The 71,800-nt window shown below is 43.3% G+C and overlaps 2 protein-coding genes and 1 pseudogene across 3 annotated transcripts; all 3 read left to right on the top strand.

Annotated features, from left to right (window-relative positions):
• The first annotated feature begins 16,406 nt into the window (after positions 1-16,406).
• On the top strand, positions 16,407-26,856 carry LOC110088626 (alpha-1-antiproteinase). Its single transcript, XM_020811034.3, has 5 exons — positions 16,407-16,520; positions 17,962-18,618; positions 20,259-20,529; positions 23,597-23,744; positions 26,598-26,856. The coding sequence occupies exons 2-5, from the start codon at positions 17,982-17,984 to the stop codon at positions 26,787-26,789; spliced, it is 1,248 nt and encodes a 415-aa protein (XP_020666693.3). The 5' UTR covers positions 16,407-16,520; positions 17,962-17,981; the 3' UTR covers positions 26,790-26,856.
• Positions 26,857-33,190: 6,334 nt separating this feature from the next.
• Positions 33,191-41,292, top strand: LOC140704700 (alpha-1-antiproteinase-like; annotated as a pseudogene). The gene is made up of 4 exons (XR_013542500.1): positions 33,191-33,245; positions 34,232-34,300; positions 35,484-36,007; positions 37,855-41,292. The product of XR_013542500.1 is annotated as an alpha-1-antiproteinase-like (transcript).
• An 866-nt stretch (positions 41,293-42,158) lies between these two features.
• On the top strand, positions 42,159-51,778 carry LOC140703011 (alpha-1-antitrypsin-like). Its single transcript, XM_072985225.2, has 4 exons — positions 42,159-47,933; positions 48,793-49,063; positions 49,274-49,421; positions 51,460-51,778. The coding sequence occupies exons 1-4, from the start codon at positions 47,300-47,302 to the stop codon at positions 51,643-51,645; spliced, it is 1,239 nt and encodes a 412-aa protein (XP_072841326.2). The 5' UTR covers positions 42,159-47,299; the 3' UTR covers positions 51,646-51,778.
• Positions 51,779-71,800: the final 20,022 nt, after the last annotated feature.

Below are 71,800 nucleotides of genomic sequence, written 5' to 3'. Positions count from 1 at the left end.
TTCAGTCGTTTAGTCGTGTCCGACTATTCATGACCCCATGGACCAGAGCACGCCAGGCCCTCCTATCTTCCACCGCCTCCCAGAGTTGTGTCAAATTCATGTTGGTTGCTTCGATGACACTGTCCAACCATCTCATCCTCGGTCGTCCCCTTCTCCTCTTGCCTTCACACTTTCCCAACATCAAAGTCTTTTCCAAGGAGTCTTCTCTTCTCATGAGATGGCCAAAGTATTGGAGCCTCAGCTTCAGGATCTGTCCTTCCAATGAGCACTCGGGGTTGATTTCCTTTAGAATTGATAGGTTTGTTCTCTTTGCAGTCCAGGGAACTCTCAAGAGTCTCCTCCAGCACCACAATTCAAAGGCATCAATTCTTCGGCGGTCAGCTTTCTTTATGGTCCAGCTCTCACTTCCATACAACACTACAGGAAAAACCATAGCTTTGACTATTCGGACTTTTGTTGGCAAGGTGATGTCTCTGCTTTTTAAGATGCTGTCAAGGTTTGTCATCGCTTTCCTCCCAAGAAGCAGGCGTCTTTTAATTTCAGGGCTGCTGTCTCCATCTGCAGTGATCATGGAGCCCAAGAAAGTAAAATCTGTCACTGCCTCCATATCTTCCCCTTCTATTTCCCAGGAGGTGATGGGACCAGTGGCCATGATCTTAGTTTTTTTGATGTTGAGTTTCAGACCGTTTTTTGCACTTTCGTCTTTCACCCTCATTACAAGGTTCTTTAGTTCCTCCTCACTTTCCGCCATCAGAGTGGTATCATCTGCATATCGGAGGTTGTTGATATTTCTTCCGGCAATCTTAATTCCAGTTTGGGATTCCTATAGTCCAGCCTTCCGCATGATGTATTCTGCATATAAGTTAAATAAGCAGGGTGACAATGTACAGCCTTGTCGTACTCCTTTCCCAATTTTGAACCAATCCGTTGTTCCATATCCAGTTCTAACTGTTGCTTCCTGTCCCACATATAGGTTTCTCAGGAGATGGATAAGGTGGTCAGGCATGCCCATTTCTTTTAGGACTTGCCATAGTTTGCTGTGGTCCACACAGTCAAAGGCTTTTGCATAGTCAATGAAGCAGAAGTAGATGTTTTTCTGGAACTCTCTGGCTTTCTCCATAATCCAGCGCATGTTGGCAATTTGGTCTCGAGTTCCTCTGCCCCTTCGGAATCCCGCTTGTACTTCTGGGAGTTCTCGGTCCACATACTGCTGAAGCCTACCTTGTATGATTTTGAGCATAACGTTGCTGGTGTGTGAGATGAGTGCAATTGTCCGGTAGTTGGAGCATTCTTTGGCACTGCCCTTCTTTGGTATTCGGATGTAGACTGATCTTTTCCAGTCCTCTGGCCACTGTTGAGTTTTCCAAACTTGTTGGCATACTGAATGTAGCACCTTAACAGCATCATCCTTTAAGATTTTAAATAGTTCAACTGTAATGCCATCACTTCCACTGGCCTTGTTGTTAGCCAGGCTTTCTAAGGCCCACTTGACCTCACTCTCCAGGATGTCTGGCTCTAGGTCAGCAACTATATTGTCTGGGTTGTCCGGGATATCCAAAACTTTCTGATATAATTCCTCTGTGTATTCTTGCCACCTCTTCTTGATGTCTTCTGCTTCTGTGAGGTCCCTTCCATTTTTGTCTTTTATCATGTCCATCTTTGCACAAAATTTTCCTCTAATATCTCCAAATTTCTTGAACAGATCTCTGGTTTTTCCTTTTCTGTTATTTTCCTCTATTTCTTTGCATTGTTCATTTAAGAAGGCCCTCTTGTCTCTCCTTGCTATTCTTTGGAAGTCTGCATTCAATTTTCTGTAACTTTCCCTATCTCCCCTGCATTTTGTTTCCCTTCTCTTTTCTGCTATTTGTAAGGCCTCGTTGGACAGCCACTTTGCTTTCTTGCATTTCCTTTTCTTTGGGATGGTTTTTGTTGCTGCCTCCTGTACAATGTTACGAGCCTCTATCCAAAGTTCTTCAGGCACTCTGTCCACCAAATCTAGTTCCTTAAATCTGTTCTTCACTTCTACTGTGTATTCGTAAGGGATTTGGTTTAGATTATACCTGAGTGGCCCAGTGGTTTTTCCTACTCTTTTCAGTTTAAGCTTGCATTTTGCTATGAGAAGCTGATGATCAGAGTCACAATCAGTTCCAGGTCTTGTTTTTGCTGACTGTATAGAGCTTCTCCATCTTTGGCTGCAGAGAATATAGTCAATCTGATTTCGATGTTGCCCATCTGGTGATTTCCATGTGTAGAGTCACCTCTTGTGTTGTTGGAAAAGGGTGTTTGTGATGACCAGCTTGTTCTCTTGACAAAACTCTATTAGCCTTTGCCCTGCTTTGTTTTGAACTCCAAGGCCAAACTTCCCTGTTGTTCCTTTTATCTCTTGACTCCCTACCTTAGCATTCCAGTCCCCCAGAATGAGAAGAACATCCTTCTTCGGTGTCAGTTCTAGAAGGTGTTGTAAATCTTCATAAAATTGTTCAATTTCAGACTCCTCAGCAATGGAGGTTGGTGCATAAACTTGGATTATTGTGATGTTGAAAGGTCTGCCTTGGATACGTATTGACATCATTCTATCATTTTTGAGATTATATCCCATTACGGCTTTTCCCACTCTTTTGTTGACTATGAGGGCTACTCCATTCCTTCTACGGGATTCTTGCCCACAACAGTAGACATGATAATCATCTGAGTTGAAATCACCCATTCCCATCCATTTTAGTTCACTGATGCCCAGAATGTCGATGTTTATTCTTGCCATCTCCTGTTTGACCACCTCCAGCTTCCCAAGGTTCATAGATCTTACATTCCAGGTTCCTATGCAGTATTTTTCTTTCCAGCATTGGACTTTCCTTTCACTTCCAGGCACGTCCACAGCTGAGCGTCCTTTCGGCTTTGGCCCATCCACTTCATCAGCTCTGGAGCTACTTGTACTTGTCCTCCGCTCTTCCTCAGTAGCATGTTGGACGCCTTTTGACCTGAGGGTCCCATCTTCCAGCGTCATATCTTTTAGCCTTTTGTTTCTGCTCATGGGGCGTTCTTGGCAAAGATACTGGAGTGGAATTGCCGGTTCCTACCCCAGGTGGATTGCGTTTAGTCAGAACTCTCCACTATGACCTGTCCGTCTTGGGTGGCCCTGCATGGCATAGCCCATAGCTTCTCTGAGTTACTCAAGCCCACTCGCCACGACAAGGCAGCAATCCATGAAGGGGACCAATAAAGGTATTCTAGATTAAATCAAGCCCGAGCTTTTCAATCAAACCATCTTTCAGCAATTCTTACTTCTTTTCCTTGCAGGCTATACATACCACAAGCTGACTTAAACATGCATAAGTATGGCACTGAAGCTGCAGCTTCTACTGGCCTTCTCTTCACTGAATTTCATTCAACCAAAACTTCCTTCATAAGAGTACTCAACAAAGATACCATGACATTCACTGGAAATATTACAAATCCGACACAGTGCATTAATCACATGAACAACACGGACATACCGAAAGGTAAGGCCAATGTGAAAAGGTGCTTTGTTCCCAGTTGCTTTCTCTGTTCCATCTCCTGTATTCACAAATAAATAAAACATTCATGGGTTTACTGAGATATGTGGGACTACATGAAGCATAAGAGCCAGTTCAATGTAGTGGACAAGGAGGAAGTCGGTGTGATACAGTGAGAAGTGACCAGTTTTTCCACATTGCAATGACCAGTCAACCTGCTCTCTGCATCTCAACCCCCAGGAAACTAGCTAACAGCGAGGTGGTGATACAAGGCAAAGGTCAAGTCAATATCATTTTAGTTACCTTGAGAAAGGACAGATTGCTCTGACATTCTCAGAAGGGTGAGTATGGCCACAACAGTGACCCTCCTCATGGTAAGTGAGGCACAGGGCAAAACCATGCAGAACTGAATAAAAAGCAAACATGGTAACAAATAGATATCACATCCTTCTGGAAGTCATTGAAAAACAAAAAAGAGCATTCCCATTCCATAACAGACAGTTCCTCCGGCTTATGCAGGAAATTCTCAGCAAAAATAAACTGAAATGAAATGTACACTCATCCCTTATTCCCATGCATGGAACTACAACCGTAATATTTTCATGACAGCTTATGCCACCAGAAGGTCCTAAGAAAAAGATCATGCCACAATTCCTGTGTGTATAAAGGAGCAGGTCCATCTCTCCATTTAGTCCCTTGCTGTTGCATTGAATAACCACCCTATACCAGTGGTTCTCAACCTTGATTCCCCAGATATTTTTGGAGTAAAACTCCCAGAAATCTTCATCACTAGTTGATGTTGGCCAGAATTTCTGGAAGTTGTCATCTAAGAATATCCAGGGACTTAAGGTTGGGAACTACTGCTCTAGAGCTATGTTTCTTCCACAGTGGTCCAGGGATCTCCAGCAGTACCAAACCAGAATGAGTAGATCTTGCATCCTTCTGCTTTCTCTTGCATTTTTTTTAAAGCTGCAAGTTATTTTCATACTAAAGATGATGAAATTGAAGATTTTTTATATATTCATCAGAAGTGAATGGAAACATTTTTCCTTTTCTTCTAGAAATCTAAATTGTTTGAGCTATGTCCAGGTGTAACTCACTCTGATCTTCAGCTTGTGTACAAGGACCATGTCTCTTTTTTGTTTCTGACACAGCACGGACAGGACCACATTAAGCTTGTCTGACAAATCAGCATTAATGCAGAGGAGCCCATCCAAAATAAAGAGAGGTGGTAACATGAATCAGTTTTCAAACATTCAAACCCAGACTGAAGAGTAAAATGCAGAAAATCGCAGGTTCAGGTGGACTCCTATGTCTGTGTCAGATTCCCCTATATTCAGTTATTTTCATTCTCCAGTTTACTTCCATTTTGAACATACAAACATAGTCATCGTATTTTCCCATTACATATATTTTTTTCAAATAGAAAGCCAAGAAACAAAATTCTCACCCATCCCTAATCTTAGTTCACTCTTTTAGGTGGAACTCAGTACCCCTTGCAAGAGGAGGGGGATGAAATTGACAATGGCAGGAGAGACAGAGAATGCACTTTTGGTTTGAAGAAGCCATGAAGGAATGACAGCACTGGAATAATACCCTGCTTAGTACTCAGGATATGTTAAAAATGGTTGGGGGCATTGCTAACCCATATCAAAGCCAACCAGGGTCATTTTAACATTATGGTTTATGCCAGAAATTCTGGAGGCCCAGTCTACTTCCAGCATAGAGCAAGTAAACTGGGCCTCAGGTCTCCCAGATGCCTTGTCTTTCTCCTTTGGCTTGACCAAGGCCCTGTCAAGCACTGCAAAAACAGAGTCCTGAGCATGTGCACTCTAATGCATCAGTACATGGGGCTGGGCTATGCGAGGTACTTGGATGTACACCATGGAGGAAGAGGGAAAATAACATTAAAACGAAAACAGGTCTTCTACCTCACAGTGTCTGGAACAGCGCCTATTGAGTAAAGTGGAGAATTTATTCAGGGTAGCACCCCCTTCCCCGCTACTATAATGTGAGGAAATCTGAATTGTGGATCATTCTGCCACAATGAAATCACTGTGACAAGGAAATCAGCCATTTCCAAATACTATTAACATTATTATCTACATTTCAACTCTGCTTGTAATAGCCCAAATCCTGTGTGTTGTGTAGCAAATTACACTAGAGTAGGCCCATTAAATCAGTGGGGATTTAGAGAGTCACCACCATAAATTCCATTGATATACACACGGATCTACCCTAAGTGCAACTTATTTAGCATAGTAAGTTGCAGTTAGAGTAGGCTGAATTAAAACAATGGAATGTATGAGTTGACTCACTAAATCTGTATTAATTCACTCAACCTACTTTAATGTGATCTACTCTGCTAAGCAACAGGATTTTGGCCACTGTTTCTAAATAGCCTTGAATAGCAGTCAAGGACAAATCAGAAACATTTAAAACAGGTTACAAACAAGCTTAAAACACCAATAGCAATACAGCAGTTGAAATATGTTAGATTTAATGTAATATTAAGTATCAAACAGTTGTTAAAGGCCAGTTTTAAAAGATTCGGAGCCCACACCCTTTCGAAAAGCAGTAGGATTAGAAGAAGAATACAGCTCTCATGGAATTATATTCTACAACACTACAGAACAATAAACTAGACCAAAACTGAATACTGTAAATCAAATTGGAAGAGATGACATATTTGCTCAAGGCAGAAAATCTAGCCAGTGGCTAGTTTATTAAGTTTATTAACTGTACCTCTATGATTTTACACAGCTTGGTTCAAAGAAGAGGATTTTTTTAAAAGTGGGCTCGAATGTTATATAAAATTAAAATTTAAATAACTCCCAAATACAGTTTACAGCTCTTTACCAGATAAATTATCAGAAATCACTGCTAAAGGAAGTGCCTGCAACCCACAAGAGATCTTGGGCCATCTCTAAATATAAACTTCTTTCATATATGTCATTAGAATGATAGAAGTTGAGAATGCAGTTTTTGCTTTAACAGATTATTTTCAGAGGAAGGCAATGCCTAATTTCTACCTATGCTTGCTTCTTGCTGGGTTCTGGACTTTTGCCCAGTGTCTCCATGTGACTGCCCACCATGTAGGTGACAAAAATATCCCTCATCTGAAGATGACGCCGGGTAATGCTGACTTTGCTTTTAAATTCTACAAAGAGGCTGCTGCAGGGGCTGCCCAGAATAACGTATTTTTTTCTCCCCTGATCATTTCCGCTGCTTTTTTCATGCTGTCCCTGGGAGCAAAGTCCAACACACTGAGACAGCTTTTGTCAGGACTTGGTTTTAACCAGACAGACATCACTGAGCATGAAATACATGAAGGTTTCCACCATCTTCTCCGCATATTAAACAGTCCTGATGCTGAACATGAGCTGAACATTGGGAATGCCCTTTTCATTGATGAGAAGCTGAAACCCCTCAAGAAGTTCTTGGATGAAACCAAACATTTCTATATGTCTGATGTTTCTCATGTTAACTTGGAAGTTGTGTTAGTTAACTGTTGGATATTCCTCCAGGATATCCAACAGAACTTTGGTCATGAGGTTGTGTGTGTGTGTGTGTTTAGTCGTTTAGTCGTGTCTGACTCTTCGTGACCCCATGGACCAGAGCACGCCAGGCCATCCTGTCTTCTACTGCCTCCCGGAGTTGTGTCAGGTTCATGTTGGTTGCTTCGCAGACACTGTCCAGCCATCTCATCCTCGGTCGTCCCCTTCTCCTCTTGCCATCACACCTTCCTAACATCAGGGTTTTTTCCAAGGACTCTTTTCTTCTCATGAGATGGCCAAAGTACTGGAGCCTCAGCTTCAGGATCTATCCTTCCAGTGAGCACTCAGGGTTGATTTCCTTTAGAACTGATAGGTTTGTTCTCCTTGCAGTCCAGGGGATTCTCAAGAGCTCCTCCAGCACCACAATTCAAAGGCATCAATTCTTCGGCGGTCTGCTTTCTTTATGGTCCAGCTCTCACTTCCATACATCACAACAGGAAAAACCATAGCTTTGACTATTCAGACTTTTGTTGGCAAGGTGATGTCTCTGCTTTTCAAGATGCTGTCAAGATTTGTCATCGCTTTCCTCCCAAGAAGAAGGCGTCTTTTAATTTCAGGGCTGCTGTCTCCATCTGCAGTGATCATGGAGCCCAGGAAGATAAAATTTGACACTGCCTCCATATCTTCCCCTTCTGTTTCCCAGGAGGTGATGGGACCAGTGGCCATGATCTTAGTTTTTTTGATGTTGAGTTTCAGACCATTTTTTGCACTCTCCTCTTTCACCCTCATTACAAGGTTCTTTAATTCCTCCTCACTTTCTGCCATCAGAGTGGTATCATCTGCATATCGGAGGTTGTTGATATTTCTTCCGGCAATCTTAATTCTGGCTTGGGTTTCTTCCAGTCCAGCCTTCCGCATGATGTATTCTGCATATAAGTTAAATAAGCTGGGGGACAGTATACAGCCTTGCCGTACTCCTTTCCCAATTTTGAACCACTCAGTTGTTCCATGACCAGTTCTGACTGTTGCTTCCTGTCCCACATATAGGTTTCTCAGGAGACAGATAAAGTGGTCAGGCACTCCCATTTCTTTAAGAACTTGCCATAGTTTGCTGTGGTCCACACAGTCAAAGGCTTTCGCATAGTCAATGAAGCAGAAGTAGATATTTTTCTGGAACTCTCTGGCTTTCTCCATAATCCAGCGCAAGTTAGCAATTTGGTCTCAAGTTCCTCTGCTTCTTCGGAATCCAGCTTGTACTTCTGGGAGTTCTCGGTCCACATACTCCTGAAGCCTACCTTGGAGGATTTTGAGCATAACCTTGCTAGCGTGTGAAATGTGCAATTGTACGGTAGTTGGAGCATTCTTTGGCACTGCCTTTCTTTGGGATTGGGATGTAGACTGATCTTTTCCAATCCTCTGGCCACTGTTGAGTTTTCCAAACTTGCTGGCATATTGAATGTAGCACCTTAACAGCATCATCTTTCAAGATTTTAAATAGTTCAACTGGAATGCCATCACCTCCACTGGCCTTGTTGTTAGCCAGGCTTTCTAAGGCCCACTTGACTTCGCTCTCCAGGATGTCTGGCTCAAGGTCAGCAACTACATTGTCTGGGTTGTCCGGGATATCCACATCTTTCTGATATAATTCCTCTGTGCATTCTTGCCACCTCTTCTTGACGTCTTCTGCTTCTGTTAGGTCCCTCCCATTTTTGTCTTTTATCATGTTCATCTTTGCGCAAAATGTTCCTCTAATATCTCCAATTTTCCTGAACAGATCTCTGGTCTTTCCTTTTCTGTTATCTTCCTCTATTTCTTTGCATTGTTCATTTAAGAAGGCCCTCTTGTCTCTCCTTGCTATTCTTTGGAAGTCTGCATTCAATTTTCTGTAACTTTCCCTATCTCCCTTGCATTTTGCTTCCCTTCTCCTCTCTGCTATTTCTAAGGCCTCGTTGGACAGCCACTTTGCTTTCTTGCATTTCCTTTTCTTTGGGATGGTTTTCGTTGCTGCCTCCTGGACAAAGTTACGAGCCTCTATCCAAAGTTCTTCAGGCACTCTGTCCACCAAATCTAGTTCCTTAAATCTGTTCTTTACTTTCACTGTGTATTCATAAGGGATTTGGTTTAGATTATACCTGAGTGGCCCAGTGGTCATGAGGTTACGAGGGTTGAATTAAGGGCTCTGTGTTGCTTTTTCTTTGGGCCAGAGGTACTGCCCTCTTTAGGGTTCATCCTCCTCTACACTTTATCAGCAGAAAAAGAAAGAATGTTACACCCATTTTGCTTTTCTAGTAGAAGTTTTTGGGATGGTTGGCAATCTGAATTTACAAATCAGTCCAGATCCAAGTCATTGAGGCCATCACTATTAAAAACCAGCTGTTCATTTAATGTATAAAATATATTTCTATTGCTCTGACCAAAAATGACATTCTGGGTTCATTGCAATACTGTTTCAGGTATCTTCCAATCAATATATTAATGACAAGGAGGAAATGCAACTTTGGGTCAGGCTGGGATGAACAACAAAACCTGTGTAATATCTTGAGCATCTCAAAGAACAGTTTTTTGTTTTAAAAAAAGACAAAATAATATTCAAATTATGCTATATGGGAGCAGATAATTAAGAGCCCAATGGTGCAGTACTGCAGTCAAGCCTCTGCTCATGACGTGTAAATCGATCCCAATGGGTTCAGGTAGCTGGCACAAGGTTGACTCAGCCTTCCATTTTTCCAAGTTTGGTAAGCTGAGTAGCCAGCTTGCTGGAGGTGGGGGATGTTCCTTGAATAGTCATGTTGTAAATGGTCCAAAAAGTTCTCTATCACTATGGGGTTGTATATAAGTCAAAACAACAACAATAACAACAGTACTAAGATTTGGTTTGGAAATTGATGATTCAGGGGGGTGGGAAGCAAGGACATAATGAAATCTCTCAACATATAAAATGGATTCCTCTGCTCTAAAGGGTCACAGCGATCTCATACGATCAAATCTGGGCCAGTAACTGGTAATAATTTTTGCTTCCTTTCCTTGCAAGGTATTGTCCAAGTTTATATAAACGTCCATGAGAATGGCACTGAAGCTGCAGCCACCACTGTGCCATTCCATTGCTCCTGTGCTGAAATTCAACTCACCCTTCCTCATGGCAATAACTGAGAATGATTCCAAGTGCAACTTGTTCATGGGAAAAGTTAACAATCCTGCAGTGAATTAATCACACAACAAATGTGCTGCATCTATAAATGAATTAAATTCTGAAAGACTTACTGCAATCTAAAGCACTGTATGGTGTTTCCTTCTCTAGTGAGCAAATTTCAGATGAGAATATAATTCTCGTCATCAAAATATAAGTTGGTTCTTTTTATTGAGCAGCATTTAGTTGATACCCTGACTACATACAAGCATGATTTTTCTTTGAACAATTATATTAAAGTTGCTGCTGAACAGCAGATGTAATAACAAGGCAAAGCTCATACATTTCAGCACAACCCCTTCATTCATTTTGTAAGTGCTGTATTCTGCTGTGGTATACAAAATAAATAAAACCACAACTCTTGGTTTTAATTCAAATGCTGCTTGGAAATGAAGTGGCCACCATTGCAGATGAAGAACCATAGCTTTTGTATCTCCAATCACTTCATTAAACACAATAGACATCAGCTGAGTGGCAAATTATGTGCTTCTTTCTAAAGAAAGGAAAATTAGCAGCTATTTACTACCTGATTTTTAAAATTTCCCTATCTCATCTATACCCATTCAAAGCAACCTTAATCTTTAAGGCGCCACCATGTTTTTGTCTTCTTTTAACTTTTTAATTTTTTTAACCTAGATGATATAGTATGAGTGGTATGCAGGCATGTTGTCTTTTCAGCAACTACTCCTTTTTTTCCTCCTGCTCAAGCTGTAACTACAATGCAGTGTTTTTCATTTGTGCTTTTAAAAAAGTAATCACTCCATCTTTCTAGATCTTTTTCCAACAGGAGAATAAAGTTCTCCTTTTCAAGGTTGAGATACCTGGTAGCTATGCTGTTAAAGATATATTAGAAAGATGGTTGTTGTGGGTTTTTTTTGGCTGTTTGGCCGTGTTCTGGAGGTTTTTCTTCATAATGTTTCGCCTGTCTCTGTGGCTGGCATTTTCAGAGGACAAGAGCTAGAATTCTGTCTGTGTTCTAACTCCTGTCCTCTGAAGATGCCAGGCACAGAGACTGGTAAAACGTTAGGGGGGAAAAACCCTCCAGAACACAGCTAAACAGCTCAAAAAACCCACAACAACCATCAGATCCCGGCCATGAAAGCTTTCAGCATACCGGTATATATATTAGAAAGTTTGGGTGCTGATATATTCACAGATTTACTGGGAAGCCGGAGGGCCTGGTCACACAACCGAAAAAGCTGGGATCTGAGCAGCATTAAAAACCATGCTGAGGTTCATGTTCACACAATAAAACACAAAGTCCATATTTGTTTTCTCCTGACTTGTTTTATTTTCTTACGAAGTGAGTTAAAATAAATGGCCACCAGAGGACCATTTATTTTAACACACTATTTTCTTGACTTAAACCCACTGTGAACTGTACAGCTGGTTTTAAAAGGGAGCCTCTGCATACGTATCCAGTTTAAGAACATGAAATGAAAATATGTAGCTTCCCAAAATGGTACATTAACAGAACAAGATACACATTTTAATTGCTCAGTAGGAATGCAGGGAATGACTCAAAATCAAGTGTCTTGTGTTGGCTAAAATTAAAATGCTACATGGGGGGGGGGGTTTCAAGAAATTTAGATGGGCCCTCAGCTGAAACTTTTCAAAATGGAAAAGACCAAAGGCAAACTCCTGTCTGAAACTCAGGTGTACAATAAGGGTACAAGAAAAGTAGAAGGAAAGAAGTGTAATAAACCACCTTCCTCTCTCTTAGCTCTCCGCATCTGAAGAGCTGCAGTTTGAAGAAAAATAATATTTTCTACCTGTGCAACACTTCCATGTGATTAAAAAACCTGGATTTTGGGAGATCCAATTATGTGAACAGCATTTATGCTTCCACTTTCAAACTGCATGTGAGTGAAGGATGTGAGGCTAAAATACTCACTCATGTTTATGTTTACAATTTGATTGAACAATTGAGTAGAATAACAAAATTACAGAATGAAAAAGGGGAGTATCATTTTAAAGCAAATTACAGGTTTCTTCACAAACTGAAAGTATTCCCAGACTACAGAGGGGGGAATTGCTGCTTTCCACCTGTTCCAGTCCTGCTAGCTGATAGCAATACAACCCACCAATTCTAATATAATTCACACACTCATATACACAGACCTGATGGAAGAATAACAACTAAGCAGTTGCATAACAGGGAAAAACATCAGAAGAGAGTAATTGTGTTGCATAAAAAAGAAAAGGCTTTTACCCCTCTCTGTGAGAGTTTCAGGCCACCAAAGTCCAGAAAGGACTTTTTAAGTAGCACAAAAAATAAACACAAGCTATTAAGAAATATGTTTGGGACATCGTAACTCAGTGGCTGAGTTGTGCAATCCCACTGCGCAAATTATGCCACATAATGCTGATCAACTGCAGCAATTTTTGGAAATAAAAATTTCCATTTACCACACAGAAGATCCTGAGGCTCCTGTGGAGTCACTGTCATTATCAGGAAGCTATAATGGTAATTATTTTTTTAAAGCATTAATGACATTAACATTAATTACTTGATTGAGGAGGCAAAGGGAATGTTTATCAAACTTGCAGATTAATATCAAGAGAAAAAGACTGAGGGGGGAATATGATACCGTGTTTCCCCGAAAATAAGACAAGGTCTTATATTAATTTTTGCTCAAAAAATGCATTAGGCCTTATTTTCAGGGGATTTTATTTTACAATCATATCTTCTTCTGGTTGCTGCACAATGCTGCACAATGGTGGAGAGCGGAGTTTCACTTGACGGGGGCTTATTGGGGGGGGGAAGGGCTTATATTACGAGCATCCTGAAAAATCATCCTAGGGCTTATTTTCAGGTTAGGGTTTATTTTCGGGGAAACAGGGTAGAACTTCTGAAAAACTTGAAAGATTGCTATACAGACAAGGGGCAGGATCCGTTCACAATAAACCCAGAGTGGAGGACACCTAATAAGGGGCTCAAGTTACAGGAAGCCAGATTTTGGTTGAATATGGTGGAAAACTCTCCAGCTGTTAGAGCAATTGTCCTTATAGCAACTGTAAGCTAGGATCCTTAATTGTCCCACCACCAGCATTAAACAGGTATAAACACAGAGGGTAGTAGTTGCAGAGCTAACAGAAGAAGCTCAAGTAAGAAATAACACTTGTGCATTATACATAGTTGACTTTAATTAATGTACTGAAATTTGTAATGGAAATGTAATTCTTTGTTTACAGAGTCTTACAGAGGAACATGGTCTTCAATCTGTGTTTGCTTTTTGCTGGGTTTGCCCTGTTTCTGCTCACTATAGGGATAACCATGACATGACCACTTTGCCGTTGAATGTCAGGACAATTTGATCTTTCTGAATATGGCCCAGGGATTATTGACTTTAATGTTACACTCAGGAGCTGGCAACAAGAGTTTTTCTTTTCTCTACAGCCTGGGACAAAGTCCTGTGATTGATGCATTTGTAAATACATTTTACCAAGCCCTGAAGATCCAGCCTTAGCCTATAACCACAACACCATGAGGGAGAAAATGAGGCTGAATCATAACCACCATCAGAATAATTATTAAGAATTAGGAGCCTGTATCTAATGGTCAGGTCTTTGCTGGTAAAAAAAAAAAAATCAGGGCACTATTAAATTAAAACCAGCAAAATTCTCAACTGAAGATGAGGAATGGAAATTTTATTTAGTTTGGATTTTTAATAAGATTTTATGCATTTTCTTGAATAAATGGGATGGGGAAAATGAAACTAAGATAATTAATAACTGACATATTATCAATGCAAATATGTCTTATGAATGTTAGTTTTTAACATTTTTATCAAACTTAGAAAATTCTAACAAGACCAATTTAAACAATACAACTACAAAGACAATACACCTCTGGAGATGTATGGTTATGTCATTCACCATTTCGGAAGCCCCATTGTTTTTGCAAAACGTCACTGAATCTTACAAAATGGCAGAATCCTTCCTTTTTATTAATACATGCTCAATAAAAAGTCCCAAGATATCACTAAAATATCACTAAAATCAACCCTGAGTGCTCACTGGAAGGACAGATCCTGAAGCTGAGGCTCCAGTACTTTGGCCATCTGATGAGAAGAGAAGACTCCTTGGAAAAGACCTTGATGTTAGGAAAGTGTGAAGGCAAGAGGAGAAGGGGACGACTGAGGATGAGATGGCTGGACAGTGTCTGCGAAGCAACCAACATGAAATTGACAGACCTCCGGGAGGCGGTGGAAGATAGGAGGGCCTGGCGCGCTCTGGTCCATGGGGTCACAAGGAGTCAGACACAACTAAACAACTAAACAACTAAACAACAACAACAACACAACATCACTAAAATTATTTTTATTTATTTATCAAACTCCTTTTAACCTTAAGATCACACACTTATCATTAGTAGCTAAATTCGAAAGTTTTTTATAGCAAGGCCAGAGGTTGAACTTCTGTCTGAGCTTACAGAAGTTAGACCTGGTTGCCTTTTTATCATGGCACCCAATAGCCTTTTCTATACCACAGTGTCCAACATGAATTTGACCCAACTCCAGGAGGCAGTGGAAGACAGGAGGGCCTGGCGTGCTCTGGTCCATGGGGTCACGAAGAGTCACGTAGCACCCCTTCATTCCACATCATAACCTTTTTATTTTTCTCATTGAAAGTCCCCTCATCAATCTAGAAATACCTGTACTCAAATACCTGCACAAGCATGAGGAGCAACAAGTTCAGACCACCTTCAAACTAGCTCTGGACTAATCAGTCTTGATCTGTACAGGAAGCACATGGATACCGATTGGATTGGATCAGACAGTATTTACATGTCTCTAGACAGAAACAACTTGATGGCATATAACTATCAGCAGCAAAGAGAGAAATAGATACTCTTTCCAATTCTAAACCACCCACCAATCAGACTTCTCTAACAGCATTTGTGCTAAACAGATAGTTAAAATGCAAGGAATAAGCAATATGTGACACAATTAACAGGTGTAGGTTTAAAAAGAGGTTCAATTGCTCATTGGAGAGATGCTCTGTGTGTTTGGCTCAAAGTGCTATGAAGGGTTCCCTTTCAGGATAACTTGTTTTGAGATTTGTTGTATTACTCTTGCTGGTTCCTTTGTTTGTTTGTTTTGATCATTGTTGTTGCCAATAATGGAGGCATGTTTCCAAAAGGCTCCAGAGGCCTGATCCTTCTCTAATGCAACTTTTTCTCACCCTACAACATCCTTGCAACAAGATGTAGAGGGAGAAAGTTACACAGACAGCCCTTAACCTGTTTGAAGCAGTTATAAGGAAGTTTTTATATTCTTTTGGCATCTTTACTGAAGATTTGGAGATTTAGTTTCTCTGGATGAAAACTCTGTTAGGTTTTATTGCTTTGAGCATCCAGTAGATCAGAAGCTGAGATGTAAGGCATTTAAACACTGGCTCAAATCCTATTGTTAGTATAGCACAGCAAGTTATCTTAAACTGGGCCCACTGAATTACAAGTCCCATTGATTCAAATGGGCTTACTCTAATTATGATTTACTGAAATAAGTTACAACTAGTTAGCCCCTTGGAATCAGTGGCATTTATGAATTGATTCACCAAATCTCCATGGATTCAATAAACCTAATCTAGTGCAATTTACTATGCTAGGCAATAGGATTCCAGCCATTATGCTAAATCTCTACTGTGACAGAAATAGCTTCAGATGACATTCTTAAGGCTATGTCATCAGATAACATATGCATACACCCCGAAATCATTACACACAGGAGAAGTCCTGGATCACTCTTTTTAAACTTCCTTTTTTAATCTTGTTATTCAGCGTACAAATATCTTCTCATTCAACATCCAAATAGAGAATGAAGTAAGCATTTAACAAACATACAATCAAAATGTGCTTTATATTGAAATATTCTAAATATCAATATACCTGCTTTCTTATGCTGTTGCAAGAGCATAGTTCTGGGAAACAACTTTTAAAAAAGAAATGGCACCCCACTATTGGAAAGGTAAATAGGAGTTAGGCGAGTGGAGCATGCTGAAATTGAACTTGTTGGGGAAAATAGTAGTATGGGGGCTGTCATCTTGCCCTAGATCAATTTTGGGGCCAGAGATTAGAACATGTGTCTGCTGAACCTTCCAGCTTCCCATTGATTGACATTGCATTGAATTTTTATTCTAGGTCAGATTAGGTAAGAGATGTGGGACCTCTGGTGTGTAGAAATAATTTTTGTTCAACGTTTGTGCTTTCTGGATCGTCGCCGCTGTTTAATGTTTAATGGGAAACATCTGTTTCTCAACGATGTTCTGCCATATAAAGGAAAGGCCAATGCCAGGACTTTTCACCACTTCTTCAGAAAGACATCCCCAACTGTAATGGTAAGTATCGTGCCTTTTTAAACGACATACATATGAAAGACGTTTCTCTGTAAAAATGGTTTGCATTTGTTGAATAGACTTTCTTTCTTTCTTTCTTTCTTTCTTTCTTTCTTTCTTTATTTATTTATTTATTTATTTATTTATTTATTTATTTATTTATTTAATACCCCACCCATCTGGTCTTGCGACCACTCTAGGCGACTTACCAATACTCTTGATTTTCCAGAGTTACCTTGCATTTTACTGTGTTTTACCAAGTATTTGAGAACTGGTAAAACACATAGAAAGGTAATAAAGTATGCACAGGATGTAGGGAAGATGCTGGATGTAGCTAGTCCTGCTTTGAGTTAAACCTGTTTTGAGTTAAAGTTTAATAAAAATTTCCGTTGTCAAGCAGCAACTTGTAGTCATGTCATGGGAGTGGGCAACTGGGGCTATTCACCGCAAGTGAATCAGTGGGCTTCAAGTTGCCCACCAATGCTAGGAATGCAGACAGCCGGCTCATGAGGCTATCTGGTCTGTCATCCCCAGTCAGGCAAAGGAGAACTATATAGTACTGGTCTGATTGCAACAATTGTTTCTATTTATTATTTCTTTATTTCGGGTACTTATATACTGCCCCATAAGTGCACAGCACTATTCTGAGCATTTTGCATAAAAACAAGCAGTCACTATAATGTCCAGTTACATAAAAATAGCAGTCACTAAACATCTGATATGTGTCTCTACACCTAAATTAACACATGAAACTTTATTCAAATCAACATTCTTATGGATGACACATATGTGTCCAGCCTAGCCAGCCAGTGGGTTACCTTGACTCAAGAGAGATTTGAAATCTTCTCATGCTGTGTCTGTTCCTCTGTTCATTACACCACATTGGCTATCAGGTTGTACCTTTATTAGACCAGTGAAATTTCAAAAAAAAATAGGCTAATTTCTGGGTCCCAAGTGATTTGGACTGATCTGGAATCAACTTGTTTTGATTCAGACCAATCCAATCTGCTTTACATTTTATCCGAAGAGGCCCAAATCAGCCTGATTCAGTCTAAGAATCAATCAGTTGAACCAACTGCACAACCCTGGATATTATGGAGAGCAGAAAATATCAGAGAAGGATGGTATCAATGCCTATAAGTGATGGCTATGTAGTAGAGGTGTGCAGAGTTGTGTTTTTGGACATCTCCCAGAATTCACCAGGCAGCTACCTCTACACCTCTGTAGTGCCGTATACATCTCAGTTCCAGTTGCTGGAGAACATCAGTAGGGGAGTAGTACTATGCTCCTATCCTGACCGTGAGCTTCTCCTTCGTACCTGGCTGGGCATTTTGGCAAGTGAATGCTAAATTAAACAGGTCAAGCTGTGCAATTTCTTCATACAAATGTCTTTCACTATCCTAGTATAAGCAGTGACACTGAAAATGTGATTCTTTCTTTACAGATTATACCCTGAAGAACATAATGGCTAACCTCTATGTAGCTTTACTTCTTGCTGGGCTTCATACTTTTGCTTATTGCCACCGTGTCCCTGCCCATCATGAAAGGGAAAATGAGCACCATATTTCTGCTAAACATGACCATAATGCGCCTTATCTGAAGTTAGTCCCAGGTAATGTCGACTTTGCTTTCAAATTCTACAGAGCAGCTGCTGAAGGGTCTGGCCGGAATAATATTTTTTTTTCTCCCCTGAGCATTTCCACTGCTTTTTCCATGCTGTCCCTGGGAGCAAAGTCCGACACACTGAGACAGCTTTTATCAGGACTTGGTTTTAACCAGACAGACATCACTGAGCATGAAATACATGAAGGCTTCCACCATCTTCTCCGCAAATTAAACAGTCCTGATGCTGAACATGAGCTGAACATTGGGAATGCCCTTTTCATTGATGAGAAGCTGAAACCCCTCAAGAAGTTCTTGGATGAAACCAAACATTTCTATATGTCTGACGTTTCTCATGCTAACTTTGAGAATCCTGAAGAAGCCACGAATCAGATCAATAGCTACATAGAGGAGAAAACCCATGGAAAACTAGAAGATGTTATCAAGGGCCTTGATCCAGAGGCTATAATGGTTCTTGTAAATTATAACTATCTGAAAGGTATGTCTGACAGACTTGGTTTTCTTAATATAGTACTTTGCTTTCCTATATATTGCGTGAAATCTAGGAACATTAAGTTATACTGTATAGGCTGATGATGTCATAAACCAAAACTGTTTTTTGGGAATTGAAAATTTCCTTCCTTCTCCTCTCTCCCAGGGTTCTGAGTTTTCCAGCAGTGATTTTCAGAGATTGCCAACACACACACACACACACACACACACACACACACACACACACACACACACACACACACACACACACACACACACACACACACACACACACACACACACACACACACACACACACACACACACACACGCGCGCACGAAATTCCCAAAAACAACTGTGGCTGATGAGAACATCTGTTTTATGCATCTTTATGCTATCTGATTTCAGCCATTGTTTTTATATGTACTGTTGTAAACATTCTTGGTGTGAGATTAAGTCCAGTCCACAGATTATGTCACAGTTCTGGACACTCTCCTAATAGATTTGGTTTAGCTTTAGTCCACAGTTCTTTATCTGTCCTCTGAAAGGCTTGGAATGGTGTAATATTGTCTCAGATTTTTCTGAGAGTTCCTCATATCCATAGAAAAAGAACCACTTTTGGTAGAATTTTCTGGTTCTTACCATTTGTGCAATAGGACTACAACTACGAAAACTCTTAAGCCAGCATTAGCAGTTACATACTTTGCAGGCAGCAATGCTTTCTCCTAGCTAAAATCAGTTCAAAATCCAGCTATTCAGCAGTAATTTTTTGTACTATTAATGATTCTGCCTCCCCTGCAATCTTAAGGCTCTCAAAGGCTTTCCCAGGACAAAAGGGAGCCCTAATGAGTCTCAGAACCTAAAAGGATGGAGGGCAGGAAACTTTAATTATTTTAAATCAAATGCTTCTGGTGCCTAATCTGGGTTATCGAATCATGGAATCATAGAATAATTGAATTGGAAGGGGCCTATAAGACCACAGAGTCCAACCCCCTGTTGAATACAGGAATCCAGATCAAAGTATATTTGATAGTTGGTTGTCCATTTTTCTCTTGAATGCCTCCAGAATCACTCACCACCTCCCAAGGTAATCGCTTCCACTGTCTACTGCTTTAACAGTTAATATGTTTTTCCTGATATTCAGCCTAAATCTGGCTTTCTGGAACTTGAATCCATTACTTTGTGTCCTGCACTCTGGGAGGATCGAGAACTGATACTGCCCCTCCTCTGTGTGGCAATCTTTCAAGTATTTGAAAAGTGCTATCATATCTCCCCTCAGTCTTCTTTCCTCAAGGCTACACATGTCCAGATGTTGGACATGATCCTGTTGTATGATTTTGCTTATTGCATGATGTGTATTTTCAGCAATCCCAGTTTTTAGCAACAAAAAGGTACAAAAGGATTGAACATAGAGAAGTGATAATTAGCTCTCTTGCACTGAAATCCTTCAAGTAGATATAAGATTTAAGTGTGTGTTTGTTACTCAGAATGGAATTTCAAAGGTCGCATCCAGAAATCTTAATCATATCATGATTGTGTTCCACAATTTTAAAATACATGAAATACTTTTTTCCCTCCAAGCAGGAGCAAAATCTTGGGTTTGCTACAGTAAACTGCATGCTTTTCTTATTCCCCCTTTCCAAAAGCTTACTGGAGGAACCCTTTCAATTATGAAGCTACTCGAGAAGGGGATTTCTTTGTGGATAAACACACTGCAGTGAGAGTTCCTATGATGAACAGAGATGGCTTCTTCAGCAGCTACCGTGACACAGATCTGTCCTGCCAGGTGGTGCAGCTCCCTTACAAGGGCAGTGCTTCCGCATTGTTCATTCTGCCCGACCCAGGGAAAATGAAACAGGTGGAAGATGCTCTGAACAAAGATGTCTTGTTTAAATGGCTGCATTCACTGAGACGTCGGTAAGTCAGTGTGTGGCGGTGGAGGGAATTTTAGATGAAGACTGAAAAGTTTTCCATTTGAAGGACAACCTAAGATTTGTTTGATTTGTTATCATCATACATGGTTAAGTGACAGGGAATGTAGCCGAGACCTGCATGGAGAGAAGATCAGAGGCATCCGGAATAGTAACAAAATGGTAGTCCTGTCTCCCTACAGAAGGTCCTGTGGCAAGGCTTAGGCTGGAATGGAACAACCCCACTATGAAAGAAGATCTTAAGCCACAGGGCAACCCATCTTCTCTAGAAGCCTTAGGTATACCCATGGAAAGCCTTTGATAGATGAGATGAGATGAGATCAGATCAGATAAAGGGTAAAGCTGTGTGCTGTGTTCAATGGAGCATTAGGCTTGGACAGGAGAGCATTTGAGTTTGATTCCTATTCAAAGCACTGATCAACTCTCACCTTAACATGTATCGGATCTGCTGTTCACATCTTGCATAGCTAAGTAATGGGAAGGGAATGGGAAGGGAAATATTATATTCAGTCCTGATCTCTCTGGACAAAAGGGGGAAATGTCAGCAATAAAAAATAGGTATGCACACTATCTTTGGACATATGTGCAAGAGCTGACTGAATCAGGGTATACATGCCATTCTGTAGTGAGCAAGGAGCCACACAACACAATGGGTCCTTCATATACAATTCTGGATTCATATGGTTAAAATATCACCGGTGAGTTAAATTGACCAAAGGGGGAATAGAAAGTAATATGGTAGATAGTTTGAGCTACAGGCACCAAAGAGGAAGACAAATAATAGCTGAACTCTTCCATGAAGTCCAAGATCCTCTCTGGACACACCAACCACTGTGGCATAAAGGAAGGCTCAGTCCAAGTGTCACCATGCAGTTTATAGGTATACATAACATCTTACAGGTGAAATTTATGCCAATTGTGTTATCCTGATGGACCCAAGTACTTAGGGATGACTGAGTGTGAGAGACTGTGGAAAAAATGATTGTTATATGGGCTCTGAGTGGATAAGTAACACAATGAGAGTATTGTGTAGGATTCCTCCATGCATAGCTGTTTGCATTTCCTTTCCATTTGCTAGATTTTTTGTTCTTAATGGAGACTGTCATCTATCCACGAACGGAATGAACTAACATGTCACATAAAGGATAGAGGGTGGACCAGCCTTGATTTGGATGCCTTTTACAGAGGAGTTTTTGGAAGCTTATTTAAAACAGCAGCCCTTCTCAGGGCTGGCTGAGAGATCTTCGTAGGGAGCGAAACAATCTGCTGTTTCCTAATAGGGTTGCTTATAGTCTTTCTGCCATTTTAGAGGCAAAATCATGGTGTTAGCAGAGGTATTTTGAAGGTAGACTTGGTGCCGCCTATGATCCCAGACAACTCTCCTTAACTTGTCAGGTAAGGAGCCTTTCCCCACCTGGATGTGATGAAAATGGGATTTGTAAAAATCCATCATTCATTGAGTACTAGAGAGCCAGCCCAGCCTTGAAAGCATTAGATCATCCTTTCCATAATGTCCCCCTCTAGACCTAGGTTTCCTTTGTAAACCTTTATCATCTGCTGAGATACTTGCGTTTCACTGTTAAACTGGACAATATAGATTACAAAGTCCTATATAATACAATATAAAGCACCGTAAATGCCAATGATTCTCTTCAAGTGGATTCGTTTCGTTTAGTCGTTTAGTCGTGTCCGACTCTTCGTGACCCCATGGACCAGAGCACGCCAGGCCCTCCTGTCTTCTACTGCCTCCCGGAGTTTGGTCAAATTCATGTTGGTTGCTTCGCAGACACTGTCCAGCCATCTCATCCTCGGTCGTCCCCTTCTCCTCTTGCCTTCACACTTTCCCAACAACAGGGTCTTTTCCAGGGAGTCTTTTCTTCTCATTAGATGGCCAAAGTACTGGAGCCTCAGCTTCAGGATCTGTCCTTCCAGTGAGCACTCAGGGTTGCTTTCCTTTAGAATGGATAGATTTGTTCTCCTTGCAGTCCAGGGGATTCTCAAGAGTCTCCTCCAGAACCACAATTCAAAGGCATCAATTCTTCGGCGGTCTGCTTTCTTTATGGTCCAGCTCTCACTTCCATACATCACAACAGGAAAAACCATAGCTTTGACTATTCGGACTTTTGTTGGCAAGGTGATGTCTCTGCTTTTTAAGATGCTGTCAAGATTTGTCATCACTTTCCTCCCAAGAAGCAGGCGTCTTTTAATTTCGGGGCTGCTGTCTCCACCAGAAGCCACTGGCAATGGTGCGGCTGAAAAATACTGTAAATAAATAAATAAATAAATCTGCAGTGATCATGGAGCCCAGGAAAATAAAATCTGTCACTGCCTCCATATCTTCCCCTTCTATTTCCCAGGAGGTGATGGGACCAGTGGCCATGATCTTAGTTTTTTTGATGTTGAGTTTCAGACCGTTTTTTGCACTCTCCTCTTTCACCCTCATTACAAGGTTCTTTAATTCCTCCTCACTTTCTGCCATCAGAGTGGTGTCATCTGCATATCGGAGGTTGTTGATATTTCTTCCAGCAATCTTAATTCCGGCTTGGGATTCCTCCAGTCCAGCCTTCCGCATGATGTATTCTGCATATAAGTTGAATAAGCTGGGGGACAATATACAGCCTTGTCGTACTCCTTTCCCAATTTTGAACCAGTGGATGTTTTGAACAAGTGGATGTTTTGCAACATTTACATGGATTTTCTATTCTGGGTCCTCAGACATAACTGTAGAAGCAAGCTATAGTTTACAAAAGTTCAGATTGATATAAGGTACTTGCAGGTGCTTTTAAAAAAGAATTTGTAATATGTCCTCAAACACTCTAACACAGCTGCCTCTTCATATTATCTGTACATAGAAATGTGTTTAGCACATGTATTGAAATGTTTCCAAATTCCCAGGGCATAGTGATTTTAAAATGTAAAATTGAAAGCTCATTAATGCAATGGTTACTGGGGGGGATCTTTTTCATCTAGATAAATTGTAAATTTCTGTACATTGGGACTTAATACACATTTGCTCAGAATGATACTAATATCTGGGTTTTTTTTTCCTGCAGGAGAATAAACCTCTATGTGCCTAGATTTTCAATATCTGGGAAATACGTTCTCAAAGGACTGATGAGAAAATTGGGTGTTATTGATGTATTCACAAATAATGCAGACCTTTCTGGAATTACCAGGGAACATAACCTGATGGTTTCTAAGGTATGGTTTCAGAATTCACCATGCTACATGAATTGGGCCAACCAAGGACTCTGCTCTATGTTTCACATGACTTTTCAGGCCACACACAGATCAGTCAGTTCTCCTTCTATGAACATTTTCTTTTCCTCACCCACATATCCATTTCAGGCTGGTTCTACACAGGATGTGTTTTGAGGAAAGCTACTTCTTTTGGGGCACCCATACCATTAACAGATGCCTGCCCTGCTGGTTTTTATATGCACATTTTAGCAATGTACAGGGTGGTGTGTTTTACATATTTTTGAAATACATATAAAAGTGCTGACAAAACGCTTTTTTGGTGACATTCTTCCTGTCACCAAAGTGGCTTCTGTCCATGGCAAAATCTCCTCTGAAATTCACAGAATATTTCACTTGTCCAGAAATATATGGACTTCTTACTAAAACTTTGTATCAGTTTCCAGGTTCAATGTGGGGCATTTATTTATTTATTTATTTATTTATTTATTTATTTATTTATTTATTTATTTATTTATTTGATTTTTCTACCACCTATCTGGCTGTCAAGGCCACTCTGGGTTGTTTAAAGGTAAAGGTTCCCCTTAACATTTTTCAGTCTAGTCGTGTCCGACTCTAGGGGGCGGTGCTCATCCCGTTTTTCAAGCCGTAGAGCCAGCGCTTGTCCGAAGACAGTCTCCTTTGTCACGTGGCAGCGTGACTAGGGAACGCCGTTTTACCTTCCCACCGAGGTGGTACCTATTTATCTACTCACATGTGCATGCTTCCGAACTGCTAGGTTGGCGAGGAGCTAGGACAAAGTGACGGGAGCTCACTCCGTCACGTGGATTCAATCTTATGACTGCTGGTCTTCTGACCCTGCAGCACACAAAGGCTTCTGCAGTTTAGCCCGCAGCACCACCACGTCTGCGTTGTTTACGAAGTTACAACTAGAGATGGGAATGAAACAACAAAATGACGGTTTGTCTTGCTTCGTGTTTCATCAAGGTTGACAAACCACAAATTTACTAATGTTTTAACAACAAACCATGAATCAGTTCATCAGTGTGTGTGTTTTTAGACAGACAGTGGCTGTTTTTTAAAAAAGCTGAGCCTCCACCGCCCCACAGTCTGCCCACTGCCTCCTTCCCACTGCCCCAATTCCTTCCTACCTTGTCCTGTTACCTCCTCCTCTGCTGCCGCTACCGCCACACCATGACCGCTGCTGTTCCAGCAGCCTAGTTCCAGTTATGCTGTTCCAGCATATGCCCCCATGGAAACCAACAGCTGTTCCATGTGGGCATAGGCAGAGAAGGAAGCCGCTGTTCTGGAGTAACCAATAGAGTAATTAAAAACAGGTAAATATTTCTCGCTTCATATTTGTAGGGGTCTCTGGAATTGATTAATACAAATATTTGATGAGTCAGCAATTTCCTACGAATATTATGATTTATTTTTTATTCGTCCCCATGTCTAATTATAACATAATAAACGGCAGTTTATAAACAGTAACCATAATAGGTGCAAAAATCTAAATTAAACACATACACAAAACAACATGAAATGAAATGTTATATACATTGGATAAATCAAAATAGCCAGAGTGAGTGTTGCAGTCATCTCTACCCGTAAGTACATAATGTAAATGTGGAAGGAAGAGTAACTGAAAACTAAATATTAAGGGAAATGCATTCTTCCTGTCACCAAAGTGGCTTCTGTCCATGGTAAGATCTCCTCTGAAATTCATGCCTCAGCAATCAGGCTTGCAAAGTAAGTTTATACTTACCTTCCAGTGACCTAATCACAAAATAAGAGATGGCTAAATGCAAGATACAGGGTGAAGGAAATTGGTTCTTATGAGAAACAGACATGTTTCACCATTGCAGTGCATATTGGCCAGCAATTATGAAGCATACCTGTTCCCAGGTAGAGTGTTCCATAACTGTTTCAGCAATCTCTGGCATGGAGTTTTGCAAACTGAACATGAAGCCATTAAAACCAAGTATGTGCTTGTGTGCACATAGAGAGTTGTCAATATTGCTCCTATTCAATTGGAATAAAATAACAAATCACATGCCATTAAGCTGTTGCACATGTGTAAAAACCAAATGGAATTTTGGCTATTTTCTAATCTTATTTCAAATGCTGCTTCATATATCAATATAATCTCCATTTATTTAACATTTATTATTTATGAAATTTGTATCTCACCTTTCTCTTTCGAAGCACCCAAGACATAAGTTCCAAAAAACAGATACAGCCAAAACAAACCCACAGTAGATGACTGTACTAAAACCAAAAATTTATTACATTAACAATTAAATATTTGCATTTGTAAAACTATTTTAAAAACAAAACCAGCAGCACCCACTATTAAAAGTCATGTTCTTGTCAATGGCCAAATCATCATCATCTTCTTCTTCATCACGCTTCCCAGGGGTTTCTAGGTAGAGAGTTGTTGTTTAGTCGTTAAGTTGTGTCCGAGTTTCATTATCATTATCACCTGACAATAACTATGTTTGTCAGATTCAATATGAGTCAAGCAGGATGATGCTGTTGCTTAGGTCTGGTTTATGGGCTTCTCAGAGAAATTTGGTTGCCTGCGCCGGAGAAGTAATGTTTGACTAGATAGATCATCGGTCTACTCCAGGAAAGTTTTTTCTTCCTGTTTTCAGGGGAAATTATCAGAAACTCTGCCAACTTGTTCATGCTCATTGGTATAAGGATACAATATGCCCAAATACTCAGAATTGGTCACTGAAAAAACAAAAACAGAACAAAAGCCAATAATATGCTAAACTGATTCCTCCACTTTGAAGGACAGCAATAAAATCTGGGTCACTTTTGCCCACTAATTCATGTCTTCTTTCCTTGCAGGCTCTTCACCAATCTTTTGTGAATGTCCATGAGAATGGGACCGAAGCTGCAGCTACCACAGTTGTGGAGATTGTTCCCACTTCCCTTCCCCCTGAAGTGAGAATAAACCACCCTTTCCTACTGCTCATCCATGAAGCTGAAACCAGTTCCATCTTATTTATGGGAAAAGTTAGAAATCCAAAAGAGAATTGATCACACAACTGGGGGGCTTCTTGTTGACAATGTAGTCTTGCCTAAATAAACAGTATGTGTGAAAAGATTCAGAGGCATCAGCTGTGTTACTGGGGCTCTTAACAAATGCAATTTGAAGATACTCTTGTCCAGCAGGCCGAGGCAAAGAACAGTCCCAAAACCAGCAAAATCAGGGAGCAGAACAGGGGACAGGTTGTATTTGTCTTCAGTGTGGAAGGGATTGTCACTCTCGAATTGGCCTTCTCAGTCACACTAGACCCTGTTCCAAGACCTCTGTTCAGAACATGTTGCCGTAGTCTCTCGAGACTGAAGGATGCCTACCCTAACAAATGGAATATGGATGGAATAATTTTAAATTGTTTAAATAACTTCTTTAAATCATTTTAAATGACCTAAATGATTTAAATAAGTTATTTAAATGATCTAAATTGATTATTTTATTATTTAATGTTTAAATAAATAATTTATAAATGTATTATTGTTTCAGTTATTTAAATAAATTGTTTAAATAATATATTTTATGATTTATTTTAATATGCAATTTATGTTCTATTATTTAAATTATTCAATAAATTGTTTCAATAAATTAAATAATTAAATAAAATTAAATTAAAATTAAATATATTATTTAATTTAAATCATTTAAATTATTTTAAATTATTTAGAGTTTTTTGAGTAAAAAAAATTGAATGAAACTTGTAATGATTCCAATTAGTAGACAGAGATGTGGCAAGGAATATATGCATCCAATTGCACCAGAAAGAAAGGATTGCTTAGCAGGAGTGACATCCCTTAAAATGACCCCAGACCAGCCCCCACATTAATAGCCTTAAAGGCATCAATTGGGATTGGGCTGGTGCACAGTTCTTCATATATTATGTGATTACCAGGAAATAAATTTGTACAGGACTACTCCACAAGAGGGTTCAAAACGGTGGAACCAGAGTGATATTACCAGCAACATGTATCATTGTATGTGAGTTGCATACACCCCAATGTTTTTTAAAAAGAAATCTCCAGTTAGCAGCAATCTGTGTGTGATGCTGATGTCACTCTTGATGTGAATGCAGAGCTACTGTACGTAACAATATACAAGCCAGTGGGATGTAACTTTGCTTAAAGAGGTTTCACACAAGCTGATATCAATTTGCATAGATCTGATACCGCTTTTGTAATAATGGGTTTCTTTCCAATAAAAGCTTTCCATACTATAGTATATTTCCATTCTTGCAATCTAAAAACAGAATAGGCTTGCAATATGCAACTACTGCATTTGCTGAATATCTGAACAGATCCGCCATGGGAAAACACAAGTGGGAGAGTGAGGGAGCTACATACATATACAGTAGGATCCCTATATCTGCGGGGAATTGATTCCAATCTCCCCCTATGGATGCTAAAAAGCAAGAGGCCAAGTCAGAGGCCCTCCCCACCCTCGCCAACTACCTGGAAAGTAGAAGGACAAAGCCTCCCCCCAGCCCTCCCTACGTTCCATGCAAACTCAGCAATTAATCAAAGGGAGGCTGGAGCATGGAGGCCGCCGCTGCCTTGCTAGGGGTGCTCATCTGCATGCTGAACTGTCTGCCAACATGATTGCTCTCAGGCCTCCATGCAAAGCAAGCCAGCTGGAGATGCCCGCTTCCCACCCAAATTGCCTGGCATTGACCCCTTTTTTAACCTTAGGCAGGAAGAACTGCTCCAGAGCCTCCTGGGAGAAAACTTTCAAGAGGGGAAGCCTTGAGCAGTCATAAACCATAGTATTCTTTATAGCAGGGGTCCCCAACCCCCCGGTCTGCAGCCCAGTGCTGGTCTGGCCTTGCCCGGACCAGGCCGCGGACACAGATCTTCCGCCCCCGCACACACTCCCCCCGCACAGCCTCTTTGTGCATCAAGCACCCCCACCTCTTCACTCATGCGTGTGAGTATGTGTTGTGCAAGCACTCCCACCCCTGTGCACATGCGCATGGGTTTCTGTGCGAGTGGCCCCACCCTTTGTGGATGCATGTGCTGCACAAGTGCCCCATCCCTTTGTGTATGGATGCAAGTGGAGTGTGCGTGTGCACTGTACGCACCCCACCCCTCTGCACACAAACATTGTCTCCCCCCAACCAGTCCGCCTCCTTCATGGATTGCTGCCTTGTCACGGCGAAGGGGCTTGAGTAACCCAGAGAAGCTATGGGCTATGCCGTGCAGGGATACCCAAGACGGACAGGACATAGTGGAGAGTTCTGACTAAACGCAATCCACCTGGAGTAGGAAATGGCAAGCCACTCCAGTATCTTTGCCAAGAACGCCCCATGATCAGAAACAAAAGGCTAAAAGATATGACGCTGGAAGATGGGCCCCTCAGGTCGGAAGGCGTCCAACATGCTACTGAGGAAGAGTGGAGGACAAGTACAAGTAGCTCCAGAGCTAATGAAGTGGTTGGGCCAAAGACGAAAGGACACTCAGCTGTGGACGTGCCTGGAAGTGAAAGGAAAATCCAATGCTGCAAAGAAAAATACTGCATAGGAACCTGGAATGTAAGATCTATGAACGTTGGGAAGCTGGAGGTGGTCAAACAGGAGATGGCAAGAATAAACATCGACATCCTGGGCATCAGTGAACTAAAATGGACAGGAATGGGCGAATTCAGCTCAGATGATTATCATATCTACTATTGTGGGCAAGAATCCCGTAGAAGGAATGGAGTAGCCCTCATAGTCAACAAAAGAGTGGGAAAAGCTGTAATGGGATACAATCTCAAAAATGATAGAATGATGTCAATACGAATCCAAGGCAGACCATTCAACATCACAATAATCCAAGTTTATGCACCAACCAGCATTGCTGAGGAGACTGAAATTGAACAATTCTATGAAGATTTACAACACCTTCTAGAACTGACACCAAAGAAAGATGTTCTTCTCATTCTAGGGGACTGGAATGCTAAAGTAGGGAGCCAAGAGATAAAAGGAACAACAGGGAAGTTTGGCCTTGGAGTTCAGAACGAAGCAGGACAAAGGCTAATAGAGTTTTGTCAAGAGAATAAGCTGGTCATCACAAACACTCTTTTCCAACAACACAAGAGGCGACTCTATACATGGAAATCACCAGATGGGCAATATCGAAATCAGATCGATTATATTCTCTGCAGCCAAAGATGGAGAAGCTCTATACAGTCAGCAAAAACAAGACCTGGAGCGGACTGCGGTTCTGATCATCAGCTTCTCATAGCAAAATTCAAGCTTAGACTGAAGAGATTAGGAAAAACCACTGGGCCACTCAGGTATAATCTAAACCAAATCCCTTATGAATACACAGTGGAAGTAAAGAACAGATTTAAGGAACTAGATTTGGTGGAGAGAGTGCCTGAAGAACTTTGGATAGAGGCTCGTAACATTGTCCAGGAGGCAGCAACGAAAACCATCCCAAAGAAAAGGAAATGCAAGAAAGCAAAGTGGCTGTCCAACGAGGCCTTAGAAATAGCAGAGAGGAGAAGGGAAGCAAAATGCAAGGGAGATAGGGAAAGTTACAGAAACTTGAATGCAGACTTCCAAAGAATAGCAAGGAGAGACAAGAGGGCCTTCTTAAATGAACAATGCAAAGAAATAGAGGAAGATAACAGAAAAGGAAAGACCAGAGATCTGTTCAGGAAAATTGGACATATTAGAGGAACATTTTGCGCAAAGATGAACATGATAAAAGACAAAAATGGAAGCGACCTAACAGAAGCAGAAGACGTCAAGAAGAGGTGGCAAGAATACACAGAGGAATTATATCAGAAAGATTTGGATATCCCGGACAACCCAGACAATGTAGTTGCTGACCTTGAGCCAGAAATCCTGGAGAGCGAAGTCAAGTGGGCCTTAGAAAGCCTGGCTAACAACAAGGCCAGTGGAGGTGATGGCATTCCAGTTGAACTATTTAAAATCTTGAAAGATGATGCTGTTAAGGTGCTACATTCAATATGCCAGCAAGTTTGGAAAACTCAACAGTGGCCAGAGGATTGGAAAAGATCAGTCTACATCCCAATCCCAAAGAAAGGCAGTGCCAAAGAATGCTCCAACTACCGTACAATTGCACTCATTTCGCACGCTAGCAAGGTTATGCTCAAAATCCTACAAGGTAGGCTTCAGCAGTATGTGGACCGAGAACTCCCAGATGTACAAGCTGGATTCCGAAGAGGCAGAGGAACTCGAGACCAAATTTCTAACTTGCGCTGGATTATGGAGAAAGCCAGAGAGTTCCAGAAAAATATCTACTTCTGCTTCATTGACTATGCAAAAGCCTTTGACTGTGTGGACCACAGCAAACTATGGCAAGTTCTTAAAGAAATGGGAGTGCCTGACCACTTTATCTGTCTCCTGAGAAACCTATATGTGGGACAGGAAACAACAGTTAGAACTGGTCATGGAACAACTGAGTGGTTCAAAATTGGGAAAGGAGTACGGCAAGGCTGTATTTTGTCCCCCAGCTTGTTTAACTTATATGCAGAATACATCATGCGGAAGGCTGGACTGGAAGAAACCCAAGCCGGAATTAAGATTGCCGGAAGAAATATCAACAACCTCCGATATGCAGATGATACCACTCTGATGGCAGAAAGTGAGGAGGAATTAAAGAACCTTGTAATGAGAGTGAAAGAGGAGAGTGCAAAAAACGGTCTGAAACTCAACATCAAAAAAACTAAGATCATGGCCACTGGTCCCATCACCTCCTGGGAAATAGAAGGGGAAGATATGGAGGCAGTGTCAAATTTTATCTTCCTGGGCTCCATGATCACTGCAGATGGAGACAGCAGCCCTGAAATTAAAAGGCGCCTTCTTCTTGGGAGGAAAGCGATGACAAATCTTGACAGCATCTTGAAAAGCAGAGACATCACCTTGCCAACAAAAGTCCGAATAGTCAAAGCTATGGTTTTTCCTGTCGTGATGTATGGAAGTGAGAGCTGGACCATAAAGAAAGCAGACCGCCGAAGAATTGATGCCTTTTAATTGTGGTGCTGGAGGAGACTCTTGAGAATCCCCTGGACTGCAAGGAGAACAAACCTATCAGTCATGAAGAGTCGGACACGACTAAACGACTAAACACACACAACCAGTCCGCGGTGTCAAAACAGCTGGGGACCACTGTTTTATAGCACAATCTCTAGCTCCCTCTAGTGACCAGTTCTGGTAGAGCATGTGGATTTTTTCTGCATTTTTTCTTCTAATACTTTTAATATTTAATTTAATATTTGCAGCCCATGGATACTGATCCCATAATTCCAAGGTGTTTTTTTTTTAAATGGCTGTAGTTCTCTAAGAAGCTGATATGAGGTATCGTGAAGTCATAATTTTGCACATTTATTTTGAAAGCTACAAACAAGCACAGATCAATGGATGGATGGATTCCTGTAATAATATAATAAGGCTCAGCTGCTTCATAAGGCAATGCAAGACAATGAGACATTTTTCCCAGTACCAGGCCTCTCCATTTCAGAAAGCTCAAAGCAAAGTTCAGGTGGATGGAGGGGAATTTGCAAGGGAAAACATGTGATATTCTACAGCATCACTTCTGATCACGTGGCATGTCAGTGAAGTCATGAGTCTGAATGAGTCTTAACACTGGGCTTAAACCATTGAAGTTCCAAGGATTTTAGAAAGGCAACTTCTATTATGAGTATTCTCCAATCTCACTCAAAAGAACAACAAAATCACACTCAATTGAGTAAACCTTTGTAAAAAGGAAATAAGTGCTAGGCACTAAAATTTTAAGTGGCAGAAAACAAAGGCATCGTTCTGAGATGGCCCCAAAAGCTTGTCCTCCTCTGTTGTCAGTTTATTTCTGAGTAATCTGTACAGGATTATAATTGAGAGCACTTGCTCTTCCTGAAACATTTTTCTCCAAACTTCTCAAAGTTCCCGTTTTTCATTTGCTTGTTTGTTTGTTTGCAGTACAGTCCCCAGAATCCTTAGCTGGCATGTTAAATGCTGTGTAGGCTAAGGGGTTACTGGAGCTGCCATCCAAAGTAGTATTGTTCCATGCTCTGTCTTTCTGATTATCTAGGAAAGTGGGCTTCTCCAAATTTATTGTTCAAAACAATTCTTCTATTCAACCTCAGCTTCTAGGTTTACAACCAGAGAGGAAAAAGTTACTGTTTTGGACTACAACTGTAATAAACTCCCAGCATGACCAAGCTCTGCTTATGACCTAGTCATGACAACGGCCACCCTGAGCTGTCATTTCAATGATAAATGGGGAGGAGATCCAAAACAAAACATCTTCTTCTTCCTGAGCTCCAACATACCCTCTAATTTTCAGCCTCGCTGGGTAGGGCTTTGCCTTTCTCATGCGCAACTTTGCCCTTGCTTGTGTGTGCAACTCACCCCCACTCACGCGGGGATCCATTGCAACCGGAACCAAAGGAGCTGGAAACGATGACTGTGTGCAGGAGGAAGAAATCTTTGTGGAAGGAGATGGAATCACGTGCAGGTGTGCAGGCATGCACCTGAGAGGGAACCTTGTTGGACTCACTTTTTCATTACTCCACTTTAAAAAAAGAATAAAACATTGAGAACTTGTCAAAAAAACCAGCCGTAATGCTTGCTTTGTGCTCAGGTGGAAACTTGTTACGTGATGAAAAAGGAGTCAGGTTCTGGGATTTCTCCTTGCTTGGTATCTCTTCGTGAATAATAATGAGCACAAGAGGGGATCCGGTAGACCATCTTGATTGCTGGCATGATTACTAGAAACACTGAGATTGGCTTTTCCTGTGTAAAGCTTGGCATCCCTTTTTCCTGCTTATCTGAAAAAATTTAATAGCAGCACCTGGTGATATTTTCTAATTGATGAACCTCTTCATGAAAATGCATAAATCTCCTCTGAGAAAATATTAAGAATTTCCCTTCCAAATGAGCAGAGTTTGAAAGCAACTTGTTACAAACAGTGAGTGAGCCGTAGGGTTTTTCTTTTTCATAATAATGAAGGGATTACCAAGTTACATTAATATTCTGACATAATGAGGGATAACATGACATCTTGGGCAATGTAATAGTAACACTTTAATTACTTTCAAGTTATTTTGGCTCAGTACAAGAGGGAGTGTTACTCATCTCACTGTAGATTGTACAGCACAGTCACCTGGGTGACATGAGAGTTCTTAGGATTAAAGTCATTATGTTTCCGCTGAGACCTACGCCCTCAGCAAGCAACTAATGGGCAGTTTAATGCTTCTTTACATAGTTCCAAAAGAGACATGATGGGATTGGATGATGTTTCTGGTGCAAGATGGAGCAGGAAGCCACATGGTGCACTTCTTATGAACCCTGTCATTGCACAGAAACTTCACTCTCAGGGAGAGAAAGTTCTGAACTTGGAACTGTTGGTAATCCACAAATGCAACTTTTGATCAATATTTGTTTTTTCCAGATCAATTTGCTCGGCTTAATATTTGTTGAAGAGTGTACATTTCTCAACAGTGCCTCACTGTACAAAGGAAAACCCATTGCAAAGACTTTCACAGTTTCTGCCAAAATTCCTCTTTCGATGTAAGTATCAAATTCACTTTTTTGACTTGTCCAGAAAAAGTCTCTGTCTGTCTGTCTGTCTGTCTGTCTGTCTGTCTCTCTCTCTCTCTCTCTCTCTGATTTTGACAAGACAGTGACTCTTAATCCATGGTTCTTGGCAAGAGTAATTTTCCTGGCAAAATCCGTATTGCCATGAACTCTTGGACTTTTAATACTTTGCTTTGATTTACCCACAAAAGCTCATATATTGTACGATTTTTATTAGTGGTCTATAAAGGTATTGCCTATTGTCTACTCTTCCATTCATCAGGAATGTTCTTAAATTAAATTTTTAAGTTATATTTATAAACTAATTAGATTAGTTTCTTTTTCAGTTTTACTCTAATGTTGGATATTAAGAGTTCATGATCAGTCCTACAATCTGCTCCTGGTCTTGTTTTGGCAGAGAGAATATAGTTTTCCTATCTCCTGCTTCCAGTGATGTAGTCTATTTGATTTCTGTATTGACCATCTATCTGGTAATTTTCACTGTTCGGTTGTGATGAAGCATGTACTTGCAATAAATATATTATTGACATCACAGAAATATATGAATCATTCTCCTGATTCGTTTCTGTCTCCTAGAATAAATATTATATATTTTATTTATTATTTTATTTTATTTTTACCCCACCCATCTAGTGGCCAGACCACTATTCCCCGCAGCTAACAATAAAAGCATCCACCACAAAAACCAAGATTCATTAAGAAGCAATAATAAGAAACATTTCAAACAACATTTTCTTGTGCTCTGCTCCTTATTTTTGTGTTCCAATCACGTAAGATTATAAGCATGTCTTGTTTCGGCATGTGATCAGTTTCCTTTTGGATGTTTACATAAAAGCTTTAATTTTGTCTTCACATTCATTGGTAGTTGGAGCATAGACTTAAATGACAATTATGTTGATAGGTTTTCCATAAAGTCTGGTTAATATTATTTGGTCAGACCTTGCATTACAGTCAATTACTGTGCAGTACCAAGAGTATCCAGCAGATCCTGCTCAAAGTCCAGACTACAAATGAAGTCTTGCTTTCTGACAGCTGTACAAGGAAATCTACGTATGATCTTGTGCTTTAGCAACCAGTTAATAATGTGTTTCTTCCTTTCCAGATTAGATTCTGTCCAACACCATATTGAATTTCTATCTCTATATGCTTCTTCTAGGGATCTGTGGTTTTGCACAAAATCACCATGCCCCTGGCCATCAAGAAAAAGGTTCTGATGATCACAACCATGACCAATATCATCCAACTGAAAATCCTGATTATTTGTTCTATTTAAAGATCTCCAGAAGCAATGCCAACTTTGCTTTTAAATTCTTCTGCCAAATTGTTTCGGAGGCTGGTGACGAGAATGTGTTTTTCTCTCCCCTGAGACTTTCCACCGCCTCTGCCTTCCTGTCCCTGGGAGCGAAATCCGCCACCCTGAGCCAGCTTTTGTCTGGACTTGGCTTCAATGAGACAGAGATCAGTGAGCAGGAAATCCACGACGGGTTTCGTCACCTTCTCCAAATGCTAAACCGCCCCAAGGCTGAACTTGAGCTGAACATTGGAAATGCCCTTTTCACTCATGACCAAGTGGATCTTCTGGAGAAGTTTGTGAAGGATGCCAAACATTGTTATCAGGCAGAGGTTTTTCCTGCTAACTTCAAGAATTCTTCTGAAGCGGAGAAGTAGATCAATAGTTAAGTAGAAAATAAAAACTATATAAAAGATGCTGTCAAGGGTCTCAGCCTAGAGACTGCAATGGTTCTTTAAACTGTATCTTCTTGAAAGTTTTTTTTTCTGGTACTAGGTAGGCATCCTTCAGTCTCGAGAGACTGTGGTAACATGCTCTGTATGGAGGACTTGGAACAGCCTCTAGTGTGGCTGAGGAGGCCAATCGAGAGTGACAATCTCTTCCACACTAAAGACAAATGCAATCTGTCCCCTGTCCAGCTCCCTGGTTTTGCTGTTTTTGTGACTTCCTCTTTGCCTTGGCCTGGTGGACAAGGGTCTCTTCAAATTGGAAGAGGCTGTGATGCAAAGCCTGCTTCCAGGCTGAACACTCAGATGTCAGAGTTTCCCATTTGCTGAGGTCCACTCCTAAGGCCTTCAGATCCCGCTTGCAGATGTCCTCGTATCGTAGCTGTGGTCTCCCTCTGGGGCGCTTTCCCTACACTCATTCTCCATACAGGAGATCTTTTGAAATCTCACCATCAGCCATTGTCACAACATGCCCAAGCCGACTTAGACATCACTGTTTCAGTAATGTATACATGCTAAAAATTCCACCTCATTCTAGGACTACTCTATTTGGAATTTTGTCCTGCCAGGTGATACCAAAAATGAGTCAGAGACAGCACATGTGGAACATGTTCAGTTTCCTCTCCTGCCATGCACAAAGGGTCCAGGACTCACTGCAGTACAGGAGTGTACTCAGGACACAGGCTCCGTAGACCTGGATCTTGTTATATGCCGTCAGCTTCTTATTGAGCCACACTCTCTTTGTGAGTCTAGAGAACATGGTAGCTGCTTTGCCAATGCGTTTATCCAGCTGTAATATTGTTCTGTTAATGAGATGTGTTGATTAGAAGGTAAGGTACTACAGGAGGGAGGGAATGGTTTGATCTGCAATGAATCCATGAAAATTTTATTTTTCTAGGTAAAATCTCTGCCATCATCCAGACAACAATTTGCAGGAATGAGAGGCAGGGGCTCCAACTGCAAAAGCTGTCTTAAGGTGCTAACATGCAATTGGCTATTGCTGCCATTCTCTCTCTTTTAATTTTTCTCCAATGTTGTATTTGTCGTCGTCGTTTAGTCGTTTTGTCATGTCCGACTCTTCATGACCCCATTGACCAGGGCACGCCAGGCCCTCCTGTCTTCCACTGCCTCCCGGAGTTGTGTCAAATTCATCTTGGTTGCTTTGCAGACAGTGTCCAGCCATCTCATCCTCGGTCGTCCCCTTCTCCTCTTGCCTTCACACTTTCCTAACATCAAGGTTTTTTCCAAGGAGTCTTTTCTTCTCATGAGATGGCCAAAGTTCTGGAGCCTCAGCTTCAGGATCTGTCCTTCCAGTGAGCACTCAGGGTTGATTTCCTTTAGAACTGATAGGTTTGTTCTCCGTGCAGTCCAGGGGATTTTCAAGAGTCTCCTCCAGCACCACAATTCAAAGGCATCAATTCTTCGGCGGTCAGCCTTCTTTATGGTCCAGCTCTCATTTCCATACATCGCTACTGGAAAAACCATAGCTTTGACTATTCGGACTTTGTTGTATTAGCATGTTTCAATGTTGAATGAAACCCTTTTCTGTTCCTTTTAAAAATAAAACAGTTTGGAAACAGTGCATCCTCAGTTGGGGGGGAAATGGCAAGCCCATGAGCATGTCTTTCCATTGGATTAAGCAATAATACAGATGAAAAGGATGTCAAACTCATGAGGACAACAATTATGGCCCCATCCTTGCATTTAGTCTCCTTTACAGTCAGGCAAATTTCCAAATGGGGATTGAAAACCCTTTGAACATCCCACACTAACCTCCATGCTTTCATCTTTTACCTCCAAAGCCTATCAGGGAAAATCCTTTCAGTTATGAGGAAACCCGTGAAGCCTATTTCTTTGAGGATAAGAAGACAACAGTCAAAGTTCCTATGATGAACAAAGACAGCAATTTTAAGACTTACCGCAGTGCAGATCTGCTTGCCAAGTGGTGCAGCTTCCTTAACAAGGGTGGTGCTTCAGCACTTTTCATCCTCCCTGATCAAGGGAAATTGAAACAGGTGGAGGAGGCTCTGGGGAAAGATCTTCTAATCAAATGGTTGAACTCCTTGCAAGAGTAAGTAGATGTTTTGCAATAGGTTGAGTGTTAGCCCTGGGCTAAAGAGGTACATCATGAATAAAATGGTCCAAGGAACATCACACATGACAATGTTTCATAAATACTTACAGGGAAATGTCTGGTGTATGTATTCGTTGTGGTATATCCTATATATGTTATATCAGAATGACTCCTTACCACCCTCTGATTTTTCTTTCAACAGGAGAATAGAACTCAAGATTTTCAATATCTGGTAGCTATGGTGTTAAGAATTTATTACAAAAGCTGGGTGTCACTGATATGCAGATTTATTTGGAATAACAGGGAGGCCTGAACTGAAGGTTTCCAAGGTATGTTCTTCTAAATCCATTTACATTGATCCAAGGATTCTGCATTCATTTGCTTTTTGGAAAATATAACGATGATAAGAGGCGTGGAACACCTCCATCTCTTGCTGAGAACTGCTTCACATGTGAAGATATTCTCCATGTAGCGGCCAAAGTTTCTTCCTCTTTTAGCCCTTCTCCTTTGGAACTGTAGCCTTCAGATTACCAGAAAATCTGGAAAATGGACCTCAGCTATGGTTAGAGTTGGTTTGGGTTCTCAGTGAGAACCATAAGTGGCAGCTAGCCACAGCATGTGTAAATCAAGTAACAAAAGCAAGAAGACTCTGTAGACCAGTTGCTTTGGAAATTGAGATGGAGGGACCGACTCCACACATGCCTAGCTGGCAAAGTTCCCATTGGTTTATGGTGGGCACTGGTTTTAAACAAGATGCTGAACTACATAGACCTTTGCCTTGACATAGTCAGACTCTTCCTATATTGGGAAAGTAATATCAGTTGATCATGGGACAAATTTTGAAGCTCAACAAATAGACTGCTACACCTTAAGAATAATTTTCTATTCATTTTAAGGAGTATGTGTTTTTGCAGTTTGTGTGGTTTATTGCATGTGTGAAATGAATAAAATGATTTTTGATTATGCTTGATTTCAAAACAGCTTACCATTCTTTGAGGATGTAAACAATAAAATGCAGATTACAGTTCTATTAATAAATTATAATTTATAATGAATAAAAGTAAACAAAGCAAATAGCATTCATGAAGGCTTTCATGGCCGGGATCTAATGATTGTTTTAGGTTTTTGGGGCTCTTTGGCTGTGTTCTGAAGGTTGTTCTTCCTGACATTTCACCAATGTCTGTGGCTGGCATCTTCAGAGGACTGGACTAGCACAGAGTTGTAATCACACACATCAGCCTCCGTCTGTGTCTGCAGGACTGGGCCCTGCTGCTCCTGGCTGCCTCACCCCCCTCTCAACATGAGCCATGAGGCGGGGGGGGGGGAGAAGGGGCTTTAGAAAGGTTTTATTTTATATATTTTAAAAACTTTTTTAAATTGTGATTAATTGCCATCAATTAAGAAGAGAACCACAGTGGATTTTAGAAAACAGGAAGGGGGGAGGGTGTTGGAGGGGTCAGCCATTGAGGTGGTGCTGGGTAGAGGAAGGAATGGTGGTGGGGGTAGAACATGCCCGCGCAGGAGAAGAGAGGTTAGATATCTTACATCTATCCCCTCTTCTCGTCCTACCCCCAACCAGATGGTATCAGGTGACCATATCAGCAAACCCTCAAGCCACACGGTGCTGTTGATGAATGCCAGGTCAGTACAAAATAAAACTGCCTTCATCCATGATGTAATTCTGGATGAGGGTGCTGACCTGGCATGCATTACTGAGACCTGGGTGGGAGAGGACGGTGGTGTTCCCCTCTCTCAGCTGTGTCTGCCTGGGTACTCAGTCCAGCACCAATGTCGCTCAGAGGGTCGGGGAGGGGGAGTTGCTATGGTCTATAGGAGTTGTATCTCCTTGACCAGGCTTCCTATCCCTTTGAGAGGAGGTCTTGAGGGCCTGTATTGTGTGTTGATCTTACAAGACAGATTGGGGATTCTGTTGGTGTACCGCCCACCCTACTGCGTACCAACCGTCTTCCTGCCTGAGCTGACAGAGGCAGTCTCGGACATGGTGTTGAGGGCTCCCAGGCTGTTGGTGCTGGGGGACCTCAACATCTATGCTGGGGATGCCTTGACTGGGGCACCTCAGGACTTCATGGCCACCATGACAACCATGGGGCTGTCTCAAGGTGTCATCAGCCCGACACATGGGAAGGGCCATACTTTGGACCTGGTTTTCTCAATGAGACTGGAAGATGGTGGTTTGGATGTGGAGGGGCTGATTGTCATGGTCAGACCACTTCCTGGTCAAGTTTAGTCTATTAGCTTCTTCTCCCCTCTGCAAGGGTGGGGGATCTATTAAGATGATCCGCCGTCAGAGACTAATGGATCCAGATGGATTCCTGAATGCTCTGGGGGGTTTATCTGTCTGATATGGTCAGCGCTCCTGTCGAAGCTCAGGTCACCCTATGGAATAGGGAGTTGACACGGGCGGTTGACATGATTGCGCCTAAGTGCCCTCTCCCTGCTCGCTGAGCCCAGACAGCTCCTTGGTATACTTCTGAACTGTGGGTGATGAAGCGAGAGGGGAGACAGCTGGAGTGCAGGTGGAGGAAATCCTACTGGGAGTCTGATCAAACACGACTTAGAGCCCATTATCGGGCCTATTTCATGGCAATACGGCTGGCAAAACAGCAATATTTCTCCAGCCATATTGCCTCCTCAGAATGTTGTCCAGCAGAGCTGTTTCGGGTGGTCCGGGATCTTCTTCAACCGGGAAATCTGGTGGAGGTCCCAGACTGCTAATCAGCTCACTGTGATGAGTTTGCCACCCATTTTGAGGGGAAAATCACTCAGATTCGCAGTAGGTTGGACTCCACAGTTACTGCAGAATCAGAGGATGTGTCCAGTGCACCGTGCTTAGGTCAAACATTAATGGATGAGTTTCAGCTGTTGAGACCTGAGGATGTGGACAGGGTGCTTGGATCTGTCCGTTCTACCACCACTCCGCTCGACCCTTGCCCACTTTGGCTAATTGGAAGATCTGCCAGGGGGGGTTGCACCTGGATCCAGGAGGCCTCTTTGAGAGAAGGAGTGGTTCCTACGACCTTCAAAGAGGTGGTAATTCAGCCACTCCTTTCAAAGCCTAACCTGGACCCAAGGCTGGTGGTTAACTACCGACCAGTGGCGAACCTCCCTTATTTGGGCAAAGTGTTGGAGTGGGTTGTGGCCGGGCAACTACAGGCGCTGATGGATGAAATGGATTTTGTGGATCCATTTCAATCGGGTTTCAGGTCGGGTTTTGGTACGGAGACTGCCTTGGTCGCCCTGTACAATGGCCTTTGCAGGGAGAGAGACAGGGGGAGTGTGAACCTGTTGATACTCCTGGACCTCTCAGTGGCTTTCGACACCATCAACCATGGTGTCCTTCTGGCTGGGTTGGGAGTTGGGGGCACCGCTTTATGGTGGTTCCGCTCCTTCCTGGCTGACCGTGTCCAGAAGGTGATGCTGGAGGACAGTTGCTCTGCCCCATGGCAGTTATATCATGGGGTTCCTCAGGGCTCAATACTGTCCCCCATGCTGTTCAACATCTACATGAAACCGCTGGGAGAGGTCATCAGGAGGTTTGGGCTGAGGAGTTAGTAATATGCTGATGATACAGTGGTGCCTCGCATAGCGAGGTTAATCTGTTCTGGATTAACCCTCGCTATGGGAAACATCGCTGTGCGGAAATAAAAAAGCCATAGAAACGCATTTTACTTTGTTCAATGCGTTCCTATGGCTTGAAAACTCACCGTTGTGCGAAGTTCTTCCATAGCACCACCATTTTTGCGCCCTCAGTAAGCGAGGGCAGGGCGCGAAAATGCGGCGGGGACCTTCCGGCAGCCATTTTGGAACCGCCGATCAGCTGTTCTCCCCCGCTTCATTATGCGATATTCGCTAAGCGAATCGCTTAGCGAATATCGCAATGCGAAAAACCTCCATAGGGGCCATCGCTGAGCGAATGCTCCAGCGATGGCCAAGAGCCCCTCGTTAAGCGATTTAATCACTCTACGGGGTGCTCGTTATGTGAGGCACCATTGTACTCATCTCTACCTCTCGTTTTCCACCAATCCAGGTGAGGCAGTTTCTGTGCTGAACTTGTGTCTGGACCTGATAATGGACTGGATGAGGGTTAATAAACTGAAACTCAATCCAGACAAGACAGAAGTGCTGTTAGTTGGTGCTTCACCAGATAGGCTGGAGGGCCATTTTCCTGCCCTAAATGGGGTTACACTCCCCCTAAGAGACAGGGTCCACAGTTTGGGGGTGCTCCTGGATCCCAGTCTAACACTGGAAGCCCAGGTGGACTCGGTGGCCAGGGGCGCCTTCCTTCAGCTGCGGAAATTATACCAGCTACAGCCCTACCTGGATGAGTGGAGTCTCATGACAGTTACAATGCACTGGTAACATCCCGCATAGATTACTGCAATGCGCTCTTAAGTGGGGCTGCCTTTGAAGATGGCCCGGCGACTGCAACTGGTTCAGAATTGAGCTGCATGGCTGGCGAGTGGTGAGGCCACCAGGGAACATATCAAGCCGATTCCGTATAAGTTACATTGGCTACCAGTTGCTGCCCGGGCCCAATTCAAAGTGCTTGTTTTGACATATAAAGCCCTAAACAGCTTGGGCCCTGGATACCTGAAGGACAGCCTCCTTCCATATGAGCCTACCCGGCAGTTAAGATCAAGCCAGAGGGCCCTTTTGAAAGAGCCATCCCTTAAGGAGGTAAGAGGGACGGCTTGTAGACAAAGGGCCTTTTCGGCAGCTGCCCCCAGACTATGGAATGCCCTCCCAACTGAGATTCGTCTGGCACCGACGCTGATGACATTTTGGCACCAGGTCAAAACCTTCCTGTTCCAGAAGGCTTTTAATTGAAATAATATTAGCTGTGGGTCCAATGGCAAGTTTTTTATATATTTTAATTGTATTTAAACTGTTCTGAATTTTTATTGTATTTTAAATGCTGTAAGCCGTCCAGAGACCTTTGGATAGTGTGGGCGGCATATAAATAAAATAAATAATAAATAAATAATAAATCATAAATGATCTCCAACCCAACCTTGACAATCTGCCAAGTCCTTGATGAAAACTTATACTTGCTTACAGACAACCCCACAATCTAAAGGAACTATTGCCACATGAGTTATACAACACTGATGCAACAATGGGGATTATACTTTTCTTAGAAACCCAGATTCCAGATCTGCCATTTACTTTTGCAACACAATAATACAACCCAGCAATGTCACCTGCAACTTCAAGGGTGCTTTTACTTGTTCCTTTGTTAATGTGATCTATGCCATTTTTTTTCCAACAATGGACTCTAACATATGACAAACAGGGCAGTCTCTGTTCAAAAGAATTAATGGATATAATTAGGACATCAGAAATTGCACTACAGTACATAGAAACTTGTCTCGGATTACTTCAGTCTACTAGCACCCTTCACAATATATCAAAACTGCTATTCTGAAGAAGAAAAATTACAGAAGAACCTACAACAGTACTCAAAGAATCCAGAGGGAAATAGCTGAGGTGAATAATATACACATGCTGGACACACATCTCAGTGTGCAAATGCTTCTTAAGTCTTTACCAAATCTGATAACTTTATGTGTTGTCACCTATGGTTATTTTCCTTTGAGGCTTGTCCTGAAGGACTGACCTTTCAGGATAGGGCTCAAAGGTAAACTCTGTCATTCTCTACATTGCCACATGTTGTTTCTGCTGGTTATTTTTCCTTTTAATCATTGTTGCTATTTACAGACTCAAGTTTCCAAAGAACTACCGGTAAATACTAAAACAGGGGTCTTAAATTATTACAAGGTGTGAAATGCACCCAAACATCATTGTCTAATATAGAGACTTGCATGAATAATTTACCATGAATTGTCTATATTCTGACTCTTATGTCTGAAGAAGTGACCAAATTATTAAAAATTAAAAACAATAAACATTCAAATAGTAAAAAAGTATCAAATCAGTACCATGGTAAAAACAGTAAAGAAAATCAACCACCAAAAGCAGATTAAAAGCAACGAAGCACAACAGTCCATTGAAAAATCCCTCTCAGGCAGCCAATCATTAAGGGAAAGCCTGCCAGAAGGGAAAGGTCATTGTCTGCTTGTAGAAGGACAGCAAAGATGGACCCAGCCTGACCTCCTCTGGGTGGGAGTTCCAGAGTCTGGATGCAGAAACAGGGAAGACTTCCATATCACCAACAAGTGTGCCTGAGAAAGGGGTGGTACTGAAAGAAAGGCCTCCCTTGATGATCTAAATGCCCGGGACAAGCTAATCAAGGTATATATAGTTCCAGAAATAGCTTGGCCCAAAGCCATTTAAGACTTTATAGATATTTATAGTAAAATAAATTATGAAGTTCAGCCTTATTCACTCCCACTTAAACATACACATAAGGAGGGAAATATAGGGATGTGTGGAGTTTCAAGCATATCCTTTACTCATGGAATTCACTGCCCGGACAGACTCATCAAGGTAGACATAGCCAAGGAGATAGCTTGGCCCCCAAGCCATTTAAGATTTTATGGATTAAAGCCAGCACTTTGAATTGTGCCCGAAACATGGTTACATGATTCCAGCAAGCAGTCTCGGTTTAATCATTTGGCTGTAGTATTCTCAACTCCCTGAAGTTTCCAAACCCTTTTTGAAGGCAGTCCCACATGGAATGTGCTCCAGTGATCCACCCAGGATGTGTCGCCATTCCCTGATCAGATCCCTCCAGCAATGGGTGCAGCCAACATACTAGTTGCAACTATGCAAATGCACCCTTTGCCACGGCCAAATGCTTGGCTTCCAGGCTCAGAGATGAATCGTGGAGCACGCCCAACTTGAGTATTTGTTTATTCAGAAGGAGTGTAATCCCAACCAGCAGAGGCTGTGTGCCTATTCCTTCCTCCGCCATTTCACTGATAGACCCGTATTACCCATCCCATGGCACCGTCAATTAACTGACTTCAGGATTCTTAGGATTACAGTCTTTCTGGTTCTGCTGAGACCTACGCCCGCAGAAACTATTTGCTCAGCTTAATGTTTGTTGAAGAGCACATATTTCTCAAGGGTGCCCCACTGTATATATAAAGGAAAGCCCAGTGCAAAGACTTTGCACAGCTCGTACCAAAATTCCCTTTTCCATGTAAGTATCAATTTGACTTTTTCAAACCTAATCTAATGTAATTTAATCTAATCTAAGGAAAATGAATTGCTTACTAGAGTGGTCTGCAATTGCATTAATTAATGCTCCTGATTCACCAAAACGTTGGCAATTCCATTGATTGCTGTCATTGTCCTTCTTGTCCCTCCTCCTTATTGTCCCAAAAAAAGCTCTCCAAAAATGGATCATTTAAAAACAGAGCATAAAGCAGGTGGGGGCAATGCATACAGCCCTCCTGGTGGTTTTTGAATGGTAGTGGCAATCGTTAGTTATTCTTGTAGAAATTAACAGGAGTTTCCATCTAACGAGACGTGTGTGTGTGTGTGTGTGTGTGTGTGTGTGTGTGTGTGTGTGTGTGTGTGTGTGTGTGTGTGTGTGTGTGTGTGTGTGTGTGTGTGATCTTCCTTGAGTTTCACATTCTGTGGAATTTACAGTCGTGGGGGTATACAGTACTCTGAGTATTCAGAAGATTGTCCGATTTAGCGTCTAGCTTTCCTTTCCAAAGCCAAATGCTGGTCCTGCCTCTGAGCAGAGTGCCATCCCATCTCTTCCCTGCTCTCTTCCCCCAAGACCACCTCCTCTACTCCTGGTTTCTTTCCCTCCCAACAGTGTCATTTGGCCCTTTGGGTTGTGTCAGCCTTATATCTCCTCTCTATAGACCTTCCGTACACTGTTTCCACTTTCTCTCTCTCTTTCTCTTCTGTTGGACATTCACCATCCCTGATCTAGGCATGAATTTCCCTTTGGTTTTCTGAATGGGATCTCTTGTTTTCTTGTTTTTTAGTCTTCTTTTTTGTCTTTCTTTTAAAATTTTAAGTGTTTCTTCTTTCATCCATTTAGGCCCTTCTTTTTGTTTTACTACATGAATTGTCTTTTTGCATTCCTCCCTAATAATATCCCTGGCGTCAATCCACAGTTCTCCTGGTGATATATAGGAATACAATTTTCATGCAAGTAGAGTTAAGAGATGGAAATTTGCCTTTAAATGTATTTAAATTCTTCAGGAATATTGTTTAAATTATATTTTGATACTATTAGTAGTCAGCTTTACTCTAATATTAGATACGAAACAGTTCATGATCAGTCCAACAATCTGCTCCTGATCTTGTTTTGGTAGAGAGAATACAGCTTCTCCATCTCATGCTTCCATTTATGGTCTCTATTTGAGTTCTCTATTGACCATCTGATGGTTTCCACTTCCACAGCCATCTCTTTGGTTGTGTGAAGCCTGTACTTACAATAAACATAAGGTTGGATTCACAGAAATATAAGAATCGTCCCCTTAATTCATTTCTGTCCCCTAGGCTAATTTTTATTTATTTTACTCTTTAAAGTTTACCCCACCTATCTAGTGGCCAGACCACAATTCACTGCAGCTTACACAAACCAAGATTCAATAATAAGCAATAATAAGAAAACTTTCAAACTACATTTCGTACTACTTTGCTCCCTATTTGGCGTTTCAGTCACATACGATTGTAAGTCTTCTTTTGATGTGTGGTCAATTTCCTTTTAGATGTTTGCATAAAAGCTTTTATTATGTCTTCTTAATTGGCAGTGGCATGCTAGAGGTTAAGCATGGCACAAATAAATGTGGGGAATTGCATTAGTCTATTTAAACAATACAGACACAATAAAATGTGAAAAATTGAACAGCCCATTGGAAGCTGACCATCAGTGACCTGAAATATAAGCTCTTTCTCCTCCTCACACCCCACCCCATCCCCATTGGCTAATTGTAATTACTGTATCTGAAAAGGCCATTTGTAATAGGATAAGTCCCCAATGGACGCTATGGTTTTTCACTAAACAGGCACCCAAAATCATCTCCCCAAATCAAGCCAAAAGAAAGAAATATCTCGAAACCTGCAAAAAAGAACGGCAGCAAAAGACACACGAATCACTTCCCCTGTTGGCGTGAGGCCACTTGCTGTACAAGGATAACTGTGATCAAGTTGCTTTTGCAACCAGTTAATAATGTGATTCTTCCTTTCCAGATTAGTTTCCATTCAACATCATGTTGAATTTCTACCTCTGTTTGTTTCTTCTGGGGATCTGTGGTTTTGCAAACAATCACCATGTCCCTGGCCGTTATGGTAAAGATGCTGATGACCACCATCATCCAACTGAATCTCCTGACTCTTTGTCTTATCAAAAGATCTCCAGAAGCAATGTCAACTTTGCTTTTAAATTCTTCCGCCAAATCGTTTCAGAGGCTGGTGATAAGAACGTGTTTTTTTCTCCTCTGAGCCTTTCCACTGCCCTTGCCTTCCTGTCCCTGGGAGCTAAATCCACCACCCTGAACCAGATTTTGACAGGACTTGGCTTCAACGAGACGGAGATCAGTGAGCAGGAAATCCACGACGGGTTTCGTCACCTTCTCCAAATGCTAAACCACCCCAAGGCTGAACTTGAGCTGAACATTGGAAATGCCCTTTTCATTCATGACAGAGTGCATCTTCTGAAGAAGTTTGTGAAGGATGCCAAACATTGTTATCAAGCAGAGATTTTTCCTGCCAACTTCAAGAATACTTTTGAAGTTGAAAAGCAGATCAACAGTTACATAGAAAATAAAACCCATATAAAAGATGCAGTCAAGGGTCTCCGCCCAGATTCTGTGATGGTTCTTGTAAACCATGTCTTCTTGAAAGGTATGTCTGGTGGTCTTTATTTTTCTAAAAACATTTCCATACTTTTTTTATTGGATACATTTGTAATTTTCCTTTTTTTTTCTGCTGCTATAAATGACTTCATTGTTTAAGCGGTCCCAGAAAACACTATCCTGTCTGGTAGATTTGTTGTCACTTTTTTCCTGAGAGATAATCCAACCCATTTTAGGGATGAGAAACGCAAACTTCTCATTTCTAGTGGTAGAGACATTTTCTAAGCTGAGAAGGGAAATGACACTCTACAGTCTTGTCAATACTGCATCAAGTCAAAAGAAGAATATTTTTGTAGTAACTTTACTGCAAATGAGTTGTGTTGATTGGGAAGTAAGGATGTGATTACGGGGGTGGGGGCACAGTTTGCTCTGCTGTGATTTACACCCATGGAAATTCAGTTTTTCTGGATGAAACCTCTGTAGTCTTCCAGACTGTTTTCAGCCAGGGGCAGGTTGCATTCAGCTCCAACACTAAAGGCTGCCTTAAAGTGCTCACAAGAGATAATTGGCCATTGCCACCACCACCAATCTCACTTTCTCTTGTCCTATATCCCTCATGATAGCATGGTTCAGTGCTGAGCGAAATCCGTTTATTCCTATTTTTTTAAGGAAACAGTTTGGACACAGTGGGTATTTGGTTGAGGGAAACTGACACGCCTGTGAGCACTCTTTGCACTGAATCAGGCAATCACAGTGTCAGCAAGCAGACAAAAGGGATGATAAACAGATGAGACCAATCCTCACCAAATTTAGTCTCATAGGTAATCAAGCAATAGTCCAAATAGGACTTGAATTTTTTTTTTTACATCCCACACTTACCTTCATGCTTGTGTCTTTTTCTTCCTAAGCCTATTGGGAAAAGCCTTTCAATTCTCAGGCAACTCGTGAAGCTGATTTCTTTGTGGATAAGAAGACAACGGTAAAGGTTCCTATGATGCGCAAAACGTCATATGTCAAGACTTACCGTGATGCAGATCTGTCCTGCGAGGTGGTGGAGCTTCCTTACAAGGGTGGTGCCTCGGCCCTCTTTATCCTTCCTGATCAAGGGAAATTGAAACATGTGGAACAGGCTCTGGGAGAAGACCGTCTGTTCAAATGGTTGAACTCATTGCGAGGAAGGTGAGCAAGTCTTCTGTAACAGATCAAAGGCTAGACCTCAACTAATGAGACAAGTCCTGAACCCAACGGTCTAATGACCACCACACATGGCAGTGCTTTCTAACTACAGTACTTGCACAGAAAGGTTTGGTCTCTGCATTGGCTTTTGCATAGCCTGTATATATTATATTAGAATGACTCCTTATCACTCTCTGACCTTTCTTTCCACAGGAGAGTAGAACTATTCCTTCCAAGGTTCTCAATATCTGGTAGCTATGATATTAAGAATACATTGCAAAAGATGGGGATCACTGATGTATTCGATGACCGTGCAGATTTATCTGGAATGACTGGGAAACCTAACCTGAAGGTTTCCAAGGTATGCTCCCCTGAATTTATCATGTAAAATATATCAACCCAAAGATTTTGTGTTCACTTGCTTTCCAGTAGAAAAAGAATTGAATTACAAAGAAATATAATTATGATAATAGGAGCAGAGTACTTGCATCTCTTGCTGAGAACTCCTTTACATGAGAAGATATTCTTCATGTGGGGGGGAAGTGAACCCTTCTTACTTTAGCCCTCCTTTGGTAATGCAACCCCCAGATAGCCAGAAAATCTGAAAAATGTCCCTCAGCCCCACTGCAAAGGTGAATGTCATTTTTTGTTGGTTTGGGTTCTCAACAAAATGTAAGACTACAAATGAATGTCAGTTATGGTGCCTGGATATCATGTCAAACAACAGAGGTAAGAAGATTCTGTAGACTAGCTGCTTGAGAATGTGAGATGGAGGGACCTGCTCCACTCATGTCCAGCAGGCAGGTTTCCCCTAAATAAGGGGCAATCAATGGCTTTAAACAAGGTACTAGACTAGAAAGCCCTTTGATCTAGCCTAACTCTTATCTTCTTACACTGAGAGTAATATCAATGGATCATGGGACAAATGACAAGGAAAGAAACTCTCATTCTGTTCCGAGTATACCTGCTATACTTTGAACGTGTGTACAGAAACATGTACTAGCAGAAATGTTTTAAGCTGATTCAAGAAAGAATGAGGCTCCCTTGGGAGAACTGGTGGAAACTTAACAAAATTCAGTACTCTTCCTTTAACTCTGGATGCAAAACTTAAGACAGGACATACTTACGGTAGTTTAGAAAAATACTTTGTATTTACATATATAACTTATAACAGCTTATCTTCAGCATAACAGCTTAACATAACAGCATAACATGATAACATAACAGCATATCCATATACAGTAACTGGTACAACCTAGTACAGTGGTGCCTCGCAAGACAAATTTAATTCGTTCCACCGTTAATGTTGTCTCGCGAAAAATTTGTCTTGTGAAACGCGTTTTCCCATAGGAATGCATTGAAATCTTATTAATGCATACCTATGGGCAAGCAAAGTCAGAACAAAGTCAAATTTGGTTTACAAAGGGTTTATTAAGTTTTCTTTAAAGCCATACGTATTGTGCAGATGATTTCAAAAATTCCAATAAAAAGACTTTATAACTTTTAAAATATCATAGAAATCATTTAAAAATCAACAAACATGAGGCAGGAACAAAAAGTGGAAAACATTCTTCTTGTGAAGCATGGTCATAGGAACATTTGTCTTGCGAGTCATCAACCCCTATTACCAAAACCATTTGTCTTCTGAGTTTTTTGTCCTGCGAGGCATTTGTCTTGCGAGGCACCACTGTACAATACATCAGCATGACCGATCCTATACCAGAGCAACCTGACTGCTCCTGAAGCAGAGCAGTAAAGTAATGCTTTCACAGAGATACCTTTATATAGAGAAAAAGCCTCTGTAATAGGTTTACATATTTTACTTACATGAGTACATTTCATATGTTCAAGATTTTAATTTACAATATAGTGACCTGCTCCATTACAAACACCTTGACACATTAAACATTGCAAACCTACATTTGAAGCACTGCAAATGAGCTACAAAATAAAATCCTAGACCAAGTAAATATTAATCCTTGGTTTCTTTCCTCTCAGCCCCTTAGTATTGGTTTGGGTCCTCAACAACAGGTAGGCCCACAAATGGCTGACAATCGTGGTGCTTGGAGAGCAGAGAAAAGAAGATTCTGTAGACCAGTTGCTTTGGGAATGTGAGATGGCCGGAGGGACTCCATTCGTTTCCAGCTGACAAGTTTCCCAAAGTTACTGGTAGCCACTAGCTTTAAATAAAGTGGTGGACTAGAGATACCTTTACCTTGATCTAGTCTAACTCTCATTTTCTTATGTTGGGCAATTAATATCAATAGATCATGGGACATATGACAAGGAAACAAAAGCTCAGAAAACATTACATACCTACATTGTGTAGCACCACAAATAAACTATATAATAAAATTTTGGGAAATGTCAATACTAATTATTGCTTTCTCTCCTTGTAGGCTATTCACAAAACTTACCTAAATGTCCACGAGAATGACACTGAAGCTGCAGTAGCCACCTTGCTGGAAATGATTCAAACTCCCCGCCCCATTGTAATCAGATTCAACAGGCCCTTTTTCTTATCAATCACTATAGACAGGAATATATTATTTCTAGGCGGAGTTCAAGATCCTACCAAAAATTAACACCCAAAGGCATGTTTTTGTAGCGCTGCACAAATGTAAGCTGTGTGTGAAAAGGTGCCCAGGTGCCTTTTAGTTTGTACAAATTCTCCACATTACTGGTCTGAGAGAAATAAACCATTGCCATCATCACAAATGTAAGAATTTGTTATTTCATTCTCATGACCAGATGTTCTAACCTAATGATTGGTGACAATTGCACGTAACAAGTTTCTTATTTAAAAGTATCTCTTAAACATTAGGAAATGCCTGTTTGATTTATGTAATTGTTAGAGGAAAAACAAGACTGAATGCACTGAACATAATAGACAGGAATCAATGTAGGGTCCTAATATGCACCTGAAAGAACACATTGTCACTTGTCCTCAAAAGCAGTCGTTCATCTCACTCTTGGTCAGAGACATCAATTCATGTAGAGCCTTCTAAATCCTCAATATATATACACATATAATTAACTGAGGCAGTCTACATTTCAGAGGATAAGTAATTTCATAAGTATTTTTCCGATCCCTCTTTTGGGGAAAGCTGGGCATAACTGGGCTTTAGTCAATTAGAGTAGGGCCAACAAAAAGACCAACAAACTCCACAGCAATTGACTGAGGCAGGGGGTCTTCCAAGCATCCTTATGCAGGAGTATAATGTATGAATCATCTCTACCTCAGATATCAGCCATACGTTTGCAGCTTGAGACCATCTGGCTTCCCCACTGTGACAACCCCAGACCTACTGGAGTATACCACCCTATAATTATGCTGCCACCAACCATTCCCTATAAGGAGTCACACAGACCAGGAATGGATTTTACTAAACAAAAGAACAAGGTTTATTGAAATAACAAACAGGGTAAATAAAAGGATCAGGTAAATAGAATACTGTAACGTGGCTTAGTCTCAATCATATACATACAACAGATTGGTTCACACAGAACACTTTAAAGTAACGCACAGACCCTGAACCTATCAGTTCTGGCTACCTAGATAGAAAGCTGAACCTATCAGGTATGTACTAACTGACACACAGTTGTACCCAGTCTGACACACAGACTCCAACTCCTCTCCTCCACACCAGCTCTCAATATATATACAGTACAGCTCCTCCCCCTGATGTCCCGCCTTCCACTCCCCATAGGATGGAACTTTCCCTCCAAACCCATGACAGACAGGTACCATCAGTGCTGTATGTGACACCTCCCCTCTTTATAAGTTGTTTTGCAGGGGAAAAGCTAAAGTGCTTTTCTCCAAAAAACAACCAGGATCAAAACACAAAACAGTTATACATTATAACACAATACCATACTTACTCATACTTACACTCTAGGTTAAACATATCATTTATGCATTTAAACATTAATATTTACAATACATTAAGTTACCTTTATTAATACAAACCAAGCATGTTTAATAAACAAGTACATTTAACTTTTGGTCACCAAAATATACATAGTCCATGGTTTCTTTCGCCGTCTTCACTCGTCGGGTCTTCTTGACAAGGCGTCAGCAACACAGTTCATTGACCCTCTGACCACCTTCACTTCAAAGTCAAAATCTTGCAGGTTTAAAGCCCACCTCATAAGTTTACTATTGTGGGTTTTCATTGTCTTTAACCACTGCAGTGGTGAGTGGTCAGTGCACAGAACAAAATGTCTTCCCCAGATGTAAGGTTTGGCCTTCTGAATCGCGTATACTATGGCCAGGCACTCCTTTTCCACGGTTGCCAAATGTCTCTCACCTTTCTGGAGTTTCCTACTCAGGTAGGACACTGGATGCTGGTCACCATTTTCATCCTCCTGGCAAAGAACTGCTCCTACCCCGCTGTTAGACGCATCGGTGTAGATGATGAACTCCCGGTCGAAGTCTGGAGCATGCAGCACTGGATAATTGATGAGCGCCTCCTTCAACCTCCGGAACGCCTCCTCACAGTCGCTGGTCCACGGGATGCGGTCATCAGTCTTCTTCCGCGTCAGATCGGTCAGCGGAGTCGCTATCTCGCTAAACCTCGGGATGAAATTCCTGTAGTAGCCCACCAACCCAAGAAATGATTTGACTTTTTTCTTGGTGTTGGGTCTGGGCCAATCACGAACGGCTTCTATCTTGGCCTCTAGGGGTTTGATCACTCCTCCCCCTACTATGTGACCCAAGTATTTTATTTCTGGGCTACCCAGCTGCAGTTTGTTCTCTTTGCAGGGCCTAGGCCAAAGCACTTCCTCCCCTGGGTTAAAGTGCCTCTCCCTGGCTTTCTGGTCATACCAGGTTTTCTGTCTAACCTTCTGAGCTTGCAGGTTCTCTGCTGCTAGCTCTAGGTTTCTCTTTAGGTCAGTCATTAAAGAGTCTATATAGGTCACAACATCTTGTGGGTCATCCTGGGTGATCTGCTCCCAATTTTGTTTGATTAAATCAAGGGGCCCTTTCACCCTTCTCCCAAACAAAAGTTCAAACGGACTGAACCCGGTACTGGCTTGGGGCACTGACCGATAAGCAAACAAAAGGGATTGCAGCTTCTGGTCCCAATTGTTTGGATTCTCTGCCAAGTAAGCCCTAATCATGCTCATCAGAGTCCCATTGAACTTCTCCGTTAACCCATTACTTTCGGGGTGATAGGCAGTGGTTTCCTTGTGTTTAATTCCACAGATTTGCCATAACCGTTTCATGAGCTTTGATGTAAACGATGTGCCCAAATCTGTGATTATTTCTGAGGCAAATCCCATCCTGGACATATACCCCACCAAGGCATCTGCCACTGTGTTAGTTTCGATGTTAGTCAAGGGAATGGCTTCGGGGTACCTCGTGGCATGGTCCACAATGGTGAGAATGAACCGGTTCCCCCTCTTTGTGGCCTTGGGCAAAGGTCCCACAATATCCTGTGTAGGCATCCTTCAGTCTCAAGAGACTATGGTATCGTGCTCTGTATGGAGGTCTTGGAACAGTGTCTTGTGTGGCTGAGAAGGCCAATTCGAGAGTGACAATCCCTTCCACACTGGAGACAAATCCAATCTGTCCCCTGTCCAGCTCCCTGGTTTTGCTTGTTTCGGGACTGCCTCTTTGCCTCGGTCTGCTGTACAAGTGTCTCTTCAAATTGGGAGAGGCCATGATGCACCGCCTGCCTCCAGGCTGAACGCTCAGACGTCAAGGTTTCCCATCTGTTGAGGTCCATTCCTAAGGCCTTCAGATCCCGCTTGCAGATGTCCTTGTAACGCAGCTGTGGTCTCCCTCGGGGGCGGCTTCCCTGCACTAATTCTCCATACAGGAGATCTTTTGGAATCCGACCATCAGCCATTCTCACGACGTGCCCAAGCCAACGTAGACGGCGCTGTTTCAATATTGTATACATGCTGAAAATTCCAGCTCGTTCTAGGACTACTCTATTTGGAACTTTGTCCTGCCAGGTGATACCAAAAATGCGTCGGAGACAACGCATATGGAAGGTGTTCAGCTTCCTCTCCTGCCGTGCACAAAGGGTCCAGGACTCGCTGCAGTATAGGAGTGTGCTCAGGACACAGGCTCTATAGACCTGGATTTTGGTGTATGCCGTCAACTTCTTGTTAAGCCATACTCTCTTTGTGAGTCTAGAGAACATGGTAGCTGCTTTCCCAATGCGTTTATCCAGCTCGACATCTAGGGAGAGAGTGTCAGAGATTGTTGAGCCAAGGTACACAAATTCATGAACAACCTCCAGTTCTTGCATGGAGATAGTAATAGAGGGAGGTGAGTCCACGCCATGGCACATGACTTGTGTTTTCTTCAGGCTGATAGTTAGTCCAAAGTCTTGGCAGGCCTTGCTAAAATGATTTATGAGTTGTTGGAGGTCTTCAGCAGAGTGGGCAACAATGGCTGCATCATCAGCAAAGAGGAAGTCCCGCATGCATTTCATTTGGACTTTGGTCTTCGCTCTCAATCTAGTGAGATTAAAAAGCTTTCCATCTGATCTAGTCCGGAGATAGACACCTTCTGTTGCAGTTCCAAAGGCCTGCTTCAGCATGACAGCAAAGAAGATCCCAAACAGGGTTGGCGCAAGGACACAGCCTTGTTTTACTCCGCTTCTGATGTCAAAGGGATCTGATGTTGAGCCATCAAAAACTACAGTGCCCTTCATTTCCTCATGAAAGGACCTGATGATATTAAGGAGTTGAGGTGGACATCCAATCTTGGGAAGTATTTTAAAAAGTCCGTCCCTGCTAACCAAGTCAAAGGCCTTTGTGAGATCTATGAAGGCCACAAAGAGTGGCTGTTGTTGTTCCCTGCATTTCTCCTGCAGCTGTCGGAGGGAGAATACCATGTCAGTGGTGGATCTGTTAGCTCGAAAACCACACTGTGATTCTGGATACACTCTGTCTGCAAGCACCTGAAGTCTCTTCAGCACAACACGGGCCAGCAGCTTCCCTACAACGCTGAGAAGAGAGATACCACGGTAGTTATTGCAGTCGCCCCTGTCGCCTTTGTTCTTATACAATGTGATGATGTTTGCGTCCTTCATGTCCTGTGGTACTCCACCTTCTCTCCAGCAAAGAGAAAAGAGTTCATACAGCTCAGTGGTGATGATCTCTTTACAACACTTCAAAACTTCAACGGGGATGTTGTCCTTTCCAGGTGCCTTGCCAGAGGCAAGGGAATCCAAGGCTGCTTTTATTTCTGCTAAAGTTGGTTCACTGTCCAGCTCTTCCAAGAGAGGCAGGCACTCAATGTTATTTAGTGCCTCTTCCGTTACTACATTCTCTTTAGAATATAGGTCAGAGTAGTGCTGTACCCAGCGTTCCATCTGCTGTGCTCGATCCTGGATGATCACGCCTGTAGTAGACTTCAAGGGAGCAGATTTCTTCTGTATTGGACCTAAAGCCTGCTTGATACCATCATACATTCCCTTGATGTTACCTGTGTCCGCTGCTATCTGTATCTGAGAGCAGAGCTGAAGCCAATAATCATTGGAACATCTCCTGGCAGTCTGTTGGACTTGGCTACGAGCAGCTCGAAGAGCCTGCAAGTTGTACTCACTAGGACAGGCTTTGTATGCTGCTAGAGCTCTCCTCTTATCCTCGATGGCTGGAATCAGCTCCTCTGAATGGGCTTCGAACCAGTCAGCCGTCTTTTTGGTCTTCTTGCCAAATGTGGACAAGGCAGTGTTATAAACAGCGTTCTTGAAGTGTTCCCATCGTTCAGGTGCATTCGCATCAGCCGGGCCTGGAAGGGTTTCCTGAAGCGCTTGGGCAAATTCCTCCACTTTTCTTTGATTGCGAATCTTGTTGATATCTATACGTGGTTTTCCTTCCTTTTTAGTGTGATACAATCTCTTTGTTTGCAGTTTTATTCTGCTACACACCAGGGAATGATCAGTGTCACAATCAGCACTCTGGTAACTGCGTGTGATCGTAATACTAGATAAGCTAGAACGTCTAGTGAGGATCAAATCAAGCTGATGCCAATGCTTCGATCTTGGATGTCTCCAGGAAACTTTGTGTTGAGGCTTTGTATTAAAGAATGTGTTGGTGACACAAAGACCATAATAACAGCAAAACTCCAGCAAACGTTGGCCATTTTCATTCATCTTCCCAATGCCAAAACGGCCTAGACAGGTGGGCCAAGAGTTGTGATCAGCACCAACTCTCGCGTTAAAGTCTCCGAGAATGAACAGCGGCTCTCTCTCAGGGACTTTTTTGATAGTAGCTGCCAAATCGTCATAGAATTTGTCTTTGACTTCTGTTGTGGATGACAGTGTTGGTGCATATGCACTGATGAGGGTGACCAGTCCCACTGATGAGTGGAGCTGCAGAGACAGGATTCTTTCACTCCCCACAGTAGGTGGAACAATGGATCTCAGCAGAGTATTTCTGACCGCAAAGCCAACACCATATTCCCTGGTCTCGTTCAATGGTTTTCCCTGCCAGAAGAATGAGAAGTTTTTTTCTTTGACAGATCCCATGTCTGGCAATCTCGTCTCTTGCAGGGCAACAATGTCCATCCGCAGTCTACTCAGTTCAATGTCGATAACAGCTGTCTTGCGCACGTCGTCTATTTCCTGCAGGTTGTCAGAAAAGCCAGGGGTCATTGTCCGAACATTCCAGGTTCCCAACTTTAGGGCAGATGTTTTCTTTTGATTGTTGCGTGGTGCATGGTTATTGATCTGTTTTTCGGCTCTCTGACCATCAGTAGTCCCTGGCATCATGCTCTGTGCCAATCGAGCAAAACGTATAACCAGTAACTGCTAGTTCCTGTGTTATTTCGACACTGTATGCAAAGCTGGAGTGTCCTCTCCAGAGCACGAAGCCTGGGTAGAATAATATGGAGGATAGGCTGTTACCCAAGCAGCAAATCCCCCCTCTCCACGTCACTGAAATAGTCCAATGGAGAGGCAAGAGCCAATACAACTGGTTCCAGCGACGTCGCAGGAGTTGGCAGAACAACACGAACTGTCTACGGGACTCCGGCTCCGGATTTTGCCTCGAGGTTATCTCCTGAAGCCTTTTCCATGAGTGGATATAGCCACAAGGCAGTGGAGGTTTGAAATCAGAGTTTTCCTTCTCCTAGATGGGCTGCCTTACATGGCTGACGAGTCCCACCTACCCGGCCTGCTCCCTAATAGTGTGGAAGTATGATCCTACTCCTGAAACATTCCTGCCGCCAGGTGTAAGAAATACTATTTGGCTATCCTATTTAGCAGATTAAAGTAAAAAAATAGAGTGAGAGGATTTCGCGCGCCGTTAGGCGCGCGCTTCTGCAGGCACTAATTTAAAGCCAAAGCCCCGCCCCCTCAGACCATGTGGTCAAAGGGTCAGCCTACCAGGAAGAACTCACCAACTAAAATGGCTCCCAAGCACAGCTCCCTCCTGCCTCTGCTTCCTCTTCAGGAAAGGGGCTTAGAGCTTCTGCAGGCACTAATTTAAAGCCAAAGCCCCGCCCCCTCAGACCATGTGGTCAAAGGGTCAGCCTACCAGGAAGAACTCACCAACTAAAATGGCTCCCAAGCACAGCTCCCTCCTGCCTCTGCTTCCTCTTCAGGAAAGGGGCTTAGAGCTTCTGCAGGCACTAATTTAAAGCCAAAGCCCCGCCCCCTCAGACCATGTGGTCAAAGGGTCAGCCTACCAGGAAGAACTCACCAACTAAAATGGCTCCCAAGCACAGCTCCCTCCTGCCTCTGCTTCCTCTTCAGGAAAGGGGCTTAGAGCTTCTGCAGGCACTAATTTAAAGCCAAAGCCCCGCCCCCTCAGACCATGTGGTCAAAGGGTCAGCCTACCAGGAAGAACTCACCAACTAAAATGGCTCCCAAGCACAGCTCCCTCCTGCCTCTGCTTCCTCTTCAGGAAAGGGGCTTAGAGCTTCTGCAGGCACTAATTTAAAGCCAAAGCCCCGCCCCCTCAGACCATGTGGTCAAAGGGTCAGCCTACCAGGAAGAACTCACCAACTAAAATGGCTCCCAAGCACAGCTCCCTCCTGCCTCTGCTTCCTCTTCAGGAAAGGGGCTTAGAGCTTCTGCAGGCACTAATTTAAAGCCAAAGCCCCGCCCCCTCAGACCATGTGGTCAAAGGGTCAGCCTACCAGGAAGAACTCACCAACTAAAATGGCTCCCAAGCACAGCTCCCTCCTGCCTCTGCTTCCTCTTCAGGAAAGGGGCTTAGAGCTTCTGCAGGCACTAATTTAAAGCCAAAGCCCCGCCCCCTCAGACCATGTGGTCAAAGGGTCAGCCTACCAGGAAGAACTCACCAACTAAAATGGCTCCCAAGCACAGCTCCCTCCTGCCTCTGCTTCCTCTTCAGGAAAGGGGCTTAGAGCTTCTGCAGGCACTAATTTAAAGCCAAAGCCCCGCCCCCTCAGACCATGTGGTCAAAGGGTCAGCCTACCAGGAAGAACTCACCAACTAAAATGGCTCCCAAGCACAGCTCCCTCCTGCCTCTGCTTCCTCTTCAGGAAAGGGGCTTAGAGCTTCTGCAGGCACTAATTTAAAGCCAAAGCCCCGCCCCCTCAGACCATGTGGTCAAAGGGTCAGCCTACCAGGAAGAACTCACCAACTAAAATGGCTCCCAAGCACAGCTCCCTCCTGCCTCTGCTTCCTCTTCAGGAAAGGGGCTTAGAGCTTCTGCAGGCACTAATTTAAAGCCAAAGCCCCGCCCCCTCAGACCATGTGGTCAAAGGGTCAGCCTACCAGGAAGAACTCACCAACTAAAATGGCTCCCAAGCACAGCTCCCTCCTGCCTCTGCTTCCTCTTCAGGAAAGGGGCTTAGAGCTTCTGCAGGCACTAATTTAAAGCCAAAGCCCCGCCCCCTCAGACCATGTGGTCAAAGGGTCAGCCTACCAGGAAGAACTCACCAACTAAAATGGCTCCCAAGCACAGCTCCCTCCTGCCTCTGCTTCCTCTTCAGGAAAGGGGCTTAGAGCTTCTGCAGGCACTAATTTAAAGCCAAAGCCCCGCCCCCTCAGACCATGTGGTCAAAGGGTCAGCCTACCAGGAAGAACTCACCAACTAAAATGGCTCCCAAGCACAGCTCCCTCCTGCCTCTGCTTCCTCTTCAGGAAAGGGGCTTAGAGCTTCTGCAGGCACTAATTTAAAGCCAAAGCCCCGCCCCCTCAGACCATGTGGTCAAAGGGTCAGCCTACCAGGAAGAACTCACCAACTAAAATGGCTCCCAAGCACAGCTCCCTCCTGCCTCTGCTTCCTCTTCAGGAAAGGGGCTTAGAGCTTCTGCAGGCACTAATTTAAAGCCAAAGCCCCGCCCCCTCAGACCATGTGGTCAAAGGGTCAGCCTACCAGGAAGAACTCACCAACTAAAATGGCTCCCAAGCACAGCTCCCTCCTGCCTCTGCTTCCTCTTCAGGAAAGGGGCTTAGAGCTTCTGCAGGCACTAATTTAAAGCCAAAGCCCCGCCCCCTCAGACCATGTGGTCAAAGGGTCAGCCTACCAGGAAGAACTCACCAACTAAAATGGCTCCCAAGCACAGCTCCCTCCTGCCTCTGCTTCCTCTTCAGGAAAGGGGCTTAGAGCTTCTGCAGGCACTAATTTAAAGCCAAAGCCCCGCCCCCTCAGACCATGTGGTCAAAGGGTCAGCCTACCAGGAAGAACTCACCAACTAAAATGGCTCCCAAGCACAGCTCCCTCCTGCCTCTGCTTCCTCTTCAGGAAAGGGGCTTAGAGCTTCTGCAGGCACTAATTTAAAGCCAAAGCCCCGCCCCCTCAGACCATGTGGTCAAAGGGTCAGCCTACCAGGAAGAACTCACCAACTAAAATGGCTCCCAAGCACAGCTCCCTCCTGCCTCTGCTTCCTCTTCAGGAAAGGGGCTTAGAGCTTCTGCAGGCACTAATTTAAAGCCAAAGCCCCGCCCCCTCAGACCATGTGGTCAAAGGGTCAGCCTACCAGGAAGAACTCACCAACTAAAATGGCTCCCAAGCACAGCTCCCTCCTGCCTCTGCTTCCTCTTCAGGAAAGGGGCTTAGAGCTTCTGCAGGCACTAATTTAAAGCCAAAGCCCCGCCCCCTCAGACCATGTGGTCAAAGGGTCAGCCTACCAGGAAGAACTCACCAACTAAAATGGCTCCCAAGCACAGCTCCCTCCTGCCTCTGCTTCCTCTTCAGGAAAGGGGCTTAGAGCTTCTGCAGGCACTAATTTAAAGCCAAAGCCCCGCCCCCTCAGACCATGTGGTCAAAGGGTCAGCCTACCAGGAAGAACTCACCAACTAAAATGGCTCCCAAGCACAGCTCCCTCCTGCCTCTGCTTCCTCTTCAGGAAAGGGGCTTAGAGCTTCTGCAGGCACTAATTTAAAGCCAAAGCCCCGCCCCCTCAGACCATGTGGTCAAAGGGTCAGCCTACCAGGAAGAACTCACCAACTAAAATGGCTCCCAAGCACAGCTCCCTCCTGCCTCTGCTTCCTCTTCAGGAAAGGGGCTTAGAGCTTCTGCAGGCACTAATTTAAAGCCAAAGCCCCGCCCCCTCAGACCATGTGGTCAAAGGGTCAGCCTACCAGGAAGAACTCACCAACTAAAATGGCTCCCAAGCACAGCTCCCTCCTGCCTCTGCTTCCTCTTCAGGAAAGGGGCTTAGAGCTTCTGCAGGCACTAATTTAAAGCCAAAGCCCCGCCCCCTCAGACCATGTGGTCAAAGGGTCAGCCTACCAGGAAGAACTCACCAACTAAAATGGCTCCCAAGCACAGCTCCCTCCTGCCTCTGCTTCCTCTTCAGGAAAGGGGCTTAGAGCTTCTGCAGGCACTAATTTAAAGCCAAAGCCCCGCCCCCTCAGACCATGTGGTCAAAGGGTCAGCCTACCAGGAAGAACTCACCAACTAAAATGGCTCCCAAGCACAGCTCCCTCCTGCCTCTGCTTCCTCTTCAGGAAAGGGGCTTAGAGCTTCTGCAGGCACTAATTTAAAGCCAAAGCCCCGCCCCCTCAGACCATGTGGTCAAAGGGTCAGCCTACCAGGAAGAACTCACCAACTAAAATGGCTCCCAAGCACAGCTCCCTCCTGCCTCTGCTTCCTCTTCAGGAAAGGGGCTTAGAGCTTCTGCAGGCACTAATTTAAAGCCAAAGCCCCGCCCCCTCAGACCATGTGGTCAAAGGGTCAGCCTACCAGGAAGAACTCACCAACTAAAATGGCTCCCAAGCACAGCTCCCTCCTGCCTCTGCTTCCTCTTCAGGAAAGGGGCTTAGAGCTTCTGCAGGCACTAATTTAAAGCCAAAGCCCCGCCCCCTCAGACCATGTGGTCAAAGGGTCAGCCTACCAGGAAGAACTCACCAACTAAAATGGCTCCCAAGCACAGCTCCCTCCTGCCTCTGCTTCCTCTTCAGGAAAGGGGCTTAGAGCTTCTGCAGGCACTAATTTAAAGCCAAAGCCCCGCCCCCTCAGACCATGTGGTCAAAGGGTCAGCCTACCAGGAAGAACTCACCAACTAAAATGGCTCCCAAGCACAGCTCCCTCCTGCCTCTGCTTCCTCTTCAGGAAAGGGGCTTAGAGCTTCTGCAGGCACTAATTTAAAGCCAAAGCCCCGCCCCCTCAGACCATGTGGTCAAAGGGTCAGCCTACCAGGAAGAACTCACCAACTAAAATGGCTCCCAAGCACAGCTCCCTCCTGCCTCTGCTTCCTCTTCAGGAAAGGGGCTTAGAGCTTCTGCAGGCACTAATTTAAAGCCAAAGCCCCGCCCCCTCAGACCATGTGGTCAAAGGGTCAGCCTACCAGGAAGAACTCACCAACTAAAATGGCTCCCAAGCACAGCTCCCTCCTGCCTCTGCTTCCTCTTCAGGAAAGGGGCTTAGAGCTTCTGCAGGCACTAATTTAAAGCCAAAGCCCCGCCCCCTCAGACCATGTGGTCAAAGGGTCAGCCTACCAGGAAGAACTCACCAACTAAAATGGCTCCCAAGCACAGCTCCCTCCTGCCTCTGCTTCCTCTTCAGGAAAGGGGCTTAGAGCTTCTGCAGGCACTAATTTAAAGCCAAAGCCCCGCCCCCTCAGACCATGTGGTCAAAGGGTCAGCCTACCAGGAAGAACTCCACAATATCCACTCCTATACATTTGAACGGGGTGTCAATCACAGGCAAAGGGCACAACTTCGCTTTGGTCCTGTCACGGTTATTCCCCTGCCTCTGACACACATCACATTGTTTACAGAACTCCTTGATCTGCTTCCCTATTTCAGGCCAGTAAAAATTTTGTGTGATTCTCTGCTGGGTTTTGTTCACCCCTAAGTGCGCAGCAAACATGTCAGAGTGCCCCCTTTGTAAGATCATGGGGCGATACTTTTCAGGTACCACTAGCTGACTTCTGATTCCATCTCCCCCTTTTGAGATATTCATCAGGGTCTCTCTATATAAAATTCCCTTTTTCTCGCGAAATCTCGCTGGGGTTTCAGGTGTTAACTGGGTGTCTGTCACCTTTTCAAAACACTTTCGGAGAGTGGCGTCTGCCTTTTGCTCTTGGCCAAATTTGCTGTCTGTGGTTAAGGTTTCTACCACAGCTTCGGGACTATCCTCATTTGCTTCCGCCTCGGGCTCTTCAATACCCCCCTGAACTGTCCCCGTGGTAGCTTGTGAGCGTGTAATCACTAGCACCCGTTTCACATGTTCAGCCAGGTCATTTCCCACGAGCACGGCTGCTGGCAGAGTCTATGAAATCGCTAGCCGCCAAACTCCCCTCCAGCCTTGAAAGCTCACAGGTACCTCAGCTACTGGCAGTGAGATCACCTGTCCCTCAATCCCTGTCACCTTCAGGCTCTCATTTGGGATTATATACTTCCTAGGAATAATGTCTGGATGGCACAGGGTCACCTGGGAACAAGTATCCCTTAGCCCCCTATACTGATGGTCAAGTATTCCTACGTCCACCCCTGCGGTCTCAAACAACTGCGAATCTGTCCTCACTAGTAAGCAGCGCTTGACCTCCACAAGAGGACCATTTTCCCCAGCCTGATCAGCAGATGTAACTGTTCCAGATTGAGTAGCCATGGCAACAGGCTCCCTCAGTGGCAAGGAGCTTTGCTCTGTCTCGACACAGAACACAGCTTTTGGCTTGGTTCCACTCAAATCATGAGGCAAATTTCCCTTTAGCTGCTTTAATTTCTCACACTCTGAGATTAGATGGCCCTTTCCTTGACAGAAATAACATTTTCTGCTGTACTTGGAGTCTTTCTCATCTGTTTTTGGTTTTCCCTCCAAAATCTGAGGTCTTGGTTTCGTGTCTGAGGGCTTCCCTTCACCATGGGCCCCTCCCCCTTGCTGGTTTTTCCCTGGTCCCTGAGAGTACTTGCTGTAGGTTTCTTTGGGTTTACCTACAGATTTCCCCTCAGCACCTAAGGGCTTTCTTATTTGGTAAATAAAATCTGTGATCTCTGCCGCCTCTGTCACAGATTTCGGTTTCCTCTCCCTCACCTGGAACTTTAGTTCCCCATGCTATCAGGTCTTTGAGCTGCTGGAAGGTCTCTGTCCCCTCCTGAGACAACCATTTCTCTAGCAGCCTCACCAGTTGGGCCCCCTCTTGGGTAAAAGTCTGCTCTGGTTTTTTGGTGAGTGACCTGAATTTTTGCCTCAGCTGTTCAGCAGTTATCCCATGTCTGGCAAACACCAGTTTTTTAAACTCAGCGAAGTCTTTCAGCAATTCCACTGGCATCTCTGCATAGACTTCTGCCAGGCTGCCACTGATTAAAGATCGCATAATGGTCATCTTCTCAGTTTCCCTTACTGAGAAGTCCACAAACGCTCTTTCCACGAGGGAAAAAAACACCTCAGGGCAATCTCCCTTGTTGTACACAGGGAATTTCTTCAGGTCAGTTTTAGACAATTGGCCCACCTCAGAATCTCTATTGTTATTATTATTCTGGTTCATCATTTCCAATTTTCTTAACTCAAACGCCATCCTTTCTTTTTCCAGAGCAATTTTTTCTCTCTCTAATTCAAATTGTCTCTGTTTCTCTCTTTCCCTTTCCTCCATTTCAAATTGCCTTTGTTTCTCTTCCCTTTCTATTTCCCTCATCCTTAGTTCATGCTGTTGGGCTAGGAGCATTTTTCTGAGTTCTGGGTTCTGTTCTCCCGTGCTCTCATCCTGCACTGAGCCAAATTCTTCCTCAGAACCTTGGTCTACCTGTGGTTCTCTTACTTCTCCCATTTCTGCCATTTGGCTTCGAGTCAAGGGCATAATCCCCCCCCAGAACAGGCTGCCTTCAAAAGTCAAGCCTCAAAATAAAACGATGACTTTTTTCCCTTTTGCCTCAGAAACAGCCTTCTATAGATTGCTGCTGTTCCTTCAGCACTAACTTGCAACTGTTGCCAGGCAGAATTCACCCCCTCTGCTAGGCCTCTCAGCAGACAGGCTAGATCACTGTTACTTCACACAGCTTTGCCTCAGCTCTTTCCTGCCAAAACGGGTTGCCTCAGAGCTCCCTAATCTAGTCCCCAATCTGAGTTGGCACGTTCTTCCACTAGCGTACCTCCCCGTGAGGTAAGCCTAGAAGATTACCTACGTGCCCTCAGATTGTCCCTGACTAGACCCCCCTGTTACATACAGCACTGATGTTACCTGTCTGTCATGGGTTTGGAGGGAAAGTTCCATCCTATGGGGAGTGGAAGGCGGGACATCAGGAGGAGGGGCTGTACTGTATATATATGTGATGCGTGTGTGGAGAAGTTAGGAGACGCTGGGATGTGACGACGCAGCAGCTGGGAAGAAGAAGCTGGTGTGGGAGTCTGTGTGTCAGACAGGGTACTACTGTGTGTCAGAGTACCAACCTGATAGGTTCAGGTGTCTGTTGGTTAGCCAGACCTGATAGGTTCAGGGTCTGTGCTTCAAGTTAAGGGTTCTGTGTGAACCAAACTGTGTGTATGTATGAGTGAAACTAAGCCACGTTACTAAATCTTATTCACCTGATCATTTTATTTTCCCTGTGTGTTGTTTTAAATAAACCTTATTCTTTTATTTGTTGAAAATCCATCCCTGGTCTGTGTGACTTCTTATAGGGAATGGTTGGTGGCAGCTTTGTTAACGTGTGGCAGATCCCAGTAGGTCTGGGTTTGTCACATTGATTGGTGTCCAGCGTGTGGGATACGACTGGTCCAGTTGTCCAGCGGTCCAGCAAAGCCTTGGCAAGTGTGCCCAGAGCAAGGGGGGTCTAGTCAGGGACAATCTGAGAGCGCGTAGGTAATCTTCTAGGTGTGCCTCACGGGGGGGTGCACTAGTAGAAGAACGTGTAACCTCAGATTGGGGGCTAGATTAGGGAGCTCTGAGGTAACCTGGTTTTGGCGGGAAAAAAGCTGAGGCAAAACTGTGAAATAGCAGTGAGCTAGCTTGTCTGCTGAGAAGCCCAGCAGAGGGGGGTAGACTCTAGCTCGCAACTGTTGCAAGTAGTGCTGAAGGACAGCAGCAATCTATAGGGAAAGCTGGGTCTGAGGCAAAAAGAAAAAAAAAGTGGTCGTTTTATTTTGAGGCTTGACTTTTTAAAGCAGCCTGTGCTGGGGGGGATTATGCCCTTGACTCGAAGCCAAATGGCAGAAATGGGTGAAGTGAAAGACCCCCAGGTAGACCAAGGTTCTGAGGATGAATTTGGCTCAGTGCAGGGTGACAGCACAGGAGAACAGAACCCAGAACTCAGGAAAATGCTCATAGCCCAACAGCATGAACTGAGGATGAGGCAATTTGAAATAGAGGCCAGAGAAACAGCTGAAATCTGTCAGGTAGAGGCAGATGCCAAGAAAAGGGGAATGGCCATGAGGATAAAAGAGATGGAACTGAAACACCAAATTAGAATGGTACAATTGGAATTGGATTTCCTAAATAAGTTTATTAACAATTTATCAGTTGAAGAAATGTCAAAGAAGGAAAAGTATGAGGCTCAGGTCAGACAAAGTGAGCAAGATCTTGAAAAATATACTCAGCAAAAAGACATTAAGTTAAAAGAAATCAGAGATAAGACTGAAGAAAAAGTAAAAGAGATAAAAGCTAGGGCTGAGGAAGAAATTTTACAGATCAGGGCTGAGTTTGAGGCTAAGCGAAAGGAGCTGGATTTGAGAATAAAAGGGAAGAAATTGCAGCAAGGGGGAGGGGCCCATGGTGAAGGGAAGCCCTCAGACATGAAACCAAGACCTCAGATTTTGGAGGGAAAACCAAAACAAGATGAGAGAGACTCAAAATACACCAGAAAATGTTATTTCTGTCAGGGAAAGGGCCATCTAATCTCAGAGTGTGAGAAATTAAAGCAGCTAAAAGGAATTGTGCCTCAGGAGTCGAGTGGAACCAAGCCAAAAGCTGTGTTCTGTGTCCAGAAAGAGCAAGGCTCATTGTCACTGAGGGAGCCTGTTGCCATGGCTACTCAATCTGAAACAGCTACATCTGCTGATCAGGCTGAGGAAAATGGTCCTCTTGTAGAGGTCAGGTGCTGCCTACTGGTGAGAACAGATTCCCAATTGTTTGAGACAGCAGGGGTGGACGTAGGAATACTTGGACATCAGTATCGGGGGCTGCGGGACACTTGTTCCCAGGTGACCCTGTGCCATCCAGATATTATTCCTAGGGAATATGTAATCGCAAATGAGAGCATGAAGGTGGCAGGGATTGAGGGACAGGTGATCTCTCTGCCAGTAGCGGAGGTACCTGTGAACTTTCAAGGCTGGAGGGGAGTTTGGCGGCTAGCGATTTCATCGACTCTGCCAGCAGCCGTGCTCGTGGGAAATGACCTGGCTGAACATGTGAAACGGGTGCTAGTGATTACACGTTCACAAGCCACCACGGGGACAGTTCAGGGGGGTAATGATGAGCCAGAGACGGAAGCAGGTGGGGGGAGTTCAGAAGCTGTGGTGGAAACCTTAACCACAGACAGCAGATTTGGACAAGAGCAAAAGGCAGACGCCACTCTCCAAAAGTGTTTTGAACAGGTGACTGACGCCCAGCTAACACCTGAAACCCCAGTGAGATTTCTGGAGAAAAAGGGGATTTTGTATAGAGAGACCCTGAGGAATATCTCAAAAGGGGGAGATGGGATCCGAAGTCAGCTAGTGGTACCGGAAAAGTATCGCCCCATGATCTTACAAAGGGGGCACTCTGACATGTTTGCTGCGCACTTAGGGGTGAACAAAACACAACAGAGAATCACACAGAATTTTTACTGGCCTGACATAGGGAAGCAGATCAGGGAGTTCTGTAAACAATGTGATGTGTGTCAAAGGCAGGGGAATAGCCGCGACAGGACCAAAGCAAAGTTGTGCTCTTTGCCTGTGATTGACACTCCGTTCAAATGCATAGGGGTGGATATTGTGGGACCTTTGCCCAAGGCCACAAGGAGGGGGAACAGGTTCATTCTCATCATTGTGGACCATGCCACGAGGTACCCTGAAGCCATACCCTTGACTAACATTGAAACTAACACAGTGGCAGATGCCTTGGTGGGGTATATGTCCAGGATGGGATTTGCCTCAGAAATAATCACAGATTTGGGAGCATCGTTCACATCAAAGCTCATGAAACGCTTATGGCAAATCTGTGGAATTAAGCACAAGGAAACCACTGCCTATCATCCTGAAAGTAATGGGTTAACTGAGAAGTTCAATGGGACTCTAATGCGCATGATTAGGGCTTACTTGGCAGAGAATCCAAACAATTGGGACCAGAAGCTGCAATCCCTTTTGTTTGCTTATCGATCAGTGCCACAAGCCAGTACCGGGTTCAGTCCGTTTGAACTTTTATTTGGGAGAAGGGTGAAAGGGCCCCTTGATTTGATCAAACAAAATTGGGAGCAGATCACCCAGGATGACCCACAGGACGGTGTGACATATATAGACACCTTAAGGAGTGACCTAAAGAGAAACCTAGAGCTAGCAGCAGAGACCCTGCAAGCTCAAAAGGTCAGAAAGAAAGCCTGGTGTGTCCAGAGAGCCGGGGAGAGGCGCTTTAATCCAGGGGAGGAAGTGCTTTGGCCTAGGCTCTGCAAAGAAAACAAACTGCAGCTGGGTAGCCCAGAAGTAAAGTGCTTGGGTCACATGGTAGGGGGAGGAGTGATAAAACCCCTGGAGGCCAAAATAGAAGCAGTTCGTGATTGGCCTAGACCCACCACCAAGAGAAAAGTCAAATCATTTCTTGGGTTGGTGGGCTACTACAGAAAGTTCATCCCGAGGTTTAGCGAGATTGCGGCTCCGCTGACCGATCTGACGAGGAAGAAGGCTGATGACCGCATCCCGTGGACCAGCGACTGTGAGGAGGCGTTCCAGAGGTTGAAGCAGGCGCTAATCAACTATCCAGTGCTGCGTGCTCCAGACTTCGACCGGGAGTTCATCATCTACACCGATGCGTCTAACAGCGGGGTAGGAGCAGTTCTGTGCCAGGAGGATGAGAATGGTGACCAGCATCCAGTGTCCTACCTGAGTAGGAAACTTCAAAAAGGTGAGAGACATTTGGCAACCGTGGAGAAGGAGTGTTTGGCCATAGTCTACGCGATCCAGAAGGCCAAGCCTTACATCTGGGGAAGACATTTTGTTCTGTGCACTGACCATTCACCACTGCAATGGTTAAAGACAATGAAAACCCACAATAGTAAACTTATGAGGTGGGCTTTAAACCTACAGGACTATGACTTTGAAGTGAAGGTGGTCAGAGGGTCAGTGAACTGTGTTGCTGACGCCTTGTCAAGAAGACCTGAAGAATGAAGACGGCGAAAGAGACATGGACTATGTATATATATTGATGACAAAAAGTTAAATGTACCTGGGTTTTGAATTTGGTTTGTATGAATAAAGGTAAATTGATGTAATGTATATGGTAAATGTTTAAATGCCTAATTGCTATGGTTAACTTAGAATGTAAGTATAAGTAAGTATGATATGGTATGTATAACTGTTGTTGTGTGTTTTATCCAGGTTGTTTTTTGGGAAAAAGCACCTTAGCTTTCCCCCTACAAAACAACTTATAAAGAGGGGAGGTGTTACATACAGCACTGATGTTACCTGTCTGTCATGGGTTTGGAGGGAAAGTTCCATCCTATGGGGAGTGGAAGGCGGGACATCAGGAGGAGGGGCTGTACTGTATATATATGTGATGCGTGTGTGGAGAAGTTAGGAGACGCTGGGATGTGACGACGCAGCAGCTGGGAAGAAGAAGCTGGTGTGGGAGTCTGTGTGTCAGACAGGGTACTACTGTGTGTCAGAGTACCAACCTGATAGGTTCAGGTGTCTGTTGGTTAGCCAGACCTGATAGGTTCAGGGTCTGTGCTTCAAGTTAAGGGTTCTGTGTGAACCAAACTGTGTGTATGTATGAGTGAAACTAAGCCACGTTACTAAATCTTATTCACCTGATCATTTTATTTTCCCTGTGTGTTGTTTTAAATAAACCTTATTCTTTTATTTGTTGAAAATCCATCCCTGGTCTGTGTGACTTCTTATAGGGAATGGTTGGTGGCAGCTTCGTTAATGTGTGGCAGATCCCAGTAGGTCTGGGTTTGTCACACCCCCTTGCTCTGGGCACACTTCCCAAGGCTTTGCTGGACCACTGGACAACTGGACCAGTCGTATCCCACACGCTGGACACCAATCAATGTGACAACCCCAGACCTACTGGAGTATACCACCCTATAATTATGCTGCCACCAACCATTCCCTATAAGGAGTCACACAGACCAGGAATGGATTTTACTAAACAAAAGAACAAGGTTTATTGAAATAACAAACAGGGTAAATAAAAGGATCAGGTAAATAGAATACTGTAACGTGGCTTAGTCTCAATCATATACATACAACAGATTGGTTCACACAGAACACTTTAAAGTAACGCACAGACCCTGAACCTATCAGTTCTGGCTACCTAGATAGAAAGCTGAACCTATCAGGTATGTACTAACTGACACACAGTTGTACCCAGTCTGACACACAGACTCCAACTCCTCTCCTCCACACCAGCTCTCAATATATATACAGTACAGCTCCTCCCCCTGATGTCCCGCCTTCCACTCCCCATAGGATGGAACTTTCCCTCCAAACCCATGACAGACAGGTACCATCAGTGCTGTATGTGACACCCACATTTAGGGAGAACATTCTAGCTCATGACTCTTTTGCACATAGCACCGTGATGTTTAAGGATGGACCCTTAGCAAACCTCAAAGAATGGGTCTTTTCTTGACCTTTGTGTTCTTACATCAGGGAAATCAAGGTAGCTAGATTTGTATACATCCCCTTCAAAACCATCTCTCTGTCAGGGCCTTTTATAAGTGGGTGTGCACAGTGATACTGGTTAGACTGGAAACCTCTTTGGAAGAAGAGGGGCTGCTGTGGATTCCAGACATCCAGAACAGAAATAAAAAACTGGCAGTGGGGGGAGGGAGTAAATAAATAGGGCTCTGTATCTTGGAGTATTGAATGAACATTGATGACATGGCAACTGACACGGAAATATAGCCACAAATAATCCCATTCAACATGTAGGTATGGCAACAGATAGTGTAGTCAGTGAGATATTAGGCATGGATATTGTCCAGGAAAAGAACCAGTTAAGGCAGAAAATCCTATTGAGAAATCACCTCCCTCTTGCTGTTATTATCCTTCTAACATCTCCTAGAAATCAGGAGAGCTGAGGGCTGAGACCTATTAGATATTCTCTGAATAGAACACACACACCCAGATGTAACCAACATTTAGCCCTCTGGGTCTTTTAGTCATTGTATTGTCCTTTGATATTTCACTGTGCATTGGAACAGTCAGACCATCAGAAACTATTGACCA

Source organism: Pogona vitticeps, chromosome 1 (assembly GCF_051106095.1).
Source record: "Pogona vitticeps strain Pit_001003342236 chromosome 1, PviZW2.1, whole genome shotgun sequence".
Classification (NCBI taxonomy): domain Eukaryota; kingdom Metazoa; phylum Chordata; class Lepidosauria; order Squamata; family Agamidae; genus Pogona; species Pogona vitticeps.
Note: the sequence above shows the minus strand (reverse complement) of the source record. Positions and strands in the feature narration are given on the sequence as shown.

Excerpts from the sequence above, each read along its gene's own strand:
- LOC110088626 (XM_020811034.3), top strand. The coding sequence starts at position 17,982 with ATGGCTAACCTCTATGTAGCTTTACTTCTTGCTGGGCTTCATACTTTT. Across the intron at positions 18,619-20,258 it reads AAATTATAACTATCTGAAAG|CTTACTGGAGGAACCCTTTC; the intron begins GTATGTCTGACA and ends CCTTTCCAAAAG. Across the intron at positions 23,745-26,597 it reads ATAACCTGATGGTTTCTAAG|GCTCTTCACCAATCTTTTGT; the intron begins GTATGGTTTCAG and ends CTTTCCTTGCAG.
- LOC140703011 (XM_072985225.2), top strand. The coding sequence starts at position 47,300 with ATGTTGAATTTCTACCTCTGTTTGTTTCTTCTGGGGATCTGTGGTTTT. Across the intron at positions 47,934-48,792 it reads AAACCATGTCTTCTTGAAAG|CCTATTGGGAAAAGCCTTTC; the intron begins GTATGTCTGGTG and ends TTTCTTCCTAAG. Across the intron at positions 49,064-49,273 it reads TTGAACTCATTGCGAGGAAG|GAGAGTAGAACTATTCCTTC; the intron begins GTGAGCAAGTCT and ends TTCTTTCCACAG.